We start from the raw sequence: 72089 nt of genomic DNA, 5'->3' as shown, positions 1-72089 counted from the left end.
TTATGTTGCAGGGAAATAGAACAAGGAAAGGTCAAAAAAAGTCCTATGAGGTCACACAGCCAGCAAGTAATGATGGGAGTTAGGGCTTTAATCATTTGGGAGCTAGAGAGGTGGCTTGATGATTGAGCACTTGCTGATCTTGTAGAGGACTAGAGTTTGGTTCCCAGCATCTGTATAGGAACTCACAACCATCCTTAGCTCTAGCTCCAGTGTCTGGCACCCTCTTCTGGCCCCCATAGGTACTACACTCATATAGCCACGCACGCAGTACGTATGTATGCATGCACGCATGCACGCAGTACGTACGTACGCATGTACGCAGTACGCCATACGTATGCACGCATGCACGCAGGCAAGCACGCAAGCGCTTCCGTGAGTGATTGCACACAGACAGATACATACATATAAATAACAATTAAATCTTTTTTTTTTTTTTAAAGACGAACTGTGTCTAGACTTGGACCAATGCCAGCAAGTATAGCTTCTGAGTCCGTTCCCACTGTGGCAAACTAGAGATCAGAGATGCTATCTCTCAGGGCTGACATGAGAACGTGGCCAAGGGCTCAGTGTGGAAATAGGTGTGTGGGTCCTCTTTGGAAATGGCGAGAGAAGAGAGAGGCTCAGGGAGGAGGGTGAGGGCGGAGGCGGCAGGAGGAGGAGCCTGCAGACATGCACTAATTAAGGGCTTCGTCACCAGCTCAGCGATGTGTCAAGATGACAGTCAGTCAAGCAGATGAGGACAGCGAATTTAACATTTCCTGGGGGATGCCCAGGCCTAAGCTAGGCTGGCAGACAAGAGCGCAGCAGTGACAAAGGAAGCCGCCAGAAGGTTACTTACATGAAATTACAGTGAAGGACTTGAACTCTGTCACCCGGGTGCCTTTAACTGTTTCTTGGCAAAGGCAGCAGCAGGGTTCACTAGCCTGTGGAGTAGGCTCATTTTTCTCGGGTTGTTCACTAGTACACAAGCAGTTGGCATGGGTATTTGGAGCCCGGAAGAAAAATGCGTGCTGGGTCTTGTATGCTTCGTCTTTGGGCAAGTCTGTGACTCAGTGTGCCCACTCTTAAGTGCTTCAGCAGCCTCTATTATAGGACCTCATCCCTGCCATCAGTATCTTCTGACACATGTGGCCCTGGGGTCTCAGGCCCTTTAACACAAAGGTCAAGTCTCGGATTCAAATTCAAGTGCTTGCTCTGGTTGAGTTCAGACCATCGAAGGGAGCTGGGGAACAGCTGCCTGCTGAGAGCTAAGGTTTTGACGAAGACAACGCACCTGCCAGAGATCTCCCAAAGCAGGGATCTCATCTCTTTAGTCCCACCGTCCCCGAATTTCACAAGGGCTCCTCATTGGCTGAAACTAACTAGCTACTAATCAGCAAAGACTTCTGGGAAATGTAGTTTATGCCCTATGGAGGGGAAGGGTGGGAAAGAATATGGAAGGAAGCAGGCCAATAAACCTGTTAGCAATGCCAAGACCCTGGCCTGCGTAAATCTCACACATTCGAATGGCAATTTGTGCAATTCATTAATTCTCTGGTTTGGGATACTATTGTGAAATAGTCGTAGCGGAGCCATTCAGGATGTATTAGAACACGCTGACTTGAGCAATCCCCTGCAGTTATTTCCCCAATGCTGGACCTGTGAGGCTGTTTCCACATCCCCCCCTCCACCTTTGTGTTCAGAAAGACCCTTTCTGCTTTGGTTCAGACACAGCCCATGCAGTTCCACTGAAGGGCCTACACCCAAGGTAGCATCCCTCTAGCATAGCTAACGTGTTGGTATTCTCTCTGAGTACCAATTCTTTGCAATACTGCCTCTTATGTCTTCCAGGCCCACCAGCCCCTAAGGGAGCAGGTAGCTGAGAGGGTTAGTAGTATGGACAGAGAGTAAGTTCAAAGATTCAGGTTCAGTGCTGGCTGGTGGTCTACTCTTCAGTCCCTTCCCCAGGCCTGTCTGAAGACCTCATACCCGTGACCCTGCTTGAAAGCATCTGCAGAACGCTCATGAGCACCTTCCCACACCAAGGAGTCAGATCACCTTCTGGTTACAGCTTTAGGGTGCACACAACCAGCTCTAGCCAGTTCTAGAATTTATCATGTGCCCACAACATATTCTTCAACCTCTCCAATCTTCTCCTTTCCAGTTTGAGCCTGACTTCACCAGGGCATTGATGCAGCAATTGCCATTTTGGACCATTTGGGGGAGGAGGAGGATGGTGGTGATGATGATGGTGGTGGTGGTGGTGGTGGTGGTGGTGGTGGTGGTGGTGGTGGTGGTGGAGGTGGTGGTGGTGGTGGTCTGCTGTGGACTTCTAATGAGGAGAAAGCCCAAGGCAGCAAGACCGGAGGCTTAGTCTCCATACTCCTTTGTAACAAGCAGTGTTCAGGTCCACGCCTTGGGCTAATTCCCTTGTGTGCTAACTCCTTCCTCTTCCGTCGTCCCTGCTCAGCTAGGGCGCAGTTAGCACAGCACCGGGGTTAGCGGGCAGTCCAAACTGAATTACATGTTAAATCAATTTACCCTTCCTCCCCAGGGATAGCACCGGCAGGTTCCACATGAATAATGACTTGTCTGAGGCAGTAAACTGGATTATTTGAACAAAAACGGGGAAAAAACAACTCTTGTTCATTTTTTAATGATGGCTTCTGTATCCAGACTCTGGGTTTGGACTTAAGGCAAGGAACAAGGAGACTGGTAGAACGGTTCGCTCCCTTTACTTGCGTGGGGATGGTCTGTCATCCGAGAGCGATCGTTTACATTTAAGTTGTGAAATCAAATTCCCAAGAAGTATTTGTGTCTCAAACGTTCGCTGGTATTTCAGTCCCTTCTGTCTTTATGTTTACGTTGGTCCTTACTGGAACTCAGATCTGGACATAGCTCCAAAGATCTTGGTGTCTACAGCATTGTCCTCAGCTTGGCTTTCCTAGGACATAGCGCGAACTTTGAGGGGCGTGGCTTAGAGGGAGGTGGGTTGTGGGTCTTGGGGGTGGGGTTGGAAGGTTGCCCTTGAGCATTATGGGAGCGCAGCCTCTTCCACTGCCCAGTTTTTCTCTCTAGGTACAAGATAAGTGTTTTCGCTCTGGCAACATCTTCACCAGTGATGTTGTGCCGTCCCCAGATCCCTCTTGCTGCCAGAGACCTAGAAGCAGTGAGTCTGCCCTAGGAACATTCCCACAGTGGAATTTGCTGCATGACATCCAACATCTCCATGGCCTCCCGCAAGCCATGGCAATCCAGACTCTACAGCCAAACAAGCATCTCTTCACGAGAGGGATAACAGCACAACAACAAAGGCCATGGGCTGGAGCAGTTTAGTTAGACTTTGAAGTCAAACTTACCACAGGCTTTCCCTCTGCAGCGAGAACAGTAGCACCAGGGGCCAAACTGAGGGACAAAGAAGGCGGCAGGTGTGTTCTAGTTGGTAGAGTGCCAGAATGATGAAGCCCTCAGTCCATCCCCAGTACCATATAAGCCAGTCATGATGGCACAGGCTGTCATGGCAGCACTTGGGAGGTAGAGGCAGGGAGATCAGAAGTTCAAGACCAACCTGGTATATGTGAGATCCTGTCTGAGATGGAGGTGTTGATGGGGCAGGTTCTGAGAGAGGAGCTCCTCTGAGAACAACTGGCGTTTGGGAGAAGCTAGAGAAGGCTGTTGAGGTCATTTTTTTGCCCTCATGGTGATACTAACTTTATATGCCTTTGAGACCACAGGGAATCCCTCAGAAGGCTCACAAGCACCACAGACCGAACTATGTGGAGTAGGTACCCTCTGATGCTTGTCAGTAAAACGTCCAGCACTCTCTGTGTGCTGAGGGGTCACCTTTGCCCCTCTGCCTACGAAGTCTCACGAACAGAGTACAAATGTAGTCCTCTGTACATGTTTTGCCGAGTTCTGGGCTGGCAGGAGAATCCTGGAGATGAGACAGTTTCCCCGTGCACTCTCAGGGCCGCCTTATGAGGAAGATGGCTGTGTGTTCCAGAGAGACGAACACAACAGACTTCAGAGTCAGGTCACTTCCTATCAGGGTGAAGTTTGGAAAGTTACTTAACCTCACTGTTCAATGATTTCCTCACCTGGAAATTAAGAAATATGACCTGCCCCATGTTACCACAGACAGATACAGTGAGGCTCTTAGAGTTTTAAGTAGAGCTTGTAGGGAGTTAAATGTTACGATTATTGCTACTTTGTTATTGCTGCTACTGTTGTTACTACTTTGCTGGCACTCACTCAGGCACAGTGTGTGTGTGTGTGTGTGTGTGTGTGTGTGTGTGTGTGTGTGTGGATTAGGTATCCTCCTTGACAACAGATCTCCACTTTATACATTGATACATATTCTGAACACAGTTTGCAGCAGAGATTTCCCATCTCTGATTCTTGAGCACAGTAATTACCACCAGGCTGCTGCCCTCACCTGCTTTTTATGTGGGCTCTAGGAACCCAAACCCTGGAAAGAGGATACTGGAGGAGGTGAGTAGCTCCTTATGTGAGTTGCAAGAGCTTCTCCTCAAAGCACGAAGGCTGCATCCCTGACCAGCAGAAATGGTTCGGAGAAGGCTTGGTCCCATCTTAGACCATCTTTGGCTTGTAGGAGTCATCTTTACCCCTTTTCTGCCACTGCACAACCATTGCTCACAGCTGAGTGTTTCGTGTCCTTTTATTCCATGGTGTCCTATACTTTTATCACATTGGCTCTTCGGCGCCTTGCCCATCTACCCTCTGTTAGCCGGTCCTAGTTTCCCACAGTCCCCCTGGTTGTTGTATCATGGGTATAAAGCCAGATTCCACATCTCAGAGGAAGCAGGTGACATTTTTCTTTCTGGGTCTGGCTTATTCCATTGATTCTCCATTCCATCCATTTTCCTGCAAATGACATAACGAGCCCCCCCCCATCCCCCACATCCTCGAACACCTCCCCCAGCGTGTCTGTGTCCCGGCTTCTTTGTTTTACAAAAGGCATCAGTCATGTTGGATTAGAGCCCGTCCTAATAACCTTGTTATAACTTAATTCCTCTTTAAGACCCTGTCTCTAAATGCAGTTACATTCCGAGGCACAGGGGTTAGGTCTCCCACTGGGGACTCTTGGGGGTTGGGGGAGAATCAAAGCCTGCAGTGACACCTCTGGCTGTGTGGGAATGGACCAGGCTGAAAACAGTATCCGTGGGGACTGCAGGATCGAGGAGAACCCCAAGTGCCACGAAGGCAAAATGGACATGCCCCAGTCTTTCCTGACCGTGGAAGAGACACTGTCCCTGCCCTGGGTGAACTGTTCAATCAGCAGAAAACATGACTGGACATCCCAGGTTTGAATCAGGGCCTCCACATCGTCTACATGTTGGATTTCAGGGTGTTGGCATGCCCAAGAACCCTGGACCCAGATTTTGAGAAAGTACCATTTTGGTTTTTTGTACAAAGCCAGTCTGTGTTCCCTGGTTTCTATACAGGAAGCCAGGGGCTATTGTGGGAAGGGAATGTGGTTCAAACAGCTCCTGGGAGCCCAGCAGAGGCAGCACTGAGAAATTCCCAATGTGTGTCAATGTTCGCTTTTCTTTCGAAGACAGGGTTTCAGGTAGCCTAGGCTGGCCTTGAACTCCTTGTAATGCCCATGGATGATGGCCTTGAGCTTCCAGAGCTAGGGTTTACCTCCCTAGAGCTAGGTTTACAGCCCCGAGCCCCTACGTTCAGTTTGTTCCACCCCAGAGCTGGAACCCAGAACCTCATGCATGCACTGTGACAACCAAGTCACATCCCCCACAGCAAGTTCCCTCATGCCTTTCATCACAGTTCCGCCGACAGAGCCTCAGAGCCCAGCCACATCTTGTTTCCAGGGCTCTTAGCCTCCCTCGATGTGGAACAATCTGGCAGCTTGTAAAACCGGGAGAGACCCAGGGATGTAGGAGAACAGTCTGTGTTGTCAAAAGAGCAGATTTCCAGCCCCCCTCCCCCCAACCCCCCTCCTACAATCCCAGAGCACCCTGCCTCAGACATGCCCTGTGCTCTTCTAACCCAAGCCTTAGAGTCCAGATCCCTAAGAAATGGCTCCCATACATGGCGCCCCCAAACCCCTCTACCAGACCAAAGGTAACGGGTATACTTTTCCTAAGCGGACTCTTCGTCCATACCATCTCAACGTTGACATGTTTTGCATCAATCCAATGCTATGGCTGCAGTATTCTGTGACCCGGTTACTTTTTTCCCTTTGAGGAAAATGCACTGTGGATTTTACCTCTGCTGAGAGAAGAATGCATCCTACTCTAAATCCGGCAGTGCCCCCAGCCTGTGGCCCGACTGCTGATTGGATTTTGATGTGTGTGTATCGGGGGTGGGGAGGATCTAGCCCCACCTGATGTCTCTAATCAAATGCACACCGGGCCAGAGAGTATCTCTTTCTGCCATTTGGGGATTAAGGTTTTCTGCAGCCTTTTCTCTCACAGTGTCTCCATCTCATCCGGGAGACAGCATCGCCCCATAAATCAGGATGCAGAGGACAATCAAGGTCATGAATCCCAGACTTCATCCCTGCTCTGCTTCCCCAGTCAACTGGGAAAGGTGAGTTCCCAGGGGGCCTTGCTGAGTGGTGGTGACCCAGGTGGGGGCCTCCTGAGCAGCCAGCTCTGCACACTCAAAACCAGCTGTGGAGGGGAGCAGCCTTTTCTGAACCTATCCAGTGTCAAGAACGGTGCACATGTCACACAGCCCTGCGGGGAGTGGCTGCTGTGGTCCCCCGAAGGCTGAGCTGATCATTCGAGCTGGTCTTAGACACGCAAAGGCTGTAGGATCATGGTATCCATCCTTCCATCGTTTAAATTTTATTCTTCCTTCCTTTTTCTCCTTCGTTCCCTCTCTCTGCTTCCTTCTCCCCTCCCACTCTCTGCTTTCTGTTCCTTCCATACCTCCACCTCTCTGCCTGCTTCTCTGTTTGCTTGCCCCCTTCTTTCCTTCTTTCCTTCCTTCCTTCCTTCTTTCCTTCCCTCCTTCCCTTCCTCCTTCCCTTCCCTCTCTCCCTCCCTTCCTCTCTCTCCCTCCTTTTCCTTCCTTCTCTCCCTTCCTCCCTCCTTCCCTTCCTCCTTTCTTTCCCTCTTTCCCTCCCTTCCTCTCTCTCCCTCCCTTCCTCTCTCTCCCCTCCTTTTCCTTCCCTCCCTTCCTTCCCTTCTCTCTTTCCATTCTTATATACGTCTTATCACTGGGGTTCCCCTGAGTGTAGAAGCCTTCTTATCAACCAGGATGCCCAATGCCAGCAAGCCAGGCTCAGCCATCTCCTGCAGGACACACACACCAAGCAGCAAAGCCTCTGTCCTCAACATGTCCCCTCCTGTGACACCTATGACACCGGTGGGGTCCGAACCTGGTGCACAGTCGTGGTGCTCTGGAGTCAGGAAGTGTTCACTGTTAAAGTGGGGTAGCGGCTGGCTTTTCAGTCTAGTGTTTTTTTTTTCTGGTGGTGGTGGGAGCCAGGGTGTCTTTTAATGGGTGTCTGATAGGTAGAGGTGGAACTCTACAGAGGCTCTGAGAAGGATCTATTGACAGTCCAAGTCTAGGAAACACAGTGCTCTCTCCCTATCAACCACATATTGTTGAGTTTATAGTTTAGAAACTGAGGACTCTCCCAAGCCCTGGGCTAGACAAGGAACCTGGATACTCTAACATCTTGCTCCCATCCAACATGTCTACCATACAGGTATCTTTCTAGCATGACCTATGTGACCCTCCCACCCATCTCTGGTCAGGCTGACAGCAGAAGGGCCAACATGATTCCCCAGCATTGACTCTGCCTAACAGAAAGCCACTAATGTGCTGGGTCAGAGGGCGGCCCTATCTTTCCCATTGGACCATGGGGAAGTCACACAGTGCCTGTGAGGGTTTTGGCAAGAAGCAGGAATGTCCTCAAGGCAGGAGAGTTTGCGTAGAACTGTAGAGTTGGGGTGAGAGCTGGGGAACTTATCAGGCAAGGAGAACCCCACCATGGGAATGAAGGGGAAGCAAGACCATGTACAACATAATGGGTTTCCAGCAGAGAGTGGGGAGTGGGGAGTCAGATGACTGTTCTGTGGGCCATCTTGTCCATCCTATATAGAAGAACATCTCTCAGATCCCCAGCGCCTGTCTCTCACTAATAAAGATATTATTTTAACCCTTCCCTTCTACAACCAAACCTTCTGTTCCTAAACCATGTCAAGACCAACGCAGAACCGGAGAGCAGCAGCTCAGCTTCAAATGTGAATGGCAGGACCAAATCCTCACTTTTTTCCTTTCTTAGTGTCTTCCTTACCTGGGGCTGGGACGCAAGGAGACCCCGGGGGTTCACATGGGTATGAAGTCATGTGAGAACTTGGGATGGATCCCCCCTTCCTTTAAGATCTTTCCCAATGAACTTACACAACCAGAGTTCCCAACTCATTGCCCGATTTTAAAACCAAGTTCACAGTGCCCAGCAATCCGCTTTAGGTAATCACATGAAGCCTCAGTACAGTTTCGACCCCCAAACAATGGCCAGGTTAAAATGTGACAGAATTAATCAGCAGGGATCTCTGACATGTCAGCCATTTTGGGACATCCATTCCACCTGGCCCTCAGACTCTGCCTCCTGCCTTTTTTCTTTTCTTGGTTCTCTTTCTTTCAAGATGGGTGATTCCTCCCCCACCTCCTCTACTCTCTCCTCTGTTGAGGTTTGGCCTTTCATTGTGTATCATAATGCTAAGTGTGGACCCCCAAGACCTGGATGCCCCAGAGATGAGAGAGTCCTCAGGTATTGCCTAACCCATGGCAGCTTCTCCTCCATTCCTCTGACTCCAAGCCTGGAAACCCTGCCTATGTCTCTTCTTCCCAACTATTGACTGCTGACATCCTTATTTACCAATCAAAAATAACGTAGGGACAAGGTCACCATAGTGTCACTTGGGTCTACATACAGACTCTCTTCCCTCTGGGATAACCAAGTCTTTAAAAAAACGATATTAACATTAAAATACAAACAGCATCAGGCCAACCCACTAAACTCCTCCCCTTTCCTTGCCTCCTCCTCTCTCTCTCTGGATTTTCCTCTAGGGCTGACTATGAAGATACACATTGGACCTGCCATGCCTTCTTTCTCTATAGATCGTGTCATGAACTTCTGGTGTCAACTCTTCCAGAGGCCTTAGCTCATGGTGAAGGACATGACCTCTGACACTAAAATAGCTTCGTTTTTATGAATCAGATAAAATTCCACATGGAAAACTGTCACTTCAGACAATGTCTTATCGTTACTTTGCAAAGCACAACACACAACTCTGTCTCTAGGCTCCCGCTCCCGTCAAGCCCCGATCGCTGTGGAATTCCTCAGATCCAAAGCTAGCAGGCACCAGGTCTCTCCTCCAAGATAACAAATGAGGGCCGTCCTAGAGATCATCAAGACCTCCTAGATGCTTGATTCAGGAGGACGAGAACCAGAGAGCAATAGATATTGTTGGCACCCTCTTATATGATTCCAGAGAAGGTGGAGATGCGGGTCAGGCAGCAAACATGGCAGTGAGTATCAACTCGGGAGCGGCTGTGATTCTTTTCTTTATTTCTTGTGGGGTGGGGGTGGGGGTGGGAAATCAGAAAAGCTTCAGAAAAGAGATGTGAAGGTGTTGGGTCTCAGCATCCCCTCAAATAATTATTCTCCACAAGCGACTCCATTCTGGTCACTCCTTAACCCTCATGTGGGTTTTCAGCCCAGAGTCTTGCTCCAGGCCTTGGAGTTGCACTGGTTTCTCGGGACCTCTATGCCACATCCAAAGACGGCAGACCCTGCCGAGAGGCTGCCTGTGGACCCCAGGTAGTGAGATGCTCAGACATTTCTAACCGTCCGACATCTTCCAAAGGACCGGGGGCTGCCTCCACCCAGCACTACCGGGAGCCGCATCGAGGAAATGCATTAAGAGGAATCAGCAAGAGGTGAAGGAAGCGCGTTCAGCCTCCCTACCTCTCAATTATTCATCATTCATAATTTCCAGCAAATCTCTGGCTGTTTACATTATTGAAGCGCTTCCTAGGGCTGGGGCCAGGTATTCGGGAGCCGGAGCAGGGGCATACTCTTGAAAGCTGTTAGACAACCCCAAGGGAGAAACGGGGTCTCCAGAGTGGCTGGCCGTCCACCGAGAATATGCCTTTTAATTGTTGGCTTTTGTGGGAGCCTGGGATTGGTCAGGATCCAGTGTGCGGTTTACCATGATACTTCAGAGGTGTGTGTGTGTGTGTGTGTGTGTGTGTGTGTGTGTGTGTGTGTGTGTGTTAAGCTGCTGGGGTGGTAGGGAATGACTGCGGTCCCCCATAGCAGGCTTCGTGAAGTTGTATAGGGAGAGTGAACTGCCGTGGGTCTCATGATCCATTGCGTCAGGCTCCTCCAAACCTCCCGAATGAATATTCGTTGCCTATCTCTCTCCGGACCAATATTTTGGTTTTCGGATTTAAAAAAAAAATAGCAACTGTAGGTCTCTTACCCACACAAGCCACATCATTCTTGCAGAAGCATAAGGCTCAGCCTCTGTCTCTTCTTTCGTGCTCCCCCATCTGTCCCAGCCTTCCGAGGCCGGTTCTGTATCTGGTTCTACAGGACCACAAATGCTGTACTTCATATGCTCGCACTGTGGCAGTAACTATTCCCATTGCTATGAGGAAACAACCTGACAAGGACAGCTTGAGGAGAGTGGGCTTTATTTGGGCTCACAGTTTTAGGGAACAGCCCAACCCAGTGGGAGGGATATAAGGCAACCGGTCACTGCTGTGGTGTGTGGCAGGTCCACTAACTCTGGCTCTCAGGGGATGAGTACAGGGGATATGGGAACAAGCTGGCTAGCTGGGCCAGCCATATCGGCTGTCAGTCTCAGAACTTCACACATGTTCAGGTGCTTACACACACATACATGAACACACATACACACATACACACATGAGCACACACACACATGAACACACATACACACATACACAAACACATACATAAATGAGCACATACATGAACACACATGAACACATACATGAACACACATACACACATACACACATGAGCACACACACACATGAACACACATACACAAACACATACATAAATGAGCACATACATGAACACACATGAACACATACATGAACACACATACATGAACACATATACACACACACATGAACACACGCGCGCACACACACACACACAGAAATCAGGGAACTCTACCTTCCTTCTCCAACACACTAAAATGAAGTCCTTTGAAGTCCGCATGAGCCCCTCTGTCTGATTTCTGAATGACTCCCTCCGTCTCACCTCACAGAACTCTCACAGTATCAGCCTCCCTCACCTTCGATTCGGTAGCTTCAGCAAATTCTTCTGTCGTCAGAATCCTCACCCAGCCCCTTCTCTTATTCAGAAAGCCCACTCCAGCTTTCATCAGGGAAAGACTCTTCTCTTGTCCCTCAGTCCCCTACATTGCATGTCTGTTCCCTGGGACCCTCCTCCCTGGCTGGCCAGGAAGCCCATCTGTGCTGGTTTGCAAATGACAGCCCTGCTCAGCCTACCTGCAAAGCAGAGGTCTTAGGCTGAGGTCCCAAGTAGATTGACTTGTGTGCACTGCCTGATGTGTTGTGTCGTTGGACTATACTCACTTTTAAAACCATTTGTCAATGTTTTATTTGTTGGGTTACTTGTTCGGATGTCAAAGAATCCAACCCCATGACTTGCTTGAGAATTCCAGGGTCAATGGCCAGTGTCTCCTGTGAAATCAGCTGTGCAGGGCTTGTGCAGAAAATATCAGTAAACAAACAAATGAATAAGATTTGTGATCCTTAAAGAGTCCCCACGAACCCCATGGTGTCATCTCCTGCTGGACTTTCTACCCCTGGTGAGCAAAATCACCTCATAAACCATCTGACATCCCGACATCATTGTAGGCTCTTAGGACAGTTTTGAACCAGGGATCCTCAATTCTGGGACAGGGATATATGTGCTATGCCCCGCCCATACTAGAACACCACCAAACCAAGGGCGACTCTCACCTTTGGGACATGGGCATCCCATTGTGGAAGGACCTTGCCTACTGCAAAGACCTTCTTTAGAATGCCTCTAGATCTGCCTGTCTACATCTGCCTACCATTGAGTTTGACTTGCAAAGTTTAATTAAGAATGTAGATTCTCACATTTGATACTGGAGACCCAGATGCTCCACTCACTGGCCTTGTGGCTTTCGGGACAATGGACCATAGCTCCCTGGAAGGGACCACAGCCCACTGAAGTTTTATGTCATTTACCTGTAAAATAGAAATGACTCAGGCCTTCAGCCCAGACCTTTTCCTGGTCTATCTAGTCTCCTTCTAGGTGAAATTGAAATTCAGTAGGCCTGGAACCAGTTTCAAACTAGAAGCAAGAGGTTCCCCTAAGAACCCTCAGGGTCTGGAGATTAAGGAGTTTCTCCACCCACAGCATGGCTTCTGTTCTGCAGAATGCTTCTCTTCCTCCCTCATCAAGTCAGATAGAATCTGTGGGTTTTAGCTTTTTAATTCCAGGACTAATTAACCCTCTGGAATATTAGCATTGTTTTAGAGATCTTTTTTAATGTCCTTATAATTTAATGAGCAGCGCAGACTCCATTAGCCAAATTACACCAGGCTGTTAAGGCCAGCCTAGGAAGACGCTAATGAAAGTTTTTCTTGACATCCCTCTCTCTGATCACTCGTGTTTACGTGACAATTCACGAGTCCACTCTAAAGGCTCGTGCCTTACTGCGGTTTGCCTGAGTCTGTGTCTGGCTATGTACTGAGGAACCCTAAAATATGGCAGAAACTCAATATTTTAATAATATTATTAATCTTTATTTAATAATAAACCAAATGTTGTTTTAGTTAATATTTAACAGGGGAACTCCAGTCCAGATTTGTAAATTCACCCTGCTGTACACACCACGGGCATTGTTGGGTGATAGGGACTGTGATTGAAGCATTAACCAGTTGCTTCCGTTCTCCAATTAGCAGATCTCAAGTCATCAGCTGGGATCCTGGCACGTCTGTGCTTAATCATGTATCGATGGGAGCTGGTCCTACCAAGTGGCCTCATTCGTAACCGAGAGAACTTTGGTGGGAATGCCAAACACATTTCCTCCTAACACCTCCGGGGAAAGCCCCAGGAGTCTTGAGTAATCGCCCCACAGTGTTAAAGGAAACATGACTCTTGGGCTCTCTAATCATGTACAAAAGGGCAACTTGAGGTCCCAGGTCAGCTGGGTTTACACTTGCCAAACACTGAAGTCCTGGTCCCAGGTGTGAGCACATTACCTTTATCTCTTTCTCACCTGCTCCTCCCCACCCACACACACACACTCCCTATCTGGTGTTTCTGAGATGCTCCTCTCCAGAGTTCAGGACTTTCCAGTGTGTTCCAGAAGTGCGTGCGTTACCGCTGACATATGACTCAGCCCCACTCAGCTTGACCCTGAAGCAAGACTCCTTGGCTGAGTCCAGGACCCACAGATTCCAAAAGGGATGTTCTGATGGTTTGAATGGCAACTATTCCCCCACAGGCTCGTGTGTTTAAACACGCCCCAGCTTTGTGGTGTTCTTTGAGGATATAGTGGGAACCTTTTAGACATGGGTCTTGGGTGGAAGACATCCAGCCATGGGAGCAGGACTTGGAAACCACAGGTCAGCTCTACTTCCTGTCTGTTACCCTTGTGCAACTCTCTCACTGTCACAGCCGAGAAGGGTATTGCTGGGGTCGACGTGCCTTTCCGGCTGTCAGGATCAGCCACACCATGGTTGAACCACAATTGATCCTTCCTCACTTGGATTGTTTCTGATGGGTATTTGGTCACAGTGACAGAGAAAGATAGTTACTCTACACAGGGTCCATCTACAAACCCAAGTGCCTTCATGGGCCCCTGGCATTTCAAGGTCACAATCCACAGACTATGCAAAGACTCAGAGACACTAGTGCTTCTCTGGCCTTGCTCTGCCCAGGCACCTGAGCAGACTACCTCGTGTCTCATCTCTCTCTCCGTAAGATTCCCAGTCACCTTTAAACTCAGCCCGGTCTGTGCTCAGAACACATCTGTGGCTCTATATAGTCATCATGGGGAGCAGGAGGGCTGGCCATAAAGTTGAAGGAAGTAGGTTCTTGGGGGTGTGCCTTTGGAGTGACGCACTTGGGAAGAGGAAGCCTCACCTGAGGAATTGCCTTCATCAGATTGGCCTGAGGTCATGGCTGTGGGGGCTTGTTTTAATTGCTGATATATGAGCCAGGGAACAAGACAGTAAATAGCATTTTCCCATGGGTCTCTGCTTCAGCGTCTGCCTTGAGTTCCCACCTTGGCTTCCCTCAGCGATGAACTGTGACCTGTAAACTAAATAATCCCTTTTCCTCCCCCGAGTTGGTTTTGGTTAGTGCTTTATCTTTATTACGGCAATAAAACCATACTAGAACAGAGACTTTATCTTACTCCAATTCTCTCTCTCCCTCCCTCCCTCCCTCCCTCCCTCACTCCCTTTGTCTCTTACACACCTCTATATAGATAGATATATAGTATGGATGGATGGATAGATAGATAGATAGATAGATAGATAGATAGATAGATAGATAGACGAATGGGTGGACAGATGGATGGACAGACAGACAGATGGATGGACAGATGGATAGTTGATAGACAGACAGATAGATAGATGATTGGTAGATAGATAGATGGATGATTGGTAGATAGATGGATAGATAGATGATAGATGATAGTTAAATGATAGATAGATAGATAGATAGATAGATAGATAGATAGATAGATAGATAGACAGACAGACACACACACACATGGAGACGAGCAAACAACTTCTGGTGTTGTTTTATAGATGATTAGGCAATCCTTACTTTGTTTTTAAAGACAGGGTCTCTCTGACTAACCATGAGCTTGCCTAGTAGTCCATGCTTGTTGTCCAGAGCACCTCAGATATCAGCCAGCCTCCACCTCCCCAGTACTGAGATTACAAGCTACATGCACACCAGACCACGAGCAGCTTTTTGAAGTGTGAATTCTGGGAACTGAACTTGTGAGTGCTTTGCAGACCGAGCCATCTCTCCAACCCCCTTCCTTGCTCTGTAGCACTACCTACTACTGAAATAGCTCAGACTAACAGCACACCGTCCACCGGAGACTTCTGGAAGATGCTGGGATGTGGAATAAATATGTGGACCTAGAGCAAGCTAATTCTAAGACAGGGTAGAGAACATTTATTAAAAATCACATGGGACAAAACATATGAACATGATAGCAGGTCTGGAGAGACGGCTCAGTGGTTAAGAGCACTGACTGCTCTTCTGCAGGGCCTGGGTTCCATTCCCAGCAACCACATGGTGGCTCACAACTGTCTGTGACTCCAAGACCTGACACTTGCACACCTACGTGCAGGCCAAACACCAATATGCATAAAATTTTCATAAGTAAATTATTCTTAAAAGCAGGAGTTGGTGGACTTCACCTTGAGGCTAGGATGAAAGGATGGGTGAGACCAAAGTTGTGGCTAAAAGGAGAAGCAAATGGGAGGTGGGGGTGGGTGGGGTGTGGAGTCGCATTCCCCACGGCAGAGATGAAAAACTGCCCCAGGAGTAGGGAGCTACGGAAGGTTCTGTGCACTGGAAATAATAAGTAGGGCTATGCTTTCTGGTCCTCAGAACATGTGTAGAATAGTAGCTGACAACTTTCCAGGACCACTGCACTTTCTCCTCGTGTCTGGGCCACAGAACCACACCGCTCACAAGAAAACAGCCGTGGAGAATGTGTTCTATTGATTATTCTCAGCCTACAAACCCTGCTCTAAAGAGAAACACTCTGGGCACCATGCCGGGTCTTCTTTCTCAGAAAGGCTAGAGGTGATGGGGTGTCAGGAGGGGAAGCTGCTGGCATGGGAGGCAGGGTGGGGAGCGTCTGTGAGTCTGGCCCCACGGAGTCCTGGTTTTGCCTATCTGCCAGCATCTTGTGGTTTCCTAAAGGGCTGGGGGGAGACAGTCACTCTCAGAGAGAATGGAGGGTAGGGAGGGACAGAGGGTCATGCAATGATGCTCACAGCTCATGGAACAAGTTACAGAGCGAGGCAGGGATAGATTCCTAGCAGGACCTTACCGGCAAAGATAGAGTCATTGATAGGAGTGGAGATTTAGGGTGTCAGCACACGACAGAAGCAAGCTGAGGAGTAAATGCCAACTGTTAGCATCCGTATGACCAAACCGGTGAGCACTGGATGCAGTCAACACTGAGAGTCAGGGACCGGCCTTTCCCAAGGGAAAACAGAGGCAAGGTGCCTTGGTAGTGCTCTGTTGCTGTGAACAGACACCATGACTGTGGCAACTCTTATAAAGGACAGCATCTAAGTGGGGCTGGCTTCTGGTTTCAGGGGCTTAGTTGATTATCATCATGGCCGGGAGCATGGTGGCATACAGGCAGACATGGAGCTGGAGAAATTGAAAGTTTTATACCCGGATCTGCGATCAGCAGGAAAAGACAGAGAGCCGTTGGGCCTGACTGAAACCCCAAAGCCCATCTTCAACTTCCTCCAACAAAGCCATACTTTCTAATTCTTTCAAATAGTGTTATTTCCTGGTGAGTGAACTTTCAAATCTATGAACCTAGGGGGGTCATTCTTATTCAAACCACCATACATGGGGGTGCCAAACGAATGCAGAATAGTAATAATGATAATAACATCGTCATTGTTGTCATCATCATCATCATGTTTTATCACCTCAGTTGCAAAGAGAATTCATTGAGGAACTACTTAAACACAAAACCTAATGTCAAAGGTCACCACCATGTTGGATCGGGTGACATCAAAATTCATCTAAGGTGCTCACTATATACAGAAGCACAGCCCAGTCTCTCTCTCTCTCTCTCTCTCTCTCTCTCTCTCTCTCTCTCTCTCTCTCTCTCTCTCTGTCTCTCTCTCTCTCCTTCCCTTCCCCCCTCTCTCTTTCTCTTTCACACACACATACAAACATGATTCCTTTTGTTTACCAAAGGCAGCTCATGGCCAAAATGTATTTAGAACAATCATTAATAACCTAACATTTCATTCCATTCATCGACTCCATCATTCCCTTGAGACAGGCTCTTCTCTGGAATCTATGCTGGCCTTGAACCCTTCCCAACCCTCTTGTCTCCACCACTCAGGCACTGGGGGCACAGGCAGCTCTACCTCAGAAGAGAAGGCCACCAAGTCCTTCCCTAGTGTACCCAGTGGGTGGAGGAATTTTTTTTCCCCTACACACCACCCAACCTACTCCTGATGGGTACCAAGCATGCTCAAAACCTCGAATTCTGTGGGGCACAATTTCGGCAACCAGTATAAGACGAGAGGCTGAGGCTGGGGCTTGAAGCATGTAGACAGTGACCACAGAGTAAATACGAGAGTGATAGATTGTGAGGGAACTGTCTCATCTCTACTGGAAGTTCTCCTAGGGAGCACTCAGTAGACCCTTAAAATAGCATCCTTAATCCTCTCCTCCTGATGAGGCCAAGGAAGGCCTCGGGTGATTCAGGCTTGGCTCCTGTGGAGACCGTCAACTCTTCACTCTCCACGGGACCGAGGCCAGTCTGTTGATCTCTCAGCTCCAGAGTGCCCAGATTAGATCATGACTCATGGTTCCCCACTGCAAGTAGCATGATTTTTTTCCGGGGCGAAGCTGAGGTTGGCTGGGTCTGTGTGAAATTCTTCCCTGCCCCCCAGGCACAGTCAGCAGGCAGGGACTCCATCCAAGACCACCCCCAAGTTCAACAGCAGTGGGGATATACAGACCATGGGTCCCAGTGAAGCAACCGTAGCTCCTCTCCGCCATTTTCAATCCAGTCCCAGAGCTCAAAGCCCTTGGGAGTCCTGGCTCGGCCATCCTGAGGAGTACAAAAGAGACTCCCTTACACTACGCATTCCAGAAGTTTTCAGCTGATGCCTTAGAGACAGATTGGGTGTTAAGGGAGTAGAGAGGGAGTCGGGGAAGGCCCGCTCAGCTAGGTTACCCAAGTGAGATGATATCCTGAGACTCATACCTTAAATGGGACACTGGAAACAAAGCGCTATCTACTGCACAGATCCTTATGCATTAAGCCAGATGACTCCATCTCTGAGGAACCTGGGTTCTGGGGATGCAGGATGCTCACAGGCTGCCCTAGGACAATGGGACAAGGCTAACGTGTGGCATGAAGCGCATTCTCAACCTTAATAACAGAGGATAGTTGAATGAAGCCACAGGATATTTTGTGGCTCAAAGACAGTCAGCGCGACTTGCGTGCTTCCTGTGAAAATAATAACACCACTGTCCTGGCTACTGAATCAGCTCTGGGGACAAGGCAGAAACTGGGACAGAGGAGCTTCGTCTGAGGGGTTCACTGCTCCGGGATGCCAAGGGAGAGCTGCAAGATCTTTCAGGTCCGGTCTCTGGAAAGCACAAGATGCAACTACATTGTGTTTTATTGGTCAAGAGAGCTCCTACTCAGGAGAGGGGTGGAGCGTGCTAAGCTCCGCCCCTCAATCCTGCACCAAGAGTGAGGCCCTTCCCCAGGGATATGACTCTTTCCTCCCGGGAAGGAGACACCAGGGCTCTGTGAACACCTTTAATGGACCGCACCTATCTTTCAAGGTTGTTGAGAGGATTAAAAATGATAATTCAGACCAAGTGCCTGGCGCATTTCTGCACGTTAGGGAAGCCATCCCTTCCACTGGGCGGGTACAGATATTTGGCAAGCGAAGGCCGCTGGGATTTAGCACCTCTGCGCCTCCTCAGAGAAGTGGCCTTGGGCAGGACACAACCTGTGCAGCTGACTGAAGCAGCTCAGGCTGATGCATAGAGATCCCGGTGCGATAGCCATTGTTGAATACAGCTGAGCCCAACCCTACGGTGGGTATCAGCATCCCAAACCAACAGGACTCTCTCTGACCCTCCCTTGGCCTCGGCACTGTGGCTTCCTCTTCGCACCCACCGCCGCGACGCACAGTTTCAGGGGACGGGCTCTCGGTCCCTACCTGCCTTACGCTAAGAGGCCGTGGGTGATTCAAGCTGATTCATGGGTTATTCAGACGGTGAATCCAGGGCCGGGGCGTAGTTCAGTCAGGGGAGTGTTTATCTAGCATGCACCAAAGCCCTGGGGTCGGTGCCTAGCACAGCACAAACCAGGCATGGTGGTGCACACCCCGTAATCCCAGCGCACAGGAGATGTAGGCCGAAGGATCGGGAGTTCTAGGTCGTCCTCACAGCGAGTTTGAGGCCAGTCTGGCATACATGGGACTACATCAAAAAACAAACTAAACCAAACAAAAACAATAAACGGTGAATCATAAAGTCATGAGTCTTCGACAGAATAACTCAGAGGATGGAGTATTTTTGCTGATTCATCCTCAAAGAAGTTCTTGGAGGGGCCATTTTCCAGTACCGTGTCCCTCAAGAACCTGTATTGGGTACTCAGTGATTCTCATCTCGATGCTGCCTGGCTCCCGTCTCTTTTCCCTTCCTCTCCTTCAATTGGTGGAGAATCCCAAAAGAAAAGAAAAACCAGAAAGGCCCCAGGGCAGGCCCCAGACATGGCGAACAACGAGTGAGACACAGGGAGATCTTGGAGAAGGTGATATGTCCCAGAGCCTGGTAGGGATAAAGAGTTGGGGGTTGATGATGGTGTTTGCCCGAGCCAGAAGAGCAAGTCCTTGGCTCATCCGAGGGATGGGGCTGGTGTGCCCTATCAGAAAATGTTCAACCCACAGCATCTTTCTCGGCTGGAATCAGGCAGCTGTAATCCCTTCAAAGGAGCACTTAGAAGCGAAGGGAGGAGCCCAAGGTGCTTTTTACATGGCTAAAAAGAGAGAAATTAAACACACGCATGCACAGCCCCACACCCTCAGCTCTGCCTATGGGGGAAACACAACTATTACTACCCACTCCCTAAATCTGCAGTGATTTGTGGTCTGGGTTGGGGGGGGGTTATTTATGGTTTGAATGGGAGGGACCTTATCATTCTACACCTCCCAGGTAAGTTACCCCCAGCCCGAGAGGGACCCTCTCTCCTAGCCTTGGAGTCTCCATTCCAAGGAGGAGACTTGCAGAAATTCGAAAGAAGAGAGGGAATCAGGTGGGTGGAGAGGGCCCCCTCCCTGGGAAGTGGGTCTGCAGAGGAGTGAACAAGGTTGGGGAGGGGTGGGGGTTGTGATCAAGGCGTGGGTGAGGGTGGCTGGTGCTGCTCTGGCTTTGAAGTCCCGGGAAGAAGCAGTCATAAATTTCCTGCTGTGAGAGATGAAGATTATAAAATACCACTCTTGACTGGGGGTTGGGGTGGGGCTGGCTCATGAGACATCCATTACCACCCAGGAACTCCCTCCAGCCCCATCTAAGCCGCCTTGTATCTCTCAGAACAAAATACTGCCGTACTTGGCAAGCAGCCCAGAAGAAATGTATACCTGCACCCTGTATACTTAATATATCCCTATATTAGATATTTCCATATATATTAGATGTAGCTTCGTGGCAGAGTTGTATCCGGGTTATGTGCAGTGCTGGAGGTTGAGCACAGGGCTACACAAATGCTCTCCCGCCGAGCCTCCTCTCCAGCCCTCACTGCACAGCCCAGGCTGATCTTGAGATTGTGATCCTCCTGCCTCAGCCTCTCCGCATGCTGGAATCATGGGTGTGCACCACTGCAGCAGCCCAGAATAACCTCGGTGAGCGCTACTGTCCACCGCATAGCAGGGGACTGTGCTAGGCTTGGACACAGCGTTGGATTAGGGTCAACAACCGAGTGTTGGTCAGTTGTGTATCTCTGAGCCATAGTTCTCAATGTCTCTGAATCCCTGGGGTTTCATCCTGACCTAGATATTTTAAGGATGAAGTGAAATCACAAGCAAATGCAAGAGGGGTGGAGGGGTTGTATACACTAGGATTATAGTGTGTGCAACTGAGCTGTTACCCAGGGAAAATCCAAGGGAGCCCTACTTTTTACTGAGACTCTGGTGTATCCAAAACAGCATCCTAATGCAAGGGCTCCAAGCCTCCCTGGGGAACTCAGGTGTCAAAGCTCTGGCCCTGCCCATTGATTCTGCCCCAGATCCTGGAAGGAGAAACCCTGGCAACTGCCATTGTGTTCCATGGGCTTCCCCCACAGAGCCCTGTCCTGGGTTCTCTGGGGGACACAGTGGGAGAATCGCCAGTACTTCGTAAGAGGGATTCACAGGATTGTCTTACAGCATCTAGGCTGGCTAAGCTTAGGCTGGGGTGCTGTCAAGGCTGAAAACACAGTGGCTCCTTGGTCTGTGAAGCCAATGCTTCAAAAGTTCAACAGTTCCAATCTGGTGCAACCGGCCCAGAAGTTTCCTGGAGAGTCATCAGCCTTCAGTTCAGAATTGGAAGGCAAACGAAGCTGGAATGTGATGTCACTGAAGGACAGCAGCAGCGGGAGCAGCAGAGTAGATGCACTCATCAGCAAGAACTGAGGCAGGCAGGTGAAGAACCCCTGCTTTTCCCCCCAGACCTCAGCCTGTCTGGACCACAAGCAGGAAGGAGTCAAGCAGTCTGCAGTGGAGCTGTCTATCCTCGGGTGATCCTTTCTGAAAGCATTCTCATGGACCTATACATCGGATTTGTATCACAGAGCTCACTAGCATATGGGATGTCCACCCCATGGGAAGAGGCAGCCTCTTCCTTCCTGCACCTCAGGGTCCTGACCAGCATCCTTTGAGGTGTGCCTTAGCTTCTTCACCCTATTGCTGTGATTAAAATACTGTCGACTTCAAGGAGCTTCAGTTTAGAAGTTATAGTGCCCTGAGTTCAAATCCAGTTATTTATGAGCTGGGTGTACTTGGGCAAACTGCTTGACCTCTCTGAGCTTCGGTCTTTACTTCTCTAGCATGAAGCTAACTATGTTTGGATGGAAGGAAGGGTGGTAGATGAGACCAGGTGGTGTCAGTAGGCGTTACATAGGTTCATGCTTTGCTTCAGAGGCCATGAGGGCTTCTTCACCAACAACTTATTGGACAGAGACTTGTCCAGGAGGTCAATAGAGCACACTTCTGAGTGAGCATGCCCTGTGGCTTGTCACAGAGAGATGAGGACAATTGTCTGCTCATCCCAGATGGATCAGGGGCAACAGATGAAAGAAATGATTTGACTGAAGTCTAACTTGAGTGGGGGCAATGAGCTTATTGGAGTTCCTTATGTATGGATGACGGGCAACTTATGGGAATACGAATAACTCAAAGGCAGTTTCTTCATGAGACAGTCCACCTAGGACAGGATGCTTTCTCTAACCTTGTAAATTTCAGCTTATGGGCTCTCTCTCTCTCTCTCTCTCTCTCTCTCTCTCTCTCTCTCGTTCTCTTTCTCCCTTTCCCTCTCCCCCTCACCCTCACCCTCACCCTCCGCCTCCCCTCCCCTCCCCCTACTCTCTCTCTCTCCTCCCTCTCCATCTCTCTCCCTCTATCCTTTTCTCCCTCTCGTTCTCTCTCTTCTCCCACCTCTCCTCTCTCCCTCCCCCTCTCCTCCTCTCTCCTTCTCTCCCTTTCTCCCCTTCTATCATTCTCTCTTCTCATCCACCTCTCTCTCCCCCTCCCCTCCCTATTTCCCCTCCCTCTTCCCTCTCCCTCTTTGTCTTTTCCCTTTCCCACTTCCCTTTTCCCCTCCCCTTCGCTTTCCTTCTCCCCTTCTCCCCCTCCCTCTTTCCCCTACCATCCCCTTCCTCTCTCCTTCTCTCCTTCTCTTTCTCTTCTCTTTTTCCCTCTTCCCTCTTCCCCTCTACCCTCCTCCTCCCCTTCTCTCTCCCTCTCCCTTTTTACCCTCTCTTCTCCTCCCACCTCTCTCTCTCTCTCTCTCTCTCTCTCTCTCTCTCTCTCTCTCTCGCCCTTCCTAGACACCTCTCTGTGAGCCTTTTAGACCCACCAGCCCTCCCCACCACAATGACCAAGGCTGTCTGAAACTGTGAGCCCAAACAAGCCCTTCCTTCCCCACAGAAGCCACTTTGTCAGAGACTTTATCACAAGAGAATTCTAACTCAAGTACTGGCATGGAACCACAAAACAAAACAAAAACAAACAAAAACAAACAAACAAGCAAAAAACAAAAACAAACAAAAACAAACAAACAAAAAACCACGTTCTGCCCTTTAATGAGGGCCTTGTCAGGGTTGGGGATTTAGCTCAGTGGTAGAGCACTTGCCTAGCAACCACAAGGCCCTGGGTTCGGTCCCCAGCTCCGAAAAAAGAAAAGAAAAAAAAAAAAAAAGGAGGGCCTTGTCTGTCACAGGGACAAGCCTAGGTTGAGAAAAGTCCAGTCACTTGAGGGCATAGGTCAGGTATAGGAAGAATCAGGTGTTCCCTTTCCTGCCAAATATTTGCCTGGGGCACAGTGACATAACAGAACAAGATCTTTTCCTTCCTCCCCTCACCCACAACTAATCCCACATGGGAAAAAGAATCGCTAAAGGAAAATTCAGTCATCTGTGCCTACAGTGAAGAGCGGTGCTGTACTTGTAGAACCCTGAGTTCAAATCCTCCCATGGGTGAGCTGTGTGACCTTGGCTAACTCACTTAACCTCTCTGAGGCTCATCCCCTAGCATGAGGGAGTAGGCTGTTCACACTCCGAACACCATCACTTCAGCCGCTGAGGGCCCGACACAGCCAGGAAACACCCAGAGAGCAGGCACCAGTCCAGTGAGGACCTGCTAATGGAGACAAGGTGGTCTGTTCCCCTCCCTCCACGCCTCGGGTCGATACACATTGATCCCAGTTCAGCTGAGCAAGGGCCGTCTTTCAAAGTTTATTCTGGTGTCAATTTTTATAGTTCTTCCCGCAGATCAATAGCACGCGAAGACATTAAGGCAAACTTTGCAAAGCTGATGGCTCAATAAGAGTTTATGAATGGCTTCGGCCCCGGCTCTCAGCGTTCGGGAGAAAGCGCTGCCTTTACTCTGATGATTAAGAGAGAGAAAGGCATCAATACAGGCTGCTCTCTCAGCCCCGGGGAGGCAGGAAGGCTGGCCCACTGGCTACCCTTGTTTTCTCCACAGCTGAGGAAGTGGTTGCAGAGTTAGCCATGATTCGAAATGAAGCAGTGTTTAAATATGGAGCCTTACAGATGGGAGGAGGTAGCTCTTCCCTGCCTCATGGGCACCTAGCCCAAACACCTGCGGAACTCAGCCTCACCTCAGGGTGCCACACACCCACCAGATGGGGGAAGACTCGCTAAGGGGAAAATCAAATTTCTGTGTGCTACAAATAGAAAGAAAGACCACAGCGCCAATGAACAGAAGGGAAGCTGTTCCTTCAGGGGATAACCAAGCAATTCAGGGTTGAAGGCAGAGGCTGGCTGTGACTTGGTGGGCAGAGTGCTTGCCTGGCATTTACGAAGCCCTGGGTGTGGGGTGTATACCTGCCATCCTATCACATCGGGGGTGGAGGCAGGAGGATGAGAAGTCCAAAGTCATCCTTGGCTATGTAGTATATTTTAAGTTATCCGGGATACCTGAGATAGTATAAAATAAAACAGGAAATGCCAATTGTAACCACAAAGAGGGATTTTTCACCCCCTGTAGTCTTCCACTTGGAAGAAACTGAAACGTAAGTAAGGCTGAGCTACAGAGTCTGCATCCAGCTCTTCTAGCAGAGGAACGAATCCATCTCAACCAAACTCGAGGGCAATTTAGAGCATCAGTGTGGTGATTTGAATAAGAACGGCCCTCATAGGCTTGTGTGTTTAAACGCTTAGTCATCAAGGAGCGCCACTATTTGAGAAGGATTAGGAGGTGTGGCCTTGTGGAGGAAGTGCGTCACTGGGGGTGGGCTTTGAGGTTTCAAAAGCCCATGCCAGGCCCCGTCTCTCCCTCTCTGCCTTTGGGTCAGGATGTAGTTCTCAGTTATTGCTCCAGCACCACCCCTGCCTACCGCCATGCTCCCTGTCATGATGATAATGGACTAAGCCTCTGAAACTATGAACCAGCCCTCAATGACGTGTTTCCCTTTGTAAGAGTTGCCTTGCTCATGGTGTGTGTTCACAGCAATGGAACAGTGACCAGGACAGTCTGGTAACTCTAACTAATCCGTATCCTAATGGGCACAGGCCTGCGTGTCATATGCACATGCCCCGAGCTGACATACTTCATGCTGTTCACTGAAATGTTGTTTAGGTAAAGGAAAACTTGACAAAAACTGTGACCGTCCAATCAGTGGTGATTAAATGAGAAGCAAGAGGCTAGTGAATCCAAGGAAACAGCAGAACATAGACTCTAGAACACATGCTCCAGAATATATATTCTAGAACTCACACTCCAGAATAGATATTCTAGAACTCACACTCCAGAATAGATATTCTAGAACTCACACTCCAGAATAGATATTCTAGAACTCACACTCCAGAATAGATATTCTAGAACTCACACTCCAGAACATATGCTCCAGAACATATATTCTAGAACATATACTCCAGCAAAGTGGTTTAAAGTAAAACTAGGTAATGGAGACTTTCTGAGGATGTTCATTTTTCTGGAGGGAATTTTAAAGACATGGGGAAATGCCAAGCCACAGAGAGGAGAAAATGGGCTCTAAATGCATTAAAGGGGGAGGAGGGAATAACTGTGAGTGTTTTATGCTATGGCCTGGGAGGCACAACGGAGAAAGGGGCACGTGGGAAAGAAGGGTTGACCTGGAGCTCATGTATTAGTAGTGATGTGGTTCAGAGAGATGCTTCTCCTTGGTGAGTTTGGTGGACAGACTCAGTCTGGGCAGTGTCATCTCCCTACCCCTCTTTATTTCATTTTACATCTTAAAAATAATATTTTGTTAAGTCTTCGAGGATTTTATACAGCGCATTTTGGTCATTTTCTCCCTTTCCTCAACTCTTCCTGGATCTGCTCCACCTTTCCTATCCAACCCATCCAACTTCCTGTACTCTTAAAAAAAAACAAAAACAAAAACAAAAACAAAAAACAAAACAAAACAACAACTCCCCCGCCTCCTATAAATCCATGCTGGCCACGAACTCACAGCAATCCTCCTGCCTCAGCCTCCTGAGGATGGTACAGACACAAACCATCCCACGGCTCTATCTTTCCTTTCTCATTATGTATCAGTGTCATATGTGCTGAAGATCAGTGACCAAAGGAACTTAAATGAGCTCATTCTAAGTATCACATGATATCGTAATCCGGGAAGTGTGAGCCAAGGTTGACTGACAGGCTGGCTCCTCCCCCTCAGTGGAATTAGAAAGTCACTGTAGGGTCATTGTGATACCATTTTTTTCTTTTAATTGAATTTTGTTTTCACATTTCAAACGTTATTCCCTTTCTCAATTTTCCATCCATAAACCCTCTATCTCTTAACACTGCAAACCAGGTATAATGGCCCTGAAGGAGCTCTGGGAGCTGCTCATGTGTTGATTGACAGCTCTATCTTGTAATATACAATCAGTAATCATTGCCCTTCTGTTTTAATAAGCAGCTACAGTACTGCCTGTTTGCAGCCCGACCAGCCGGCCTCTGCTATCTAGGAGACTGGTGTAGAAACAAGGCAAAGAAGCTGGAATTTCAGTGGGAGGGAGGTGTGAACAGGGGTCAGTGTGAGGACAAAGGAGAGAGCTCTCTATAGAGGAGAGAACTCCTTAAGGGAGGTGAGAACTTACTCATAAAACAGTGGCTACTCACAATGACCGGGCTGCTGTGATGCTGGCTGGCAAGCCTCAGATCTCATCAGCCCCAGTCTGTAGAGTCTCTGGTATACACCGGGGTCCCCAGGTGTCTCCAAAGAGAATCAAGTGTTGGTGACAGGATGGGGATCATATTTGCTGGGAAATTCCCCACAGGAAATGAGAGTTCCAGTGGCAACTCTGTAGGACAGCTTAGTCCCAGAAACTTCTGAGACGGGCAAAGCAAAGTGAGGAGGAACTGGGCTGAACCAGCAGCCCAATGAGAGGACACAGCATAGCTATAGTACACGTTTGCATGGGATAGAAACCTCTGGTGTGTTTAGAGTGTGTGTGCGCACGCATGTGTGTACATACACACACGCGCGCGTGCACGTGTGGGCATGCAACTCAGCTCTGTATGTAAAGGCTGAGTGAGTACACACGGATCTCTTTTTCTTAATTGTGTATGTTTTTTGCATGTTTACACACATGTCCGTGTGCTCACATGTGTGTGCACGCACAGATGGAGGCTGGATGTCGACTCTCACTATCTTCCGCTATCCCTCTCCATCTCAGTCTTTGAGACGGGGTCTCGGAATGCAGACTTTATCGACTCAGCTGAGTGTGGATGGAGCTCCAGAGACCTTCCATTCTCCACATCCCCAGTGCTGGACACACCTGTGGGCGAACGCTGTTTCATAGTCCCCACTGTGGTTCTGGGTCATCCAGAGGCATACATGACAGTGTGTGTGACGTCCTTGAGTGTGAACAGCACCTGAATAAACAGGGAGAGACTCCGTGGTGTGAAGTGGCCTAGCATGGCGAGCAATCTTATGAGTGGGATGTGTCCTGAGGAGGTGACCTGGGCACCATTTTTTGAGATCAGGAGGAAGTCCTCAGAGTCCCATTCTCTTCCCCACCCCCAGCCTGGTGCCCCCGTATGGTTTCCCAGCTCCTCAATGGCCCGGGATAGCTCCCACCTTATTCCCTGAGATCACCCAGCATCCTTCCCAGCAACCTTCCCAGCATGCCTGATCCTCCAGCTCACAGATCCTGGCCAAGAATTGCTGTCCCTAGTAAATATTTCAGCGCTCTTGGAGATCAATGATGTATCATCGATGGGAAATTGGACGTAAATCATTCTGGCTTCCCTGTCACCCCAGAAATCAATGTTCACACATTAGGGCTATGAGCTACTTAGGAGGTTCTGATGGATTATGCTCAGAGTCAAGGCGCCACACCTGAGTCCTGCTGTTGTCTATCCTCCCCGGGAGGATGGAGCTGAAGGGCAGATGTCTGGAGAGGACAGTGCTTCTCAGAGAGCTGCTGGCATCAACCACAGTAGCAAGTCATTGTTGAACCTTTTGGACATGGTGAGGCCCACGGCTGACACAGGTAGAGCCATTTGGGGCAGGACTCACGGGATATAGGTACAGCAGTTCCTAGTCTGAGCTCTGTTCCTGTCCTGCAGAGACTGAGGAGCCCTGGCCACACACTCCTGCAGCCGTGAACTCTGCCATGGATTCTCTACTGCGACGAATGGAACCTTCTTAAACCAGGAGCCCAGACAAACGCTCCCTCCTTCGGGCTTCTTCTGTCAGGATTTCTGCCGCAGGAAATAGAAAAGTCACTCTTGTTAATACCTGCCACCACGTGGGTGTTGAAAACTGTCCACACGAGAACACCCTGCGGCCCGTGAATTCTGCTTCCTCGCTCACGCTAAAGTATGTGGGCTGTGGTGTCGTTTGCGACGGACATAAATGAGTAGTCCACAGAGGGCTATGGGTCAGATTATCTACGTGTTACCTAGGAAATGAGACGCCATGTAGCTGCGGTTAGCTATCGGCAGACAAGGGTGGTTCATTATATATAATAAAACAGCTTATGAAACAGAATCCACCGGATGGCCCTGCTTCAGGGAATGGGACACTTGGCTTGATTTATGACGCCGCTCTTAGAAAAGTTTGAAGCGCAGTCAAGCCTTCACTCATGAGTAACTTACGTGACATATTCACTGATTACCCCATTGTGTGCGAAGACTACAGATGTGTGTTACGTGCAGGCGTAATTTTACATCTTGCCTTGGTCTGTCTTGCAACAGGGTCTCTCTATGAAGCCCTGGTTGTCCTGGAACTCACTCTGTAGACCACACTGGCCTCAAATGCACAGAGATTCCCCTGCCTCTGCCTCTGCCTCCCGAGTGCTGGGATTAAAGGTGTTCCCCACCGTGCCCAGTCACACCTCTGTTTGACTGGTATGAAATATTCAGAGGTGACTACTACGGACACCGTACTTGCTTTTGTGTATGGAACATGCGCATTTGGATTAAAAACAGCTAGGAAACACATGCAGGGTTTTAATGATGGGTATCTCCAAGTGGGAGTTACCCCTCCATGTTTGCAGGCAGTATACGCACTGTATAGATGTTGCCTATAATTATGGCTTATTTCTCTTCTGTTGTCATAGTTATGATGCTGTGTATAACATATAAAACATAGGTCTGCTGAAACTCTGGTTTCTAGTTTTTATTTGCACGTGTAACATATATATGTTTCCTGCTGTTTTTTTTTTTTTTTTCTGGACCCATGGTCTCATCACTAGACAGCCCAGGCTATCCTCCAATGCCAGATTCTCTGCCTCAGCCTTCCAAGTGTTGAATTCACAGACCTACACCACCTTACCTGTCTTGTTTCTGGCTTTACACAATGATCCACAAACTGGGCAGGCCAAATTTAAAGGCTCTCCTCACAACACAGTGAACAGACACATAAGCATCTGAATCATTGTGGAAATGCACCCACAGAGACAGCTAGCTGCGCACAGCAGATCGGAAAAGTCCCACAGGTCACAGGGACACATGGATACAACCTCACCACTGGGCAGTGTGACACCCACCTGCTTGTTATCCTAAGCCTAAAGGCCCTGTGTCCTGATTCTAAGGACCCTGTCTCTCACAGCTAGGACACTTGCTCCATGATCCCTGGAGTGTCAGAACCTAGCCTGCCACCTCCCTCTGTGCAGAGACTGGACGTGGCAAGAATTTGGTATTCATTTGCAAAGAAAACCCCAGCTCCCTGGAGACTATGAAGCCCCCACTTGGCCCTCAGGGCACCGCCCTGCCTATATCGGTGGCAGTGGAGTCAGGGATTCAGACTGCCAGCTATGAGGGCTCTCTGGGAACAGGGCTGGGCACCCTTCAGCTCGCACATGCCCTGAGGGCTGAGCCCAGGGTAGCCTGTTTTGTTACGTCTATCCCCAAAGTGGACTGGGAGACCCGGAGGGGGAGCTGAGGACCAGGGGGAGGACAGGGGACCAGCTCATTGGGACTTCCTATTTGCTAAAAGCTGCCGGTTCCCACAAATCCCAAAATAGAGTCGTTGGCAGAGACATGGACTCTGAAACACAGAGACAGCTGCGAAGAAAAAGTGGGAGGGAGTGGGTAGGAGGGCCAGCAGCTTCTGCCTGGAGCTTCAGAGGGATTCCCGGGGCCTGCATGCATGGATAGATGGGAGTTCTCGGTACATCCCCTTGTCTTCACAAGCACCCTGATTTACCCTCTCCCAAAAATGTTCACGTTGCTCAGAATGCGCCACACAGAGGCTGGGTGTTTCTTCCCGCTCACCAGAAGTTCTTCTCGGAGTTTAGTTTAAACTCAACATGAGGCAGCCATCTCTGTCTGTCACTGAGCCTCTTGCTCCACTAAGGACCTAAGTTCACACTCGTTTCCATCTGAGCAGATCCGCACAGCCTTTTAATGTATGTTTTCCAAACAGCTTCCCGGCTAGAGCGCTGTGATGAGCAGAGGAACCAACTAGATGCTCCCCACCCAGACTTGAAGGAGCCGTCACCTGTCACCCACATGGCAGAGGACGGCTCTGAAAATGCCAGGTTCCTAGACAGGAGAGTCATTTTTCTTGGCGTCATGATTAAGACAAACAAACACATGACCAGGGACAGGCGAGTTGGCTGTGCAGATAAAGACGCTTGTGACCAAGCCCGATGACATAAGTTCAGTTCCCAGGACCTACTTGGTCACTTGATTAAAAAGTGAGAATTGACTATATCCTATGTTCTCTTCTGATCTCTGTTCTTGGACCTACGGTAGAGCACACCACACACACACACACACACACACACACATAGATATACCATACACATAGACACACATATACAACACACAGATATACCACACATACACACCACACACATACACACACCATACATTACCATACACACATGCACACACACATATGCACATACACATACACCATACATATAGACACACCATACACATAGACACACATACACACCACACACACATACACACACATATGCATACCACACATACACACACATAAACATACCATATAAAAGACACACGCATACACAGAATTCACACACATACACACATATGCATACCAGACATATATACACACCATAAACATAGACACACATACACACCACACACGTACACACCACATACACACATATGCACAACACACACATAGACACAACACACACCATACATACACCACACATACACCACACATACATGCATACGCATACCACACATACACCAAACATACACATACATACACACACCACACACCACACATACAGGAAACATACAACACACATACACACACACACACACACACACACACACACATATATATACATATATAGCACATAGCTATATATGTATAAATAAATTTTATAATTTTAAATATAAATTTAAATATAATTTTAAAAATATAATTTTAAAATTCTGTCTCAGATTTGTCACCCAGGGTGGACAGGTAGCATTTGCGTCTGAGGAAGGCAGCAAGAAAGGGGGCATGAGGGAGACTTGCCTTACAAGCACTGCTACCTGAGTTAGGACCACAGAGTTCATGTTAAGAAAAAGAAGAAGAAGAAGCCAGGCACAGTGAACAACTTGGCCTTGTAACCCCAGCACCAGGGTGATGGAAACTTCCAGATTACCACCGGCCAACCTGCCTCCACTAATCAGTGAGCTCCAGGTCAGTAAAAGACCCTGACCCCCACCCCCAATAAAATCAAGGTGAATGACTTCTGAGGAATGACATCTGAGGCTTCCCTCTTGTTTCCACATGGAGAAGGACATAGGAGACATGTAAACACACACACACACACACACACGCACACACACACGCACATGCATGCGCACACACACATGTACACACACATGCGCACACACACACATGCATGCACACACACTCACGAAGTAAACTAGAGATAGAGTCAGCACTGATTGTGGCTGTCCCAGTGAAGACTAGATGGCCCAGAAAGCAGAACAAACAAACAAACAAACAAACAAGCAAACAAACAACAAAAACAGACACCAGGGAGCAGAGCCAGAATGGCACACAGAGTGCAAAGCTCATAGCCAAGGCCTTCTCTGCTGCCAGCATCCCAGCCCCACACCCAACAGCCCCGTTTCTCTCAGCTGGAGAACAGAATGCCTCCCTAGTGAGGTTGAGCATCATTCAGCCACTGCTCCCTCTGTGCACCGCTCTCTTCCCAGAGCACTGACGGTCTTCCATAAGAGGAAGGGCTGGGAGGGAGACACGGAGCTGGACACTCGGGAGGGAAAGACCCCCCGGTGGGCTGCTGAACAGGAGGAGTGTGTGTGTGTGTGTGTGTGTGTGTGTGTGTGTGTGTGTGTGTGTGTAGCTGCTGATCTCTCTGCCTCAGATTTGTACCTGAGCAATGGGAACACTGAGGCAGGCTCTCACAGACTCTCTGTTCGTGAGGTGCTAAGAAAAGAGGCCTCAGTAGATGCTGGCTTCAGCTAGGACCAGAGAAGGAAGGTGTCTCACCCACCGCTGCACAGCCAGTGCCTGGCAGAGACACGATCGTTTCTAAAGCCTAGCTGAGGACACAAACAGCTGCCTCTGCTTGGGGTGGCGTGCGGGGGTGCCCTCTCTTTCCCTCTGGCTTTGTGCTCTGGAAACTGCCTCTTCTCTCAGGGCTGGGAAGGCGACTATTGCTCTGTTCCCACACAGGGAACCCTTCCTTTTCAGTCCCAGCTTTGAACGGGGCCAGAACTTTTGTAGAGACTGGCCGGGCTACCCGGCCTCACATGCCTCTGTGGATTCCTTTCTCTCGGCGTGTCAGGCTGACAGAGACCAGTCCAGGCCTGGCATGCCTGGATTCTGTCTGCCCAGGAAGCCCTCTAGGCAGAGCTCTGACGACAAAGGCAACACGGGGAGGGGCTGGCCACTGGTGGGCATCTGGGCGTGAAAAGCGGGTGACAGCCTCGACCGCCACCTTCTTTTCAGAGAGCGCCATGTTCTGTCTTTCTCTGTCCCCGGGAGGGCTTCTCTTGGCTCCTTTACAGTGGTAGAAACTGAGGCTTGAGGATGTCAAGGCATTTGCCCCTTGGCACACGTGTGGTCCAAAAGGGTCACCACAGCACGAGACTGCTTGGAACTGCTGAGAATCGAGCAACCAACCCAAAAGTGTAAGGGCCATTGTGCCCTGGCCCTAACCCACAAGCGTCATAGAACACACGTAATTCTATATTAAGATATTGGCCTTGTTTGAATCTCAAAATAGGACCCTTCAGAAAACTCCAGTTCGGTTTTTCCCCAAACCCCAGGCATTTAAATACCAGTTACTAGCCCATAAAGTCCCCTTTATGACTTACTAATAGTTTTTTACTGTAATTTATTCTTCTTTACCCAAATAAACGCCCAAAAAGGAAGAAAACGGAAATTGCCATTGGAAACTACTCTGAGATGGTACCGACAGGGATGGAGTCTACCGGTAACTGTAAGAAGCCCTACGGGCAGGTTCAGTGCACCTCTAGAGCTCGTGGGTCGGATCTGCTGACCTAAGACCATGAGGCATCAGACGGGTCCCGCCCTGATGTCAGCATGATCTCTCCTCTGACTTAGGGACCTTAAAACGCAACAGGAAGGGCAACGTACTCAAAGGTCGGATACCTTTGGGGCTGTTATTCTGCCTTCCAAGTTCACCAGAAGGAACCCAGATGTTTTGGGTAGAGTAAGAGAAAGTAGGGGAAGGGAAGGAGGGAGGGAGGAAGGAGTGAAGGGAGGGAGGGGAAGAAGGCAGGGAGGGATGGAAGGAAGGGGAGGGGGAGGGAGGGTAGGAGGGAGGGAGAAAGAGAGGGAGGGGGACGAGGAGCTGATGTGTAGGAGGGTGGGGATGGGGGTCCATACATCATTAAACAGAGATGTTCTCAACCTCCTTATCACCTCGACCCTTTAATACAGTTCCTTGTGTTGTGGTGACCCCCAACCATAAAATTATTCTGTTGTACTTTAAAACCGGAATTTTGCTGCTGCGATGAACTACAGTGTAAATGTCTGACATGCGGCCCCTGGGTTGAGACCCACTGATAAAGCAGTCCTTGGCTGATGCCTGACCCTCCCGTCCTGCCTTAGGGCCAGATAACCGGGTTTGGAAGTACCCGGCCCCAGTCCCCTATTCCTGGAAAGCAACAGGAAATGTCTTAAGCTTAAAAAAATATTTAACATCCATACCTCCTCCCTGAGTCATTGATTTATTCATTGCTTAAATGTCTGTGCGTGTGTCCTCTGTGCGGTGTGGTGAGAGGTCAGAGGTCAACTCGCGGGGGCCCCGCGGGAGCCGGGTCTCCTTCCAGCCTGAGGTTCCTGGGACTAAACTCAAGAAACCTGCTAAGCCAGCGCACTGGCCCCTCATCTTTCTATTTGATTTGATGCCTAGAGATTCCCAAAGCTACACAATCTGTTCCCAGTCTCATGTCTGCCCAGTGGGACGAGATCCCCCAAGCTTTCTGCTCTGTACAGTGGGCTGTTCCCCGGTAAACCCCGGAGACATGCGCAGCAGGCACGAGGCAGCCCGCATGTGTGTCTGAGGCCCTGGGCTGCTGGCTTCTCTCTCTGGCAGGCCTGGTGTCTCGCCCTGTGCTAACTGCTTTGATCCTCTCACTTTGTAAAAAAGTTCCACAACACCAGTGGGTCCCCTCGGGCTTTAACCTTGCAACCCAGTTGGCCCTTGTTAAAAAAAAAAAAAAAGTGGGGGTAGGGGCCAGAAGGAGTACACGCAAGCAGGCACACAGGCGCTTGCCTGCCTCCAGAGCTGGCTCTGTTCCTTTAATGGTTCTCTCTCAGGACTCTCACGATCAAAAAAAAAAAAAAAAAAAAAAAAAAAAAAAGTCTTTTTACAAGATGGCAGCGCTGTGGTCAGGTCCTGACTTCAGGGGCAGTAAACACACTTCCTTCCCGATCTGGCTTTCTGCAACTGGCCGGCTGCTTCTTGAGGCCCCTGCCTCTTTTAACTTTGCCAAGTTTTCCTTCCTTCCCCCCAGCCCCAAATCCAGTGCTTGGTCATCTGTTCTTGCTGCTTTCCTGTCTTGTCCCACGAGGCTACTGTGGGATCCAGGTGAATTCAACAATCCGGAAGGGACCAGACCCATGCGCCCAGCTGGTAATGGAAAAGACGCCTGGTAAGTCAGATGAAAGCTGGGAAGGTGGCTCAGCAGAGAGCCGGGAGGACAGGTGTGTGTGTGTGTGTGTGTGTGTGTGTGTGTGTGTGTGTGTGTGTGTTCGCGCGTGCGCCCACAGATATGTTGTATGTGTGTTGTTGTATGTGTTGTACGTGGTATGTGTGTATATTATATATCGTGTTGTGTGTGTGTCGTGTGTGTGTGGTGTTATGTGTGTTGTGCATGGTATGTGTGTATATTATATATTGTGTTGTGTGTGTGCGTTGTGTGTATGTTGTATATATGTGTGTGCTGTATGTGTGTGGAGGGCTGTGTGTGTTTGTGTATTGTGTGTGTGGTATGTTTGGTGTGTATGGTGTGTGTGATGTGTGTGGAGGGGTGTGTGTGTGTGTGTGGTATGGGTGGCGTGTGTGGTGTGTGTGGTATACATGGTGTGTGTAGTGTGTGCTCTGTGTGTGTGGTGTATATGTTATATGTTGTGTGTATGTGGCGTATGTTGTATGTCGTGGTGTGTACTGTCTGTGTGTGGCATGTGTGGTGTATACGCTCTGTGTGTATGCTGTGTATGTTGTATGTCATGGTGTGTGTATATTGTAGGTGGTGTGTATGCACTCTGTGTATATGCTGTGTGTTATATGTTGTATGATGTGGTATGTATGTGTATGTACGTGTGTGTGTGTGTGCATGCATGTGTGTGTAGGTCAGATATCATTAGATATCTTCCACAGTCTTCTCCCACTTCATTTTTTGAGACCGAGTCACTCACTAAATCTGCAGGTCAAATCTGTTGACTAGACTGGCTGGCCAGTAGAACCCAGGGTTCCCCCTCCCTCTGCCTCTCTAGTTCTGAGATTACACACACACACACACACACACATGGCTGCCCTGGACTTTGCGTGTGGTTGCTGGGAATCTGAACTCAGGTCCACATGTTTATTCTACTAGCAGTTTAGTGGCCGACCCATCTCCCCAACCCTGCTTCTGCATATTTAGGAGGAATTTCCTCATGGTGTCCTGACTAACAGACTTGGGTGGTGCTTTTTGAAGATTGTTTGTGCCTGAAGCATTAAAGTTGCAGACTCTTAACTTCTAAAGGGCATCATTTATTTAATCCAGAGTGATCCTCACTGTAGAATATGTGTAAGCTACCCTTTGCTGTGTAACAAATATCTCCCAAACTTACTGGCTGAACAACCCATCACAGATTTTTTTTCAATCACTGAATCCAGCTAAGGCCAGCTAGGATTCCTTCCAGACTTGGCTAGACTCAGTTGTTTATAGGCAACTGTGGGAGTAGCGGGTGCCAGCTCACCTTGGACACTTCAGTGGGTGCCCAGTCTTTTGCCAGTCCTTCATGTGCATGTCCTGGTACCCTCTAGCAGGGCACTTGATCATGTTATTGCCCTGGTTGAGCTCCAGGAGTAAGTGCAACTGAGCCAGGCTTGAAGCCAAGGCTCAGAGGTGCCACTCATTCCCTGAGTTTTAACCTAGTAGTCAGAACAAACCGCAAAGCCTGCCCACGTTCAGTGGAAGTAGGGAGATTCTCTGCAGTGTTCAATGGGGCAGTTGTGACTCACAGTCAAAACCATATGGGAGAGGTGAGGGATCATGGCCACTCGAGTACCATAAGGCATAGCTTATTCTCAGGATCTCATCCCTGCTTCCAGTCCCATTGTCTCATCGCTTCTATTGCTGTGAAGATACACCATGACCAAGGACATGTACTCGTGTTTCTAGAGGGTCCCTCATGGGGAACACAGCAGCAGACAGGCAGGCATGGCACTAGAGAAAGAGTTAACAGGACTGACATGGACTTTTGAAACCTCAGAGTCTGCCCCAAGGGACATCTCCTCCAAAGAGGCCACACCTCCTAATCCTTCCCATACAGTTCCACCCACAGGGACCAGGAATTAAAACAAATGAGTCTGTGGGAGACCCTGTCATTCAAATCTTGGGAAGGTCACACAAAAAGATACTGATTGACAGTTAAGGGTCAGAGAAAGTCTATGACTGTAGGGGTTTCCCCCTGGGAATTCTGGCTCTGTTTTTATTTTGTTGTTGTTTTGCATTGTGTGTGTGTGTGTGTGTGTGTGTGTGTGTGTGTGTGTGTGTGTGTGTGTGTGTATAAAATGGGTTTCATGTAGCCCAGGATATCTTCAAACTCACAATGTAGCCAAGGATGGCCTTGAACCACTGGTCCGCCTGTCTTTACCTTCAATGTGTTGAATGGCATGCACCATTGTTCCTGGCTCCCTCTTTGAGTGTTTTTAATGTTTTTAGATTTTTTTTGTTTTGTTTTGTTTTCAAATTGTGAGTGAGAGAGCTAGCATACAGCTAGCATGCAGTAGTTGCCACAGAGTCCAAAGAGGGCTATCAGATCTCTCTGGAGCCTGAAAACCTGCCTGAAATAGGTTCTGGAAATGCACTTGATTCCTGTACAAGAACAACGTGCACTCTTAAAGGCTGAGCCATCTCTCCAGGCCCGTCTTAGGGTGTTTCGACGGGAGGAAGGCTGATCATAAGAGTTCACCATTGTGGTTACTGCCACCTTATCAATAAGAGTCCTCCCATCCAAAGGCACAAAACTGCCCTCCCACTCATTGCTAGGCGTGTTCCCTTTTAGTAATTCTTCTCTCTAAAAAAATGTTTTCCCCCTCACCCATTGGTTTTTTTTAAAAAAGATTTATTTCATGTATGTGAGTACACTGTTGCTGTCTTCAGACACACCAGAAGAGGGCATCGGATCCCATCACAGATGGTTGTGAGCCGCCATGTGGTTGCTGAGAATTGAACTCATGTCCTCTAGGAAGAGCAGTCTTTGTTCTTAACCACTGAGCCGTCTCTCCAGCCCCCTGCCTCTTGACTTTAACATGGTGTCCTCCTGGTGGAGTTTTAAAGGTCCCTTTTATAACCGTCGCATCAAGTAGTATATTCTGCCACATCCATGAAAATTTTTGCCAAAGAACATTCCATCTTAACTTGGGTACTTAGAATTACAGCGTGGACATCTAGGGGGAACCCACATCTGTGGGTTTTGTTTGACTGTCTTGTCTATCTATAGTCAGGAGGTGTGGAGGAGCAGATGAGGGTTTGGGCTTCCCTCAGTTGGTTGTTTATACTCTAGACAAGGCAGGTCAGGCGCCTCCCTGGGGTCCTGGTGGGCAGAAGGACCAGGTGATTCTCCTGGGTTTGGGAAGAGATTGCTGTTGGGGTCTTGCCAAAGTACACATGGGCCTTGCTTGGCGTTGGCTTGGGCTGAGGTTGCACTTGGGCTGTTAAATCCACCCCAAACCACAAAGTGGGGGACGGTGCCCCAGGGACTACATTATTCACCGCCTTCCAATTTCCTTCCCTCCTGGAATCTAGCAACCATGGCCGGAGCCTCGTCACTAGAAGATGGGTCTCTCGGTTTCTCTGAATTGAGAAATCTTGGGAACAAAACAGAGAAAAGCACCGCTGATCTTGAATGTGCTTGTGGAATTATTTCCCCTTTGGGCCAGGCCAGCCTCCCCCACAGCCACGAAGGATCTGGGTGCTGCTGGATTATGGTGTGAAGATGTCAGATCCAAGTGTACACACGGTGGGGGTTAAAAAAACATCTCACAGATTTGTACCCTGAAGGCCAGGTCTCCAGACACCTTTGAGACTCAATGTCTTCAGTCTTCTGGGCCTCAGTTTCCCCATCTGTAAAATGTAGGGATGCCATAAATTGATTCTGGGCACTGTTCGGAGTGGTTTGTTTGTTTGTTTTTGTTTTTGTTTTTTTGGGTTTTTTCGTTTTGTTTTGTTTTTTTGTTTTTGGTTTTTGTTTCATTGGTTTGTTTGTTTGTTTGTTTTTGTTTTTGTTTTTGTTTCTACAGTGGAAGACTTTCCTAGTCTCCTGCTAACCCATGGCAAGGCCCCACTGAACACACAAGACAACTGAAGTCAGACACTGGAAAAAGTACTGTATCCAGTTCCTATCACCTAGACGTGACCTGGGATACCAGAAGCACCCTAAAGCCCCATGACACTCACAGGGACTGTCACTGCTTATTTAACTGTCTAACTTCTCCATGGACCGTAACCTCCAAGAGACCAGGCCTTGCCTGCTACTCAGTTCAGCCCTAGAACCCATAACCAACCTCTTCAGAGAGGCTGTTCTGTAAGTGTCTGTCAAATGCAGTAATGAATGAGTGAGTGGATGAATGAATGAATGAATGAATGAATGAATTCCAAACTCTAACTCCTCCCTCTATTCCTTCCCTTGGCCAGACAGTTGGGGTTTTGCACGAAAGACCTCATCATTACCAAAACCAAGCAGTTCTTGTGTCTGGCCACTGAAAGCAGGCCCCATTCTGTTGCTTAAGCAACCTTCTTTCCGGTTCCCCATCCTCTCTTTACAGACAGCAAAGACATTAGACGCAAACTCCCTGCACACAGAAAATTAATGAAACAAACTTGATTTAATACCTACATTCTGAGAGAGAGAGAGAGAGAGAGAGAGAGAGAGAGAGAGAGAACACATGCATGAAGCTCTCGCCAACATCACCACTTCTAGGCTGGTGCGTTCCAGAGTTGAACTACCAAAGCAAGGCCAGTTGAATTACTCAGGGTCTGGAACAATACCAAATGAGACACAACCCAATCTGTAAAGGAAACGATCAGCATACGGTGGAAGAGTCGATTGAATTGAGCCAGCGCTAAATCTCTCAATAAACAGGTGCCACAGGACACGTAGGGTTCACCACAGTGAATTGGGAGGGGCTTGTCTTTGCTCTGGGGGGAGGGAGGACCTGCAGCAGATGGTGACATCTTGAAGACACCAGAATTTGAAGCATTTTACAGAAAACTCCAGTCAGGGTGTAACTCAGCAGGCAGAATAATTGACTCACATGCTTTGGTTCCTGTCCCCAGCATCACATATACAGGGTGTGACATTGTTTTTCTGCCAGCACTGAGGATGTGCGGCAGGAAGATCAGAAGTCTAAGGTCATCCTCAGATACATGGGAGTTTGAGGCTAGCCTGGGCTACAAGAGACCTTGTCTCAGCAGACACTAAACCGAAAGGTAGGTCAGGTGAGAGCTGACTGCCAGCCCAGCACCAAGGAGAGTGGGATGGGGGATGGTTGGGGTTGGGGTCTGAGCTCACCCTGGGCAACTCAAAGAGAACTTGTCTCAATACAGATCATAGGACTCCCTCCTTAGCCACTCTACAGAAGGCATCATTTGAGCCCAGCGGTGCTGGGCAGTCTCTGAGATCTGAGCTCCACTTGAGTCCCTGTCTGTCTCATCCCACTCCAAGAACTGGACGGGTGGTGTTGGGATTGCCCACCAAAATTCGCAGAGAGCAAGATGACTGTGTGAAGACCATCTACCTGGGGGTTAGCACAGCGCAGCGCAGCTCAACACAGCTCAGCACAGCACAGCACAGCTCAGCACAGCACAGCTCAGCACAGCACAGCTCAGCGCAGCACAGCACAGCACAGCGCAGCGCAGCGCAGCGCAGCGCAGCGCAGCACAGCACAGCACAGCACAGCACAGCACAGCATCCCAGTTCCTCAGAAACCAGCCTTAAAGGCAAGGCTTTTTAAAGTGTGTGTGTGTGTGTGTGTGTGTGTGTGTGTGTGTGTGTGTGTGTGTGTGTACACGCGCGCATGTGCATGTGTACGTGCGTGTGCATGCGTGTGCGTGCGTGTGCGCGTATATGCCGCGGGTGTTCGGGTGGCCACAGAATGCAGAAGAGGGTACCAGACATCCTGGAGCTGGAGATACAGGCATTGTCAGCTGCTGGATGTGGGTGTTGAAAACCACAGTCTGTCCCTTTGGAAGAGCAGAAAGCTGTTAACCTTTGAGTGTTCTCTGCAGCTGTCCTGGGGTACTCCATGTTGGAATGGCGGCCTTACCCCAAGCTTAGATTCCCACCAGCCATTAATGCTTGGCTGTATCTTCAGCAGCCGTTAACTCCAGCAATGACATCACCTCACTCTCAAAAGCGGAATCGGGCTTTAAGTTGGAAAGTGACTCCCCGGGAACCCATTGGATTTGGGTCATGTGCAAGCTGTTCTCCAGGGCCCCAAGTCCGAGGTCAACCAATGACGAGCGAGGGCAGATAATCTCTGGTATTGTCGGAGATTCGGATCTCCCGGCCAAGATGAAAAGACTGGTCTCCATTTCCTTGGCTCAGTGGTCACTAAGAATGCGTCTCATCTCGCACGCAGGAGCCGTGGAGCCCCCAGGCCTTGGCCTTACTCCAGTGTACTGTGTCCTCCCTAACTGGGCCCCAGATGGTATCTCAGGACCGCAGCAGAATGCCAGAAGCCCTTTGAAATCGCGTGGCTTCTCTTCCACATTTGGAAGCCGCTGTTGCAGCTCAGTTCAGGCAGGAGAGCAGAAGGAGGGTTGGAAGTTGCTTTCTCAGTTAGCAAATATCAATCAGTACCCACGGTGCTCCAAGCTTGTGAAGGACAGCCCTGGGTGGCTGCACCATTGCATGTGAGAATGTCAGGCAGGACAGAGGACAGACCCACAGCTACTCGGGGACCAAGGCTTCTGGCCCCCACCCACAGGTAGAACAGAGACTGCGCAAAGTCAATGAAAAGCAGCCTTGCCATTGTACGTGTTGAGGAATCTCCTTCAAGGTTTTCCCCTTTGAGTTCTCCACTCCCTCCAGGATTCCCCCCTGTCAGCCAAGGTCAGCACAAGCAGACTTTGGAAAGGAACGCGCCCTGTTACTTATGGCAGACTCGCTGCCGTTTAATTCTCAGGAAAAGTGAGTCGAGAGTCAATGTCTGAAGCGTCTCTTCTCAAGAGATGTCATTGCTCAGCAAGACTTTGAGGTAGGGGATGTGATAGCCTCAAGGAAGCTGGCTTCCCAGGGGACCCAGTGACCATTTCCCCAGGCACCAAGACTATGAACATATCTTCCCACAATCAGAACAGTGTGGAAAAGTCAGAGCCTGTCACCAGTTTTGCTTTGGCCTTCTTGTTTTAATGGAAGATGGTGGTGACCCCTCAATGGCCTGCCTTCTGCTCTCCTCAGCCCCTGAAGTCTGTTCTCTACATAGTGCCTAAAGGGAGTTCCTTAAAATGCAAGATTCCTCTTGCCTGTCACATCCTCCACATAGCCCAGTGTCCCAATCCCCACACGAGGACTAATGCTCTGGCTCACCTGGGTCTCTCATCCCAGACATCAGGGAGGCGTCAGGCGCAGCCAAGCCCAGGACCTTGCACCAGCTGTCTCCTCATGCACTTGTGGTGGCTGGGGGAGCTCACTAATTCAAGAAGCTCCTTACAGTGCTTACTTTTTTGCTAAAGGTCTGGAGTCTTCCTCAATCACCCTCTCTTTTATTACTGAGCCTGAAGCTAATTGATTCCTCCAGTCTAACCTGACCACTTGCATTCGGACCCTATCTCTACCTCCAAGTGCTGCCATCACTGGTGGGCAGTGACACACACCCAGATTGTTCATGGGAGCAGGAGGAAGTTCCAGGAACCAGAACTCCAGTCCTTATGCAACAAGTCTATGGAAGTGTTGCCCCTACCCCTAGGAGAGCCCCCTTCCTCCCCATTTTTTTTAAAGATACTCTCAATCTGCAGTCTTGGCTGGACTAGAACTTTTAGCATACAAACAAAGCTGGCCCAGAGCCCACAGAGATTCCACTTGCCTCCACCTTCTGAGTGTGGGATTAAAGGTGTGCACCATCACGGCCTGTGCACTGCCACGCCCTGCAAGGACATAGGTTTTCATCATTGTTTTCCTTGTTGCTATGTTTGACATTGAGAGAAACACTTAGCAAACAGTAGGGTCTCTTTCCGAAAGTCCTGTTGTATAAACATAGGGACTTGTGGGTGGGCGGATGGGTGGACGGGCAGATGAACGGGTAGGCTGATGGATGAGTGGGTGGGGGGATGGGTGAGTGGATGAGTGAGGTGGAGAGTGTATAGATAGATGGGTGGGTTGGTGGATGGATGTATATATTGGTGGATGCATGAATGCCTGGGTGAATGGATGGATGGGTAGATGAATAAATGGATGGGTGTGGCTGAATGCATGGGCGGGTGGGTGGGTGAATGGATGGATGCATGGGTGGATGGATGAATGGATGGATGTATACATTGGTGAATGCATGGGCAGGTGGGTGGGTGGGTGAGTAGAAAGATGGATGAATGAATAAGATAGGTGGATGGGTGGGTGGGTGGATGGATGGATGGATGGATGGATGAATGGATAAATGGATGGATGAATGCTGAATATATGAGAGGGAGACCTAGAACTGAGCAGGGTTGAGAACTCTAAGATATAAGAAAGCAGTGTGGTAAAGAAGTGGTGTAGGTTGGCGACTCCGGAGCCCACACAGAGGACCCCTAAGGCAGTTTAGGGAAACTGCCCCCTCTCTATCCTGAGCTGCTGAGACATATCAAGAATATTTGCCCCAATCTGCTACCTCACAATGTGGTTATGAGGACCCCTGGATGGAGCTGCAGCCTCCTGGGTGAGATTCCTAATCACCTTGGAAGTCAGCTGTAGGAATGGATTGCCGGAGGGGTTCCTTGCTGTGTGATAAGGCCAGGATGAGGGTGAGGCAGGAGAAATATTCCCCTAGCTTCAAATTTAAGCTGGTGCAGAAGAACTTTCCATGAGCAGCACAAATGATCTCCTACTGTACAGTGGTTTTAAAATTACAAAAACGTACCAAGCCCTTGATAAGGAAACCCTGGGCAGTTTCCATAAAGACAAAATGGAGCCTGCTCTTGTAGACCTCAGCTTGGTGTCTCATGGCCCTGGTCTGAATACAATTTTATTTTTAAAATTAAGTAGAAATGAGATGTAATAATCATTCCAGGACTTGGGTGGCTGAGGCAGTGGGATTGCTGTAAATTTGAAGCCAGCCTGGCTTACCCAGTGAGTCTCAAGCAAGCCTGGAGTGGACAGTGAGATTCTGTGTTAAAAGATGGGTCAATAAGTAAACAGGAGGCAGATGGGATGGCTCTGTGGATAAGGAAGCTTGCCACCGAGACGGAATCCCCAGGATTCACAGGATGAGAGACCAACTGTTGCAAGCTGTCCTCTGACCTCAGCACAAACACAGAAGGCTGTGCTCGCACGCACAGGCACAAATTTGCACACAGGCACGTGCACACACACACACACACATGAGCACACACAAGTTCTTTTACTGAATGCAAACATAAACAAACATTTTTAAGTCTTGTGGTTTTGTCCCTCTGTCCTCTTTTTTTTTTTTTTTTTTTTTTTTTTTTTTTTTTTTTGTAGCTCTTTCAAATCAGAAGTGACCCAGAGCCTTGAAAGTTTAAGGTCATTGTTAAACGTGGCTCCTTTGACTTTGTGAAATGAACCTTCTTTTGTGGCCTGTGCGGCTAGGAGCTTCCTGAGAAGAAAGAAATCGCTCAGGCCAGGTGCCTCACGGGTTCCTGGAGTTCAAAATCCCCATTTCGGGGTGGCCCGGACTCTTGCTGTGAATGAACTTGTCCTATGAGAGTGAAGTGTTTTGGGACCCAGGCACAGAGTGCTATAAAGGGGGCAATTAAACCTATAAAACCCGGGTTTACAGGGTAGTTTATATAGCGTCAGAGGCCATTTACAGCTTTCTAAGATTGGTTTAAGTAGAGGAAAAAGGAACGGGAGAGAGAAAGAGAGCTTGAAACTCAAGCAGGATTAAAAGTTTGGAGAGATTCTTAGGAAGCAGGGAGATCAAAACATCAGGTTCATTTTCTGCCTTTGTCTTTAGTAAATTAGGGAAGTCTGAGGACGGCTGTCCAATAAGGTTCCTTTGGTTCCTCTGTGTCCACAAAGGAAGCCCAGAAATGGCCCTGGCCTAGGGAAGCCAGAAGTCTATGGGACATGTCTATGGACGGAGGGACAGACCTGAGGTGGTCTTGTCAAGCCAGAGGGTGGCTCGAGACATGCAGGGATGAGCCAGAGGGATGAGTAGGATGAGGGGTTCTTTAGGGAGCGGACTCGGAATTGCGCTCCGCCTGGCCACTCGTCTGTTCCCCTGACCTTCTTCCTGTCTCTTTCTGGAAGAAGGCACACCCTTGTTCTAGGCTTATGCCTACTCTATTCCTCTAACTGAAAATGCTGTGTACTCAATCTACTCAAACACAGTGTGACATCTCTTTCTAGGGAAACCCTCCTCAGAGGACAGTACTCAAAGCCAGCCGGCAGCGCAGCATCACAGGCAGAAGGGGAGACTTAAAGCGTCTTTAAAACATCTGATAAATGATGGACAGGGGAGCCCTCAAATCAGATCCGGAATGGGGCGGCAGATGGGACACAGTTATTCCACGGCTTCCTTTAACAAACTTTAGCTTGTATTCTTGTGCATAAGTAGCCGTTCAGAACTCATATTGATTGATTCATCGGTTGACTGATGTGTGTGTGTGTGTGTGTGTGTGTGTGTGTGTGTGTGTGTGTGTCTTCTTCTATACTCCACCTTATTCCCTTGTGTCACGGTCTCTTACTGAACCTGGTGCCACACTGCACTCCCACACTGCAAGCCCCAGCGATCCGTCATCTCCACCCTCAAGCTCCCAGAGCCTGGGTTGCAGGCACATGTATCCATGTCTGGCTTTTTCTCCTTGGGTACTATGGACTTGAACTCAGGTCCTCAGGACACCATCGGCACCCACCCCCCAAACTCCCCACCGAAGTTTTACTCTAAAAACAGGCTCTCTGTGTGTGAGCTGCACTTGTTTTGTGAGGTGCTAACTCAGTGGTGGGGTTGGGGGCGGAGCTGTGGGGGCGGAGCTGTTGGGGCGGAGCTGGAATCCTGGGTGAAAGACAAAGGATTCTGTATGACTCACCAGTTGTAGGTGACTCCATAAGCATCAACTCAAAGGTTTCATTTCTTAGAAGTAAACTCGAATTCATTCCTGTTGGCTAAATTAAAAGGACTCCAGCCCACACGATGCTAACTAAGCACTGAATGGGGTAAGCTACCCTGGCTGCTGGGTGGCTCCATGCTTCTCTTGTGGTGGGACTGAATTCTGCTGACTCCGTTATAAGCTGAAACTATCATGGGTCAAAAGTATATCGAGGACCAACAGGATGGCTCAGGAAGTCAAGGAGCTTACTACAAAGCCTGACCATCTTAGTTTGATCCCTGGGACCCACGTGGTGAAGGAGTGAACGGACACACCCATAACTTGTTCTCAGACCTCTACACAAGTGCCATGGCATGCATAGGCTTCACCCACCCCCGACACACACACACACACACACACACACACACACACACCCACCGTATAAGTAAATGAATGTAAACTTAAAATTGTCACTGCCTTGAGGGCCGTGGGGATGGCTGCATGGAGAAAGGAAATGTGAGGACTAGAGTTCAGATCCCAGCACCTACTATAAATGTCAGAATGTGAGAACCTACCTGTAATCCAGTCACACAGGGACACAGAGACAGGGGATCCCCAGAGCAAGCTTGCTGGCTAGACTAGCCCAGTATTTGAGCTCTGGGTTCAGGTGAGAGAGCCTGCTTCAAAATATAAGGTGGGTAGGCATCAAGGGAGACAGACAGGTGGCACCAGCCTCTGACCCCTGGCTAACCAGTCAGTGGCTTGTTGGACCTCGGTATTCTTATCTGCACAATGGTACTGAGTCAGAGCTCAGTACTGGGCCCCAAACCCACGAGGCCCTTGATGGGTGTTGCCTAAAACAGGGGTCCTCAGAGAGCCAGGCCTGGCTGACTGCCCCTGAGCTAACTTGGTTGGAAATTTTGATTCTGACACAAAGGTCAAATCTGATTCTCTTGGGGAGGGTTTTGAACGTGGTGATTTAACTTTCCAATCGAAGACTTGCTTTGGTGGACACAAGACTCGCTTGCTGTTACTGAGACCCAAGAATGTGCAGGTGGGTGATTTTTCTGGCCTCTGAATAAAAAGTCTCTGGTATTTATTGAGTTCCAGGAATTCCACTGTCCTCAGTAATTTGATATCATCCTGCTTATTTCTGGTCCCCGTTCCAAAATAATCTGTTAAAGGGGGGGGCATCAAACACCCCATGGTATCTTACCTTGCTTAACCCTTGAGGGGGTCTCTGCAAGGTATATGCTGCCGTTATAGGTGATATTTAACAACCCTGGTGGTGGTGGTGGTGTCTTGGACTTAGATCTTGTTGGGGGCTGCTAGGGGCTCAGCAACCCAGGATCTTAAAGAACAACTGTCAGAGCTGGAGAGGTGGCTCAGAGGTTAAGAGCACTGGCTGTTCTTCCAGAGGTCCCGAGTTCAAATCCCAGTCAACCACATGGTGGCTCACACCTGTCTATACCTCCAGTTCCAGGGGATCTGATGCCCTCACACAGATATATGTGCAAATAAAAGGCCAGCGGACATTAAAAAAAAAATACAAAGGAATTAGAAGAAAAACCTAAAGCATTATTGTTAAAGGCAGCGTAGAAAGCCATCCCGGAAGCTCTGAGTGATAATTTTGAGAACAGGTTTTTTTGTTTTTTGTTTTTTAACACAAAATTTGAATGATTTATAGTGAAATGTGTCTTTAGAAATCAGATGGTCAACTCAACTGTTGGATTTTTAAAGAATACCTCTGATCTAGACGTGAATCTTTCTGAAAAGGATAACAAACACTGTGGGTCACTGGGTACGGTGGCAATGCCTGGCCGTCCCAGCACTAAGGAGGCCAAGGCGGGAAGCCTGCAAGTTTAAGACCAGCCTGGGCTACATAGCAAGAGTTCGAAGCCAGCCTGGGCTACTTAGTAAGCCCCACCTCAAAAGTAGGATAAAATAAAAAAATGTTCCCCAAAGTTTCATTTTAAACATTTGATGGGTTTTAGAAATAATAAAAATTCTGAGAGCTTACTACTTAGAAAACTGAATTAAAAATATATGTATTTCTCATTTTGGGGGAGAAATATATATGAAAGAAGGTAGCCCAGGCTGGACTGGAACTCATAGAAATCCACCTGCCTCTGCCTCCTGAGTAATTCCCATAGAAATCTGAGTTGTAAATAATGGAATGTTTTTTTAATTTGGCTTATGTTAATTAGGTATCAGATTCATTGTACCCCCCTCTCTCCCTCCCCTTCCTCTCTCCCCCTCCCCTTCCTCTCTCCCCCTCTTTCTCTCTCCCTCCCTTCCTCTCTCCCCCTCCCCTTCCTCTCTCCTCCTCCCTCTCTCCCCCCCAGCCCAAGATGCCCTTAAACTCATTATGTAGATGAGGATAGCTTTGAACTTCTGATCTCCCTGTCTCAGTCTTTCAGTGCTGGGGTTACAGCCTGTGCGGCTATACCTGGTTGTAAGCATAACCTCTAAGAAAGCCCAGAGCCTTGAGCCAGGCAGCTGAGCTCTCAACCAACCAACCAACCAACCAACCAACCAACCAACCAACCAACCACATCCTCCTTCCTCACTGCACATTTTCTTAGCCCAAATGTCTTCAAAGCCTCTCTTCGGTTGAAGATAGAGTTCCAGACATTTAGCCTGGAAATGTAAGCCAGCCAAACCGGGGCTCCGGCCGGCACTGCGTGCTGGTTTAATTTCTTTGTGGTTTCAGCAGTCTCTTCGTTCATCCAGCTCCGATTTTTTCCTGGGCAGGAATCCCAAAGTAACAGACCCAGAGGAAGAGTCCAGCCTCTCCATCCGCAATAATCCAATCAGCCTCAGCGGGGAGGCCCGCCGCCCGCACCCCGCAAGAGAAGGCGAGCACCAAGCAGAGCCAACGCACACCACTACTTTCTCTTTTCCTTGCGAGCTAAGTTGAACAGAATTAAAACGAAAAAAAAATCCACACGAAAAGAAAGGGACGAAAATCCTCTTCTTTTCCCATTCTTTCGTTTTGTTTTGTGATTTTGGATCGGAAACAGGGGACTTTCCAATCAACTGAGTCCCAGATGCAGACTCATCTCAAATGTAAAACACACCTCCGTCTCAGGCCCAGCTGCCACTGATGACTGAGCAGGCTGATTGAGGAGGAGGCTTCTGGGGGTGGGGGTGGGGGGCACCTTGGTCCCGAACTGTGGAGGGGAAGGGGAGAGAAAGGATGAAGGATCACCTGGTGTTTCCGTCCTGGAGCAACAGAGGGCTCCATGCTGGTTTGTCGGGGTTTCTCACGTGGACATGTCTGAGCGCTGCTGGATTTGAACCCGGCACATGTTGGGGAATTGGTGGGACGAAGGAGAAAGCATTGAATGCATCACACACACACACACACACACACATGCACGCACGCATGCACGCACGCACGCACGCACGCGCGCGCGCAGAATATGCTTGGGACAAAACAAAACATAGCAGTAAACACCAGCAACACTCACACGGGCAGACATTCTGGAGAATTCTCTCCCCCCACCCACCCCCCGCCAAAGGCAAATGGTACACGGCAGTTGGAATGCAGTGAAATGATATGACATACAAATTAATACATGGCTTTTTAAAGGCCCAGGAGGAGACAGGGGCCATTTCACAGCCTCGCTTTCAGACGTGGGTTTTCAAAGGCTGCCGAGGACACTTTACTGTGCTTCCACGGTTGGACCGAAATGAGGACGTTGAGCCGGGTAACCAAAGACATTTCTTGGTGAAAGATCTTCCTTCAAGTGACTCTAATTCCCATTTTCATCAATGTTGTGCTGGCTGGACATGAAAACAGCCATTTAAATGTGTTTCTTCTGTCTTCTTGGTAATAGATTTGAGTTTACACGCTCAACATCTGGTTTGTTGAACCAAAATGTGCAAGTGGTTTTGTGTCTCCCGTGGCATTCTATAAGCTCTGGCTGAGATGTGGTCCCCTTCCTTCTTCTCACTGACCTGGACTTTGACCCAAGTTTTCCTCTTTTTTTTTAACCTCCCAGTAAAACAGGGTGCTGGGGTCTCTTACCTTGGGGTTAGCAGTACCAGTCAAGGCAGCCTAAGTGCACAGAGCATCCATCATTCTCAGACAGGAGTTTGAATCTGGAGAGATGCTGGAGTGTTTAAGAGTATTTGCTGCTCTTGCAAAGGAACTGAGTTCTGTTCCTAGCGCCGGTTCAAATCACAATCCCCTGTGGCTCCACGGGATCTGACACCCTCATCTGGCCTCCTTAGGTACTGCACTCATGTGTGCAACCCTCCACCCCCCCTCATACACATCATTTAAAACAACAAAAAGAAATTCCTTCAACTGGGTGTGGGGTCTTTGGCCTCATAGGAGCTCAGCAGCCAGAGACCAAACAAGAATGAATGGCGCAGACCATGCAGGGCTGCAGCCGTCTTGTGAGTGCCCCTTCTGAGGTCAACCAACAAGTCCTGATATGAGATCACCCAGTTCTGGGTAGAGAACCCACATGCTTATAGTTACATAAATTATTGAACATAAAACACACATGACTAATTAAAGGATATTTTAAAACCGTGTTTTTCATTGACACTATTTGGTACATGTTTCTAGAAGTGTTCCCAACCAGGAAGCCAATCAGAATTGTGCTTCTCTGATCCCCTTCCAACTGGGAATAGAATGTGCTCTAGTTTGCCTGGCCCAAAGCAACCTGAGGAGGAAGGGGCTTACACTTCCGGGTTATATATAGTCTATCACAGGCAAATCAGGACAGGAGCAAAAGCAGAAGCCATAGAAGAATGCTGACTGCTGGCTTATGCCTACCTAGCTTTCTTATATGGCTCAGGATCAGCTGCCTAGGGATGCCGCTACCCACAATGGGCTAGGCTCTCCTCCATTAAGTAACAACCAAGAAAAATGCTCCCACGGATATGTCCATGGGGCAGTCTAATGGAGGTAATTCCTCAACCAAGGTGTCTCAAATGACTCTAGGTTGTGTCAAGTTGACAATTAAGGGTAGCCAGGATAGCAGGTGATAGCCCTTGGCCAATCAAGTGTCAGCAGATGTAATATGCATTGGTTCCAGGGAACTTGGGGGGACTGTGAAAGCCAGCATCCACCCTAACCTCTTTGCAATGGAAATCTGGACAGAGATCAGGCTGCCAGGGAGGTTCTTGTGTTATTAAAATAATACATTTGAAAAGTCGCCCCACCATGCAGCGAAAAGCAAAACACCAGAAAGTTCGGTATTTATGTAACCATATCATGGTTTGTGACTGATACAAACGCTGAACTTGTAACACACAAGGCACAGCCAGAGTCTCCAGTGCCTAATCATGAATTAGTTTCAATGTTTCTCTCCTCCTCCCCTTTTTTTTCCAACATAGTCCTCTGTTGCCAGGTCTGGGACTTGCTTCATTCAGCAAATATTCTCCAGTCTCTCTGAGTGGCTTTTCCAAGACACAGCACAGGGTAAGACAGAGCTGGCTCTACCTCGTGATATGTTCTCAAGAATGACAGCTGTGACAGTACCAGACAAGGATCCACAAGGCCACCACGTGAACTCGGCGAGGATTAATCTGTTAAGACTCTCGTTGTTGCTAAAGCTCACTTATTGTGAATGTGGCCAAGTTACGCCAGGTGTCTTGAACCTACAAGGCGCCAATTGCTGGCAAATGTCACCCAGGGTGCCACACCTGTGAGAAGTCACCAGGCTTTCTCCTCCACCTTCTTCCTTCCCTCCCTCTCTTCCCACTTCTGCCTCTCACCTCCTTCCCTCTTCCAACCTTTCTTCTCTACCTGCCTCATTCCTTCTTTCTTTCCCCCTCCCTCTTTCTCTCTCTCTCCAGCTTCCCATAAGTGAATCCACTATAGCCTTCAAGCTGTTCTTATCCGGCATGGAGGGGATATGGGCAGAAGGGAAATGACGACATCAAAGACCAGCTCTCCATTCTGTGGGCCAATTGACACCATCCTGGAGACTGATGCCCAGTAGCCAGGTCGGGTCTGATGACTAAAAGACCAGTGTCCATTGTCATCGGTTTTATTTGTGGAAAGTGTGTGTGTGTGTGTGTGTGTGTGTGTGTGTGTGTGTGTGTTGGGGAGGGAGGGGTCAGTTAGGAGTAACCATCGTCAGCTTCTGGGGTACCTTGACTGAATTCCAGGGGACAAGACCCCATGGAATCCCCATGAGAGGAGATACCTAGAGGTTATACCATTTATCTTTGACAGATGGGAAAACTAAGACTCACACTGCCTATGTCCCTATTCACAGATTCCCCAGGAGTGAGAGGCAGAGTGAGCATTTTGAGACCATATGCACCCAATCACAGACTCAGCATTCAGTCTAACCAAGTTACCCACTTATGGGCTTCATTTTGAGCCTGTCCTGGATTTGAAGGTTGTTGTGTCTTCAATCTCCTCTCCAGGAGTAGTGAGTGCTCCCAAACCCAGCCAATATAACTAATTAAAATTATTCACAGCTGGACACTCAATCAACTGCCTCTCCACCCCGGGGAGGTTTCATTCTTCCTCAATGAAGAGTGAAACATTCTCTCTCAATTTGCAGAGTTGGGTGATCTGTTCTGATTGCACCCCTCAGGATGTAGCACATAACTCTGAGCCACCATGGCTGGGGCTCAGCTCGGGCCTCAGTTTTATCTCCTGCAAAATGGGGAGGCACAGAGAGGAGTTGTTTAACCATCACAACTGAAGCATTGGGCACAAAGAGAATTCCATCAAGCAAAATTGCTAAGTCACATTGTAGCAATGTTTCCTTAGTAACAATCCCCTCCTAGCAACCCTCCCATAGTAACAACGACAGTAGAAGAAGCTGTCCTGGGTCCACATTCAGAGTGGTCTCAGACCTCAAGTGTCTGCCACATACTATATACTACCTAAGCCCTTTCATGCATCTAAAAGGCCCTGAGCCAGTGGTTTGTCACCCTCAGACTCAAACACCTTTCTGGTCATTTTGCATTGGAGTCTGATGGGTTTGGGGATCAGTTTAGCTCAGTTCCATTCTCTTCATGGCTACTTCAGAGTCTTGTAAAATGGCATGAAGCAGACCTTCAACCATACAGGCTTATGGAAGGGGTGGGGTCTGACACTAAGCCTTCCATGTACATGGCCGACAGTGGTCACTTCACCCAGCAGAGAGGAGGGGTGGATGTGGGGGAGGACAGAGGACTAAACGAACACTTCGTTGTCCCTTTATTATTTTTACCTTTTGAGACAAGACTTCATTATATATCCCTGGTCAGCCTTGCTAACTATAGCCTGGAACTCTCAGAGTCCTACTCCCTCAGTTTCCTATGAGCTGGGACTATAGGTTATGTCGTCATGTCCAGCTAGTGTATGTGTGTGTATGTGTTACACTATGTATGTGTAGGTGCGGGTGTGGAAGCCAGAGTACCTCAGACGTTACTCCCTGGCTACCATCTATTTTGCTTTCAAGCCCTGACTTCTTGTTGACCTCTTCAGGCTTAGCTGGCTGGTCAGGGGTCCATTCACCTTCAACCCCCGAGCACTGGGATTAAAAGCACCCAGTGTTTTACATGGGTTTGGGGGCTCAAACATGGGTCCTCATGCCTGTGTGGCAAGTACTTTATCCCAAGTTATCTCTTCAACCCTTAGTTGTGACTCGGTATGGAGAGTCAGTTAAGTACATGAGTTCTATAGCCCAGTTATTTGGTTTCAAACCCTGACTCCAAGTGATTGGAGATGCAGCTCTGTGATAGAAAAACTTGCCTAGTACATATATTGCCACGGGTTAGCTTCCCAGCATGGGAGGGAGGGGAAGGGGGAAGGGGAGGAAAGAGGAAGGAGAGGGAGGAGGAGGGGGAGGAGGTGGAGGTGGTGGTGGTGGAGGAGTAGGAGGAGGAGGAGGAGAAGGAGGAGATGGAGGAGGAGAGGGAGGAAGAGGAGGTGGTGAAAGAGGAGGAGGAGAGGGAGATGGTGGAGGAGGAGAGGGAGGAGAGGGAGGAGGGGGAGGAGGAGGGGGACGAGGAGGAGGGGGATGAGGAGGAGGAGGAGGAGATGGAGGAGGAGAGGGAGGAAGAGGAGGTGGTGAAAGAGGAGGAGGAGAGGGAGATGGTGGAGGAGGAGAGGGAGGAGGGGGAGGAGGGGGAGGAGGAGGGGGACGAGGAGGAGGGGGATGAGGAGGAGTAGGAGGAGGAGGAGGAGAAGGAGGAGATGGAGGAGGAGAGGGAGGAAGAGGAGGTGGTGAAAGAGGAGGAGAGGGAGATGGTGGAGGAGGAGAGGGAGGAGGGGGAGGAGGGGGGAGGAGGAGGGGGAGGAGGGGGGAGGAGGAGGGGGACAAGGAGGAGGGGGATGAGGAGGAGGGGGATGAGGAGGAGGAGGAGGAGGAGGAGATGGAGGAGGAGAGGGAGGAAGAGGAGGTGGTGAAAGAGGAGGAGGAGAGGGAGATGGTGGAGGAGGAGAGGGAGGAGGGGGAGGAGGGGGGAGGAGGAGGGGGACGAGGAGGAGGGGATGAGGAGGAGGAGGGGGATGAGGAGGAGGAGGAGGAGGAGGAGGAGGAGGAGGAGGAGGAGGGAGACCCTGAGTTCTGCCTAGGAAGCACACTCTCCGCACTTGTTGTCAAGCCTGATGACTTGAGCTCAGTGCCCAGAACTCAGATAATGGAAGGAAAGAACCAGCTCCCCAAATTGTCACCTAACTCTGCACACATGCAGTGCCCACATCCATACGCAAATGAGTGAGTCAATAGAAAATATATTTAAAATAAAATAAACAACCCTGGCTCCGTGCCCTGTGGTAAGCAAGGTGCTGCCCTCCACTGAACTTCCGTTTCTTCTTCTGTGGCAGGGGGATCAGCAACAGGCTGGCCTCCTTAGGTTGTTCTCTCGTGTACCGGGCCCGTAACAAATGTAAAACACGGATCAGGCCTCCATGCCATTAAACACCTGACAGCACCCCATTCCAAATCGAGTTTGAAATGGGTCAGCCGACATCCTACAAAGTGTCCCAGAAGGCACATCCCGAAGCCGGCAGTTGCTATGCCCAACAAAGCCTCATTGTTTCCAGCTCCGCCAGGAACACGTGTTCCTCACCTCCGAACACTGCACCGGAGGCTCCCACCCTCCATCTTCCGAGACTCCGGGTAGCCCAGGAGGCTGCCTGGAAATCCGATCCCTTCCAGCCCCTTCCCAATACCTCCATCCCATTTACAGTGTTGCTGAGGCTTGGGCTCACCAATAAATCATTTTTAATGACAGTGTGAGAAGATTGAAGCCGCAAAGCAAATCTTACATGACGCTCTCCTCACCGGCAGCATCGAATATCCTAAATCAAATGCTTTATGGCGCTGCGTGGGTGCGGGGGATGGGGGTGGGGGTGGGGGGTGACGGGTAGCGCTGGGCGAAATGAAGGAACGCTATTATTGTCTGTCTCTGTGTGCCGGGGTCGCTCACTTTAGGGAATTCTTGATTGTTATAGTTGTGGGGCTCGCACACCAGGCAGAGGAAGCAGGATGGTTGGAGGGTCCACCCGGATTCTGGGGGAACTTTTTATACAACAAGACAGCTTGTGTTATGGGAACCAAAGCTGGAAACATGAGAAAGTTAAGTGAATGTAAGCCAGGCCTGATCTGGGGTTCCTCGCCATTCACCTGAGGGGCCGCCTTTCCCGTTCAGAGAAAGCGATACAGTGAAAATCAAACTAAAACCATAGCAAATAAAAAAAAGAGGACTTCCTCTCCTCCCCACAAGCCCCAGCCACAAATGAAAACGAACACGGCTGAGCTGAACTGCAATGTTCCGATGTGTTCCCACGTGTTCCCATGTGTTTCGTCTGACACACGTGTTCCTGGCATCTCTAGGCTTTGCTCCCCAGGACAAGACCTTGTCACCTCCCAGGTGTGGAGATAGGGGTTCAGCAACTTCCTCCCCACGGCCGGTAGATAAGAGTCTCCAGCTCCTCTTCGTGTTCCTTCCAGCTTTTTCCACACCAAGACCAAGTTCTCCTCAGACCCTGAACTCTGGAGGTTTTGTTTAGGGGCGTAAAGACCTTTCTTTTCTCATTATCCTGGAGAAGGGGCAGGGAGGGGGGCGTGGAGGGCAGATATGATTGGCAGGTTAGTGTATAATGAAGGAAAGATGCTTTCGAGGCACTGTTTATCATAGGATGCTAAGTGCCCTCTGTTCACTTTTATCCCCTCCTCCTCCTCCTCCTCCTCCTCCTCCTCCTCCTCCTCCTCCTCCTCCTCCTCCTCCTCCTCCTCCTCCTCCTCCTCCTCTTCTTCTGCTTCTTCTGCTTCTGCTTCTGCTTCTTCTGCTTCTGCTTCTTCTGCTTCTTCTGCTTCTGCTTCTTCTTCTGCTTCTTCTTCTGCTTCTTCTGCTTCTGCTTCTTCTGCTTCTGCTTCTTCTGCTTCTTCTGCTTCTGCTTCTGCTTCTACTTCTTTTCTTCCTCTTCCTCCTCCTCTTCCTCCTCCTCTTCCTCTTCCCCTTTTCTTCCTCTTCATCCTCCTCCTCTCCTTCTCCTTTTCTTCCTCCTCTTCCTCTTCCTCTTCTGCTTCTTCCTCTTCCTCTTTCTTTTCCTCCTCCTCTGCCTCCTCTTCCTCCCTTCTCCTTTTCTGTCATCTTTGTGCATGTGGTGTATGTCTGACCATACGTGCGCCCCCACGCACGTGTGCACAGCTGTGGAGGCCAAAAGTCACTATTGAGTGTCTTCCTCTGTCATTCTCCACCTTATTTTCGAGACAGAGTCTCTCACTAAACTGACTTGGCCAGGCTGGCTGGTTGACTAGCAAACTTTAGGTACAGCTGCTATGCCTGGCTTTTTTACACAGGTTCTAGAGGTTTAAACTCAGATCCCTGTGCCTGCCTAGCTAGACTACTCCCACTGAGCCTTCCTGGCAAACTCAAGGAGCGGAGATGGGATTCCCTGTGGGTCCCAACCAAGCCTTTCCTCCTCTGCTTCTGCCCTTGCTCTGAAACTGTGAGCTATCACCTTCCTATTTTCCACATGTTTCCATTGCTTTCTGTGATTTTGAGTTCAAGTCTTAGACGATAATCCCTGAACTTTCTAGGGGTAGTGGTGGTTCTTCCTAACACAGCAGGTGATTTTCAGGAAGGTGAATTTGGTCCAGAACCAGACTAATGAGACACCTGAGTGCACATCCCATGGGATGAGAGAGATTTTGGGATGGATGCTCAGCTCTATATGCCACTTCTGTACCAACTGCTCCAAATCTCAGAAGAGAGGTGGACAGACTGCAGGGTGTAGGATTGGGTAGAGGACTGTGGAACACTGGCTCCTGGGCATGACATGGCTAGTCAACCTTTGACCCAGAGCTGCTGTGCCATGTGTACAAGGCCCGCATGTGACTCGGCTCATAAACCTTCTAGCAGGGAGAAGGAGCTGATAGTGCCCCCTTCTCTGAGGATCTGTTGGTGGTTAGTTAATAAGATTGCTGAGGGTAGAAGAAACATTTTCCTCAATACTACAGCCATCAGGAATGTGCCTGTGATTCTGTAAATAACTTGAGATCCATGTCCTGTGAACATTCCTAATGAAGCTCACTTGGATCTGAAAAGCATAGGAAAGCAGAGGGAGGTTACCTGGGAAGAAGAAAGGGATCTGCAGGGTAATGTTATGCATGTATGCATATATGTGTGTGTGTGCGTGCGTGTGTGTATATCTGTGTGCTTGTCTGTGTGTGTCTGTGTGAGTGTGTGTATCTGTATGTGTCTGCCTGTGTGTGTCTGTGTGTATGTATGAGTGTGTATGTACGTGGGTGTATGTGTGAGTGTGCATGTGTCTGTATCTGTGTGTGTCTGTGTGTATGTGTGAGTGTGTGTATATGTGTGTGCATGTATGTGCATATGCATTGGGTTGGGGTAAATATGATCAAAATATATTACAATATGGGAAAACACAATGAGGCCCAGTATTATGTAGAACTAATTTATGTTAGTAAAAATGTTTTCAAAAGATGTGCTTGCCTACCTGGATTTGTTCCTATTTATAAGCGGTTAATATACATGAGAATGGAGATACTTGTGTCACTGGGATGGATGGTAACACCAGGCAGAGCATGGCTACACACACACACACACACACACACACACACACATACACACAGCCTGTCAACTCTCTAGCATCAGGACCTGGAAGGCTGCCCCTCTGTAGCCTGCATGGTGAGCCTGGTGAGACTCATGGACCAGTGACAGAGACACGGATATCCAGAGGCAACAGAGGAAGGCTTGCTCCATGTAGGAAACTGACAGGGCAGGCAGCTCTGTGTTTCCTGCCAGCTCCTACTAACTCAGTGCAGCAGAGAGAGGTGGCAGACTCCTTGTCCCCTAAAGCCTTGTCAGCCTCACTCTAATGATGCCAACGTTTTGACAGAGCTGAGCAACACAGCCGGTAGGTGTGAAGTTGGAATTAATTTTCCTCTGAAGGTCAAGTGTATTAATGAGCTCTTGGCTGGTTCGGGTTGGTGTTCGTTTTTGTTCTTTTTGCAAGAAGAAGAAAATAGGAGAGATAGGGTGCCATTTCCTAGGGCTTTACTGTCCTTCCTTCAGAGGATGTGGCCCCTTTTCAGAGGCACAGTAGACCCGGTGGACAGACATCCGGGCTCAGCTCCTGCCCGGATGCTCAAATCCCACTGCATTTGGAGATGTACCACGTGACAGAATTAGTGTTCAAGTATGATTCTTTTAAATAGATGAAAACTTAGGAAACAAAGTGGGTTGTATTGTACCTTCTGCTGATTGTGTGTGATCAGTAATGTCTACCTGATCAATTAGCATTGTCTGCCTAGGGCATAACCTAGGGCAGTTGCCATAGCATTTTGAAATAACATCATGGAATGTTATCTGACATGTGGAATCATGCGTTCATGACATGTTAGCTGACATGGTGGATTCATGACATCTTGTATGTTAGCTCCCAGGGTAGATTCATGGCATCATGTATGTTAGTGAGCTGACATGGTGGATTCATAACATCCTATATGTTAGTTCACAGGGTAGATTCATGACATCATGTATGTTAGCTGACATGGTAGATTCATGACATCCTATATGTTAGTTCACAGGGTAGATTCATGACATCATGTATGTTAGCTGACATGGTGGATTCATGACATCTTGTATGTTAACTCACATGGTAGATTCATGGCATCATGTATGTTAGTTAGCTGACATGGTGGATTGGTGACATCATGTATGCTGGCTCACAGGGCGGATTAATGATATCGTGTATGTTAGCTGACAGGATAGACTTGTGCCATCATGTGTGTTGGGGACATATTAGATTGATGATATCCTGCATGTTAGTTGACATGATGGATTCACATGTGTGTTTCTTGACATCACAACCTCACTCCCTTTGTTCTTTCCGACATGGACTTGTAGTCTCCACTTAGAGCTCTCCTCATCTACCTGTACACCTAGTACACCTACCTGTGCAACCGTGCTTCCCAGTAACATCCCTGCAGCTCGGCGATGATCTTAAAGGCAACACATGTGCACTTCTGGGCAAAAGCACAACTCAAACTAAAGTATGTTGTTTGATTGTTGTCCTGCTAGGCACGATGCGATTGAGACCGGATTCTCAAAGGCCTTAAGTATGAAGGGATCGTGCTCATGAGAACTGGAGTTGAAGAATGGTGCGTGTGGGTTTTAGATCCATGTCTTGGCTTTTGCATCATCCACAGAAGATCTGCCAAGAGAGGCCCATGCACCAACGCCAACATGAAAACAGCTTCCTTCCCCTGGAAGGCCTCTCAAAGACCAGTGACCAAGTGAGTAGATTATATTTTAAAAGGACGTTGTAAATCCCACCTCCATTAAAATAAAGGGGAGGAGAGGTCGTCGCCACCCCCCCACACCATCTGAAATTCATTATCATTGTCATAGAGTTGTGTGGCTGGAGAAGGCCGGCTTAGCAAAATAAATTCTGCAAAGAGAATGAAGTCTTCTCTCTAAGCTTGGGGGATTTGGCAGAGATAAAATTCCACTCCCCTGTCTCCGTGAAGCCCCAGCAACTGCTCTGCAAGTGGGGCATCTTCTCTTTCTTTTTCTTTTTTCTTTTTTTTCTTTTTTTTTTTTTTTTTCGGAGCTGGGGATCAAACCCAGGACCTTGCGCTTGCTAGGCAAGCGCTCTACCACTGAGCTAAATCGTGGGGCATCTTCTCACATCCACCCTCCACATCTCATTCATCTGTTGCCATCTCCCCAACCGAAGCGTTTGTGATCAGAAACAGCTGGGTGCCCCTCCAATCCTGCACCTGAAGAGGAAGAAAAGCCACGAGGGAGCCTGGTCTTCTGACAGCTTAACAGGTTCCCAGGAAGATACCCGCCTGGGAATTTGGATGCCTCTGCGTGCCAGCTTAATCCTGAGATGGGCATCTCTGCAAATTGCTCATCCAAGATGGCTCCCCTCCCACGTTCTCCAGTACGGTTGGATCATGACAGCTGGAGTCCCTGAGCCTGTATGTGGTATCCTGGTGTTGCGGACTGACTTTGAAGTGTTTCCCACACGGAGTTTCCTGTGGTTCACTTCGTTTCTTCACTGAGCATCTAGTGAGCAGCACCCTGTGCCAGCACTGCAGTAAACAAAGCAATGCCCCTGCCTCGTGGAGCAGACAGTCTCAGACTTTGACCACTCCCTTCGTTTGCCCGAGTAAGGAGCTTTTTCCACTTCAGGGTCGAACTCAATATACATCTCAGGCTACATCTGTTTACCCCAAATTATTCTGTCACAGACCCACGGAAAAACCAGTTACGTTCTGATTAACCATTCCTTCCCCAGTGTCTCTTGAGCCTGTGACGTTCCGACTGGGGCGTATGTAGTCAGGAGCTGAGTACAGACAGCTTGCATGGGGGAGTGGATGCTAGAGAGTCTAACCATATGGCTCTGAAGCATTCATGTGAACTCAGGCAAGTGGCTTAGCTTCTCTGGCCTCTTGTTACTGTTCTGCATAGTGGGACCCATACATACATGTACTCCAGAGGGTCTCTTGGAACACTAAAGGACATAGCTGGGAAATCAGCGACGTAGATCAATAACTAGGGTAGAGCAAGGGTTCCAATAGATCAGCCTCTAGTCATATTGTACTGAGCACAGTTCTGGTTTTTTTTAATTGGATATTTTTTATTTACATTTCAAATGTTACTCCCTTTCCCGGTTTCACGTCCATAAGCCCTCTATTCCATCCCCTCTTCTCCTTCTATAAGGGTGTTCCCCTTCCCCAACCACCCTCCCTTCCTGCCTTCCCACCCTGACATTACCCTACACTGGGGTGGGGGGCTCCAGCCTTGGCAGGACCAAGGGCTTCTCCTCCCATTGGTGCCCAATGAGGCCATCCTCTGCTACATATGCAGCTGGAGCCATGGGTCTGTCCATGTGTACTCTTTGGGTGATGGTTTAGTCCCTGGAAGCTCTGGTTGGTTGGTATTGTTGTTCTTATGGAGCTGCAAACCCCTTCAGCTCCCTGAGTACAGTTCTCAAGAAATATTTTCCCCCTTGATTAAGGGGGGGGGGGGACCTGCTGATCATTTTGTCACAGAGATGAGAAAGGTCATGAGCGTTTCAAATGGTTTGTTTCTGCATTTGTTCATCGAGCAAGCATTTACTGAGAGGTGTCCTGTGCCAGTAAACAAAACAATGCCCCTGCCTCACAGAGGGACAGCCTCAGACTTTGTCTGTTCCGTACATGCTTTGTCTACCCTCTGCTCTCACATGTAACAGCTACATGGGGCATGGGTCTGTGGAGGTAGTTGCTCATGGATATTATAAGAGGCCATGAGACTTCACCGGAGTTGTAGGGCCAACTGGTTTTATGCCACCTGATAAAGTGTGTGGGGACTTGAACTTTGGTCCTCGACAGGAGCAGCGTGTACTCTTACCCACAGAGCCATCTCTTCAAGCTCTTCCTAAGTAAATATTGATTGAGCGATCATGGTGACCCATTGAGCCAGTGCAGTGACCGACACCCTTTGCCATCACCATGAGGTCTCTTTTTCCTTGCTAAGAAGAGACACATCCCGACCCTTTATGCATTTGAAGAAAGGTAAGGAGTAGGCTGCTGACCTATAAGCAAGGCAGTGAGAATGGAACTGCCCAGAACAGGCTCAAGCCAAATGAAGCACCCGGAAAGGACTCTCCATAACGGATTGATCTGCCTGGAGGCTGTGCACTGTGCTCCAGATTCCCAGCGTTTGTGAGCTGTCATTCATGCTGGGGTGGGCTTTGGTGACAGAACTGTCTTTGAGTCATTTCTGCTCGTGTAAGTAAGCTCAATAAAACTACTGGTTCACCACGATGGACATGTGACTGGAAAAATCATGTCTTTGCTCTGTTGTGGTCTTCCTTTCTGAGGTGAGAAGGGGTGTGTGTGTGTGTGTGTGTGTGTGTGTGTGTGATGTCACACTAGGAAAAGTCTGTCACACAACAGCTGCAGAAACGGTTGGCTTCCAGTGCGTGCCAATCCAGCGGGCTTGTGTGACTCAGCATTTGAGTTTCCCTTTCTCAGATGGGTCAAGCCGAGATTTCCACCCCAGCCTTAATGAGGATTCTCTTTCTCAGTGCTCATCAGTAAGCAAACAGGAGAGAGACTCTTTTCTCCAAGTACAAGAAGCCAAGGAAAGCAAGAGATTCCCAGTCAGAAGGCTTCCTTTGGGGCTGTCCTTTGTATTGTTTGAAGTGTTCGTGCATGTGTATATTGTGATCAAATCCATGTGCACTCTCCCCTCTCTGATCCCTTCCATATTCTCTCCATCATGTTCCCTTCCAACTTCATGTGCTGTATTTTTTTTTTCTAAGCCCACGAAATCAGCTTAATGCTGCTGTGCTAAGCATGGGTGTGCATGGGTAACCTACAGGGTCCTCATCCCTGATGAAAACTGACATTCTCCCTTTCCTGGTAGCCTCCAGTTGTCAATATTTCCTCAACCCAGCAGTGGGATTTTATGGCTCCCTTCCCTCTCGATGGTGGGACTTGGGCTGGCTTGATCTTTTGCAGGTTTTGCGCACACAGTTACGTGTGTCATGTGTGCAAAGGAAAGTCCTGTTCTCCACAGTCCTCTGGTAACCCCCAGCTGTTACACCTTTCTGTGAATGCCTCAGTTGCTTTTCTATTGCTGAGATAAGACACCATGTCCTAGGCAACTTATAGAACAAAAAGTTTATCGACTTCTTACAATTTCATGGCTGGGAGCCTGTCAGCAGACAAGCAGGCCTGACACTTGAGTCATAGCTAAGCAAGACCTCCCATCTTGAGATAGAATCACAAGGCAAGGAGAGCTAACTGAGAGTAGTGTGGCCTTTCAAAACCTCAAAACCCACTCCCCGCCGCCAGAGACATACCTCCTCCATCAAGGCCACACCTCTTAATCCTTTCCAAACAACTACAGACCAAGCCTTCAAATATATGAGCCAACTGGGGGAGGGGAATGGCATTCTCCCTTAAACCACCGCATTCTATACCCTGACCCCCATAGACTTGTAGCCATCTTATAATACAAAATGCATTTATTCCAACTTCTAAAGTCCCCACCATCCTTTCTCAGTCTCACCACTGTTTAAAAGTCCAAAGTCTTTCCTGAGACTCAAGGCAATTCCTTAATTATAACTCCTTGCAAAATCAAAAGATAACTTATATACTTTCAGCATATAGTGGCTCAGAATATACACTACAATTCCAATCGGGGAACAGTGAGGAAATATACCAGTTCAAACAAGACTGAAACCCAGCCGAGCAAACTGTGATTCCTGTAGCTTCCTGTCTGACGTCAGAACGCTTAGATGTGGTTCTCCTCCTCCAGCTTTTCTGTCTGCAACACCTCTTTTAATATCTGAGGCATGGCTTGTATCATGGCATCCACATGTCTATGCTGGGTTCTTGTTGGGGCCGTGGGGCCTGAGTGGAGACTACAAATGCCTCCTCAGTGTCTGAAAACATCATTTGGAACTGGATGAGAGTACAGACCAAGGGGCCAGGACCTTAAACAGAAAAATAATACCTGCTTACATAAAACGAAGAAAAGGATGCACACAAATCATTGCAGAGGGTTACTTGACCCTCTTAGAAACTTTAATTGCTGGTAATGGGCAGCCTGTTGGCCGGTATTTTATTAGCACTAATAGATTTTTACAGGACATTTCTCACTCCACTCTCCAAGAGCCTCAGGAATTCATTAAATATTTAGAAGCAGAGCTCAGAGTTGTTCAGTTAAAGATGCCCCTTCTGATGAGGTTTCCCGCAAGTTAGAGACCCGGAGAGAAGAGGCCAGCACTGGATGGATGTTCACTGTCAGTCTGGGCAATCACAATCAAGAACATTGACTGAGTGCTTGCTGTGTGCTGAGCACCGTGCTCAGCGCTTTGCGTCCGTGTGTTAAAAACCAAGGGGCTCGAGAGATGGCTCAGCAGGTAAAGGCACTTTGCAGTCAAGAACGATGACCTGAATTTAATCCTCCAGGAGGCACATGATAGAGAAAGAGAACTGACTCTCACCAGTCATCCTCTGACCTCCACATACGCACCATGGTACACTCAGGGGCATGCACACACAATAGGTAGGTAGATAGATGATAGATAGATAGATAGATAGATAGATAGATAGATAGATAGATTCGTACATCATAGGTGGGTGGCTGGGTAGCTGGGTGGTTGACTGGTAGATAGATAGATAGATAGATAGATAGATAGATAGATACATACATACATACATACATACATACATACATACACGCATACACACATACACACATACATGCATGCATGCATGCATGCATACATACATACATGGGTGAGTGGCTGGGTGGTTGACTGGGTGGATGGCTAGGTGGGTGGCTGGGTGGATGGATGGATGGTAGATAGGTAGATAGATACATACATACATACATGCATACATGCATGCATGCATACATACATACATGGGTGAGTGGCTGGGTGGTTGACTGGGTGGATGGCTAGGTGGGTGGCTGGGTGAATGGATGGATAGATGGTAGATAGATAGATAGATAGATACATACATACATACACACACACACATACACACATACATACTTACATACACACATACATACATACATGTATGCATGCATACATATATACATACATGGGTGACTGGCTGGGTGGTTGACTAGGTGGATGGCTAGGTGGGTGACTGGGTGGATGGATGGATGGTAGATAGGTAGATAGATACATACATACATACAGACATACATACACACATACACACATACATACATGCATGCATGCAGCATACATACATACATGGGTGAGTGGCTGGGTGGTTGACTGGGTGGATGGCTAGGTGTGTGGTGGCTGGGTGGATGGATGGATAGATGGTAGATAGATACATACATACATACATACACACATACATACACACATACATACACACATACATACATACATGTATGCATGCATACATACATGGGTGAGTGGCTGGGTGGTTGACTGGGTGGATGGCTAGGTGGGTGGCTGGGTGGATGGATGGATGGTAGATAGATAGATAGATACATACATACACACATACATACACACACACATACATACATACATGCACGCACGCATACATACATACGTGAATGGTTGGCTGGGTGGATGGCTGGGTGGGTGGCTGGGTGGTTGGATGGGTGGGTGGTAGGTAGATAGATGATATAAACATAAAGCCAGGAATTCCACAGTCTCTGATACTTACTCACTGAAGGGGGAAACTGAGGTTTCAATTTTAAAGGTAGTAGGATGGAGCAATGGAGAAGGAATGGGGGGATGCTGGCCGTGAGGAGTGGTCCAGACCAGGGCTTCCCCAAAGGTGCTGCTGGTTACCTGTGTGGCCTTGAGCAGTTTACTAAGCCTTCCTGAGTGCAGTTTCTTTTTTACAGAGTAGAGATTAATTCTTCATTTGACAGGAGAGGGGATGGAGTCACAGGTGGGAGAACGCAAAAGAGAGAAAAGTGAGAACTTGGAATATAGTCTCAGACGTAGCCTAAATATTTATCACTACATAACTAATGTATCAATTGGGTTTTCTAGAGTGTGCATGTTCATGTACACACACACACACACACACACTCACACACTCACACACACACTCTCACACACTCATACACACACTCACACACACACACTCTCACACACTCACACACACACAAATGCACACAAACACACACACTCACACACACACTCACACACACACTCGCACACTACACACACAAACACACACAAACACACACACTCATACACACACACTCACACACTACACACACACAAACACACACACACAAACACACACTCACTCACACACACACACTCACTCACACACACTCACACACACTCACTCACACACACACTCTCACACACTCATACACACACACTCTCACACACTCACACACACAAACGCACACACAAACACACACACACACGCTCTCACACACACTACTAGAAGCCCCACTACCTAGAGACAATTTTTTAAATAAAAGATTTCAGTAGAAAATGTTCTAAATTCTGCCCCTTCTGATCTGTAGGAGCCTGTATAGCTCCTTCATCCGCTTTCTTTTCTATTTTATTGTTTCAGTCATAAGATTTGTTAACGATGATTAGTATAGCCTGGTGAGAGCCAACCCCTCCCACCTTAGGCTCAGGTATTTGAACATCTAGTTTCCAGTTAATGGTGCTGTTTAGGGGGTTTATGGGCCCATTTGGGAAGTGGAGCCTTGCTAGGGGATGCACAACACTTGGGGTGGGCTTTGACAGCTCACACCACATTTCTTTCACTCTTCCTGCCCCCTATTTGTTGTTGAAGATGTGATCACCCATCTTCCTGCCTCTGCTGTCTGTTGCCGTGGTTCCTCCAACAGGATGGACTCTCCCTCTAGAACCCTAAGCCAAATTAAACTCTCTCTTCCATAAGTGGCATTTTATCATGGTGTTTTTATCATAGCAACAGAAAGGTAACTAATACACCAAAGTTGGAGTGGTGCACGTAACCACAGTTGCAAATGCTGGGACAAATGCTTCAGATGTGGGACTGTGCAGGAGTTGGGTGACTGTAACAGCACAGAAAAGTGTCTGCCTCTTCCTCTCCCCCTCCTTCACCCTTCCTTCCTTCCTTCTTCCCTCCTCCTTCCTTCTTTCTTCCTTCTTCCTTCTTTCCAACAGCCAACAGGTGATCGCCCACAGCCTGTTGCTGCCCAATGTTTCATTGATTCAGTTTATGCATGGGGAATATCCCGGCAGGTTGGATATTGTTATAGGCAAAGGACAAACATGATGAGGAGGTGAGGATGATGAAGATATGGTCAGGCTATACTGTATGCCCTTGTGGAAACAGCACAACAACAAAAAAAGGAAAATCGTTACAGAGAAACCAGGTTTTATTATTAACATACTAATATCAAATTAATGAGCAAAGAAAGTAACAGGGGAGGTGCATCAGTAACCACAGGTGGTGCCTGGTTTTCATTGCTATTAATCGTGATTAGAAACAATTGATTTCACCTCCCGTTCCCTTACTCATGGATACTCTCTGGTCCACCTGTCGAACTGTAACAACGAATGACCTTTTCTTGGAAGCTCTTTTCCCACTCTCAACATTTATTCTACAAGTATTTCTTGAACTAGTACAATGTAGCAGGTTCTATGCTAGCTGCTGGGGTAAAAATACTGAGCAGGGTCCATTTTACAATCCCTCTACATTTGTGAGTCTTACATTCGTGTGGGAGAGAGACACCACATAAGCAAGCAAAACTATTGTCACATGGTAGTTAAGAGCTGTGAAAAAAATATAAATTATGGACTTGGATGGATGATAGAAGGGTAATTTTTCATTTATTTTTATTAATCATTTTATTTACTTACATTTAAAATGATATCCCCCTTCCAGGTTACCCCTACTCAATCTCCCCATCCCATCCTTCTTCTCTCCCCCTCCCCTTTGCTTCTGTGACGGTGTTCCTCCACCCACACACCCACTCCTGCCTCGTTGCTCTAGCATCCCCCTACACTGGGACATCAAGTCTCCACAGGACCAAGGGCCTCCTCTCCCATTGATGCCCAACAAGGCCATCCTCTGCTCTAAGTGTATCTGGAGCCATGGTTCCCTCCATATATACTCTTTAGTGGATGGTTCAGTCCCTGGGAGTTCGTCGATGTTGTTGTTCTTCCTATGGGGGTGCCATCCCCTCCAGCTTCTTCAGTCCTGATGGAAGGTAATTTCAAATGAGCAAATTGAGAAAAACCTCAGATGTCAACATAAGAAGGAAGATGGAGAATTAACTAGATAGGTAATTGGAGAAAGAGCAATCTGGGCAGCTGGAGCCAAACCTGGTGGTGTGTGTCTGCAATCTCAACTTGGAAGGAAAGGCAGCAGAGTGCAAGTTCATGGCTTGCCTTGGCAATGGTGTCTATCTCAAAAGTGTCCAAGAGGGTTGGGGATGCAGCTCAGTGGTGAAGGGATGCACAAGACCCTTTGCCCAATCCCCTCTGTCACAAGACTGTTGTAATGGAGTAAGATGGGTGCATTTGAAATCAGTAAGTTCAGAAACCTACATCACAGAGAAGAAGGTGGGGAGACGGGGTTGGAAGATGCTGAGGGAAGTGCCTGCCAGCTGCACTCTGCAGTAAGCCACATTTGCCCACTGTCTGCGATACCCTCATCTGAAAGCCTCTTCCTGTTTCCTGAAAGAATGAAGGCCAACCAAGTCTGCTCACCTAATGAACTTCGAAGTTTACCTTTAGTTCCTAAATTGTATCAAGGTCTCTGCCAGGACTCTCAGAATCCACAAGAGTGCATAGACACTTTAGATTTTTGTGAAGAAACATGGGAGATACTTAAAGCCTGTGGGACACCGTACAAAACACATCTTTCGAAGTGCCCGTTTCAAAAATAAGTTGGGTTGCATTCATTTTGCCCCACATTCACTTTCTCTCATGTGTATGCAGTCACTCTCGATTTCTTTGGATAGAATTGTATCACTCACTTCATTTTCATGATGTTCAAAGTGGGTCTCTGCCATTTAATTGGTGTGTTTAGGCCAGTTACATTTAGCGCAATTATTTGTATCATGAAATTTAAGCCCGACACTTTGTTGCATGTGTTTTTCCTGTTCCCTCTGCCTTTTACTCCTGGTTGTTCCTTCCCTGTCTTCTTGTAGACTACTCAATGTTTTCTAACATTCCACCTTCACGTATCTATATTACTTTTTGAGGGATTTCTGTATAAATATTTGATGCTTCCTCCAGGCATGAATAGTGTATTATTTCCTTGTATAGAGAATTAATAGTTGTTAGGTCTTTTCTTTATGAATGGGACAGTTCTTTATGTCTTCCCCAATTTTTGATTTTTGGAGGTCTGTATCAGTTGGGTATTTCCCCCTGTGCGTAAGAAATGGAGCAAGGGGTTGGGGATTTAGCTCAGTGGTAGAGCGCTTGCCTAGCAAGTGCAAGGCCTGGGTTCGGTCCCCAGCTCCGAAAAAAAGAAAAGGGGAAAAAAAAAGAAATGGAGCAATGAGTCTGTTGGGCTTCCTTATAGAGCATGGGTGAGGGGTTGCTTTCAGAAGTATAGGTGGCATCAAAACAGCCATACCCAGAAAGCCTCACTCCAGCATGGATGGTGCCTTCCCCTGGAGTCTCCCCGTTAGTTAACCATCAACGGTCGAAATACTGTAGTACTTCTGGGGATCATGAGACCGAGGGCTATTAGGGCAGAACTGGGCAGGAGGAAGAGCTAGAATCTCAGGTGGGTACCCAGTTACCTTCCCCACCCACCTTCTTTGTGGGGAACGTCAACAAGTAGCTCAACCTGGGGGAGGGAGATTCCTGCAAATAATGGTAGCTGTTCTGATGAGGATGCTGGTTGGTCCGTATGCTCCAAGGACATGGATTCACGTCATCGTCCAAATTGATGGCATTTTCCTCTGTTAATTTCTTCAAAAAAACAAAACAAAACAAAACCAAAAACAAACAAACCTATTCTCAACTTTATGCTCTTCTCTGGAACTTTGAGTGAACTTGACATTATATTTCTGTTGTTGTTGTTGTTGTTGTTGTTGTTGTTGTTGTTGTTGTTGTTGTTATTGCTGCTGCTGCTGCTGCTGCTGTCATCTAGAAGTTTCTCAACACACTCTATTCCTTTTTGGGGGAAAAAATCTCCTTTTCTTTCTGTTGTTCAGATTGTCTTTGTGGACTCGCCTTCAAGCCCACTACTTCTTTGCTCCTACAGAACCTACCTATCCCCTGGGTGTTTTGCTCAGGGTGGTATTTATTTTCACCACCACAATTCCCATCCAGCTCATTTTCCTGTCTTCTACCTCTTTCCCAAGCCTTCCACAGCTTCTTTCCCTCCAAGTAACTTCCCAGGGTTTGTGTCCTCTTGGGCTGTTGGTTGTCACCTCCTATTTGACTTGAGATTTCCCTGCTTTGGCTATGGGGAGCAAGTCTGTGCTACACATTAGACATTTTTAGTACAGGGTTGTGCGGCTCCAGTTCTAATTTCAATCTTCTATTTTTGCAAGTAGCCAAACTGCTGAGGTTCTGGCTGACTTCTGCACACCCCGGTTTGAACGGCAATTGGATTTTCAAATCCCTGGCAACACTACCCTAGTATCCTGTGTGCTACCTAGAGACCCATAGGAAGCCTGGGTGGTATTTTCTTCTGTCACTTAATTCTCAGTGATTTCCCCAACTGTGACTCTGCTTACTGTCATTCATGGTTTGCTTGAGGGCGTGCCAAGGGCTTCATACGGACGTGGTTCGTTTCAGTCATTCTTCAGGCACATGGTGAAGAATCCCTGTGGGTGGCTCTCCCCTCTCTGTAATCCTTGCCTCTCTTTATCTCCTGTTAGGGCGAGGGGGGTCCGCCATGTTTGCTCTCACTTGGGGACAGTTGAGAAGATCTCTGTTGTCGTGATAGGGTAGGAAGCCTCAAATCTTCCAAGAGAGACGTGGGACAGAGAAGGTCAACAGGGCTCCATTCCAGGCTACAGCAGGACTGATTGAGGACCAGGAAAAGCAGGATGCCCCATGTTTGTGTCTCTTTAGCATCCTTCTCTGTTCACAAGAGGGGGGATGTAGTCTCATACAGTTCTCTTTGACTTGAGCTCTAGAATAAAACAAAAAAACAAAAACCGAAAAGAAAACCCCACATACTTCTGACCTCTCCCTGATCTTTAGCTGGAGAATTTAACCTTTCCTTCCTGCCCCTTCCTTCCATCTCTTCTCCTTCCTTGGAATGTGTGTGTGCCCATGTATGTGCCTGTTTGCAAGTGTGTGTGTGTGTGTTTGTATGTGCATGCGCATGTGCATATGTGTGCTTGTATGTGCATGTGCATGTGTGTGTGCCTGTGCGTGTATATGCGTGTGTGGTGTGTATGTGTGTGCATGTGTGAGCATGTGAGTGCCCATGTGCATTTGTGAGTGTACGTGTGTTTGTGAGTATGTGCATGTGCATGTATGTGTGCCTGTGCCTGTGTGGTGTGCACATGTGTGCATGTGCATGTGTGTGTGTAGATCCACATTGCTCGGTGTTTCTGAGCTGTGGCTATTCTAATGCCTAAATTGGCATCTATAGGAGACTGCAGCTTCATGTCTGCTGCCCTACACTCCTGCTTTCAGTGTGGTTTCAAACGCTTGGTCACAGGGTTTAGCTTTGCTTTGTAGGAGGAGCAGTGCAGTGAAGCAAACTGTTCCTTTGCTACACTCCAATCCCTGAGAGAATCCCACACCCGGAGATACTTTGTATTCAAAAAGCAATGTCTCAAGCAAATTCTCAATGCGGCGGTCACAGATCTGGGTCCAAGTTTGGGAAGTGTTGTGGGACCCCAGCAAAACCTACCGCCTTAGCGTGCACTCTGCTCGAGGAGGATGGCGCTGTGGGCATTTTTCTCCTTCCCACCTATGTGTGTCCCATTCCCCCCTCCCCAAACAATGCCATCTCCGTGGGTCATAAATACTGAAGTTACTTTTCTGGTGTTAACAGCCTAGTGAATGGAATTATTAGCCGCTTCCTGGAAATAATTACCCAGGCCCTAAAGTCACTGTGAAGTTTCAAAGTTTGGGCTCCTCCATTGAGGAAGGAGAACCTACGTAAACCCAGAAGTAGTGGATTAACCCAGAGAGAGCAGGGAGGGCCGACCAGACGCCATCCACAGTGTGATTGGAGGAGGGGACAGGGGAGGAGAGGAGGAAGAACGCGAGACACCCACGTGGTGCTGGTCCATTACAAGAAGAATCCGCTTTCAGG

The 72089-nt window shown here is 48.5% G+C and overlaps 1 long non-coding RNA gene across 1 annotated transcript; it reads left to right on the top strand.

The window, feature by feature from the left end:
• The first annotated feature begins 45245 nt into the window (after window positions 1–45245).
• On the top strand, window positions 45246–48862 carry LOC134481335 (uncharacterized). The gene is made up of 2 exons (XR_010056827.1): window positions 45246–46030; window positions 48658–48862. It is a non-coding gene; the product is annotated as an uncharacterized LOC134481335 (long non-coding RNA).
• The last annotated feature ends 23227 nt before the right edge of the window (window positions 48863–72089 follow it).

This window comes from Rattus norvegicus, chromosome 12 (genome assembly GCF_036323735.1).
Source record: "Rattus norvegicus strain BN/NHsdMcwi chromosome 12, GRCr8, whole genome shotgun sequence".
NCBI lineage: Eukaryota > Metazoa > Chordata > Mammalia > Rodentia > Muridae > Rattus > Rattus norvegicus.
This window is presented reverse-complemented; position numbering and strand designations above follow the sequence as displayed.